Source organism: Polyodon spathula, chromosome 12, assembly GCF_017654505.1.
Source record: "Polyodon spathula isolate WHYD16114869_AA chromosome 12, ASM1765450v1, whole genome shotgun sequence".
Taxonomy (NCBI): Eukaryota; Metazoa; Chordata; class Actinopteri; order Acipenseriformes; family Polyodontidae; genus Polyodon; species Polyodon spathula.
The window spans coordinates 41,337,584-41,409,672 of NC_054545.1; positions in this window are offsets into that span (position 1 = coordinate 41,337,584).

Genomic DNA, 72,089 nt, shown 5'->3' on the forward strand with positions numbered 1-72,089 from the left:
AACACAACAGACCATACCTTTACCATTGTGTCCCTTAGCAATTCAAAAACTCCTGAAACTATGATCAATGTTACTCCACAATGCAGGATCGCTGGTACATTGATCTGCTTTGATAACATTTCTCTCGCCATCACTCGACCCTGGCTTGTCCTCTTTCCGTGGATCATCATCTGTACCTACCCAGTCATCTGTACCTAGCCCGTCATCTGTACCTACCCTGTCATCTGTACCTATCCCGTCACCTGTACCTACCTCGTCATCTGCACCTACCCTGTCATCTGTACTTAACTCATCATCTGTACCTACCCTGTCATCTGTAATTACCCCATCATCTGTACCTAGCCCGTCATCTGTACCTACCCCGTCATCTGCACCTACCCCATCATCTGTACCTGTACCTATAATTTTAACTCACACTGTTAGCCTCTGATCATCACATAGCATTCATTTCCATATTGGAGGTGTGTGGTGTGTGTGTGTGTGTGTGTGTGTGTGTGTGTGTGTGTGTGTGTGTGTGTGTGTGCGCGTGTAATAGTTTGCGGAAAACAGAGACAGTATGACAGCCTAGAAATAGTTCAGCGATAAAATTCTGATGTACTCACATACACTTGGATATTGTACTCAGCCATTAATATATTAAATAATAATATTTAGTTAAGACCATTCCTCCCAAATTTATTGTTTATACATTGTAACGTACCTGAAAATGTCAATAGAAATAGTATGCAGTAAATTTTACACAAAGCATAATAAATAGTTTAAACAAGCCTTTGCTTTGCTATCCTAATCAAAATTATATGTGCTGTGCTGTTACACATGTACATTTGATTGGCTATTTTACTATCTCAGTGAGCTGTGATTGGCTTAATGGCAATGTCACTCATTCAATGCAGACTGCACATGTTGAATACATGCATTATAAAAGAGGCAGTTGTTCCAAAAATTCCAAAGCGATGTAGTACATCAATGCTATTTTAGAAACTAATGGGTGGGCCACAAAAAATTGCCCCACGGGTAGTATGCATTAAAGGAGAAAGGAAAAATGCTTTTTTTCCTTCTTTTTTCTTTTTTTTTTACATCAGACAAGGAATTCATGTTAAAATTAAAAGGTAAGCAGTGCAGTTTCACTTTACGTTGCCTCTGCCTGTTCTCTGCTGAGTGCTGTTTCTGTTGATCGCTCATTTTCGGTCCATGTAAGCCAACTCTACCTTCACAATAAGCTACTGACCTTTTGTAAATGAGGCCCCTTGTTTTAACTTTTATAAGGAAGCACAAAAGACAGAATATTCATAATAAGGGCTCCTCTGTTTTTTCTGTATAAATGCTTCTGTATATGAAACCCACTGTGTAGAATTTGTAGGTTATGTTCTATGTTCTATGTCACTTAATGCATGACATACTTCAGTGATTGCATGTGTGTACTTGTTCATCAGCCTTTTTAATTATTAGAGTCCCACAGATCAAAGAAGTCTTGATTGGAGATCTTTATCTCAGTTCAGATTTCTATTTATTCTGAGTTAGACTTACTGGCGGCAAAGGGTCACCCTTGCAGCGACCCCAAAGGAAACTGCCTCAGTGTAACTTTTGCGATCACAGTTTTCTCTCTCTGCTAATGGAAAGATGATTACAATTGTTATTTTATTATAGCTAATTAATTTTGGAAGCTTTAAAGCATCTTTTGTTAGCTAACATTTTTCAAAATCCCTTGCTCATGCCCCTGTTGGAATTTTTCTTATTTGCTTTACACCAATATTTTAAAAGAGTCCACCTCACTTTGTTCTGTATGCATTGTACTTTAAAGGAGAACCCAAACTGCAAAAAAATCTAATCAAAAATAATAATAATTACTCAACGTGGTCCATATTTAAAGGCAAAATAAAGATAAAATAAAATTCCACTCCCATCCCAAAAAACCTTTTAAAACTGGTATTTTTGCCCCAAACAAAAAATCCTGTGACCGTGACCAGTGACGTCACAGAATGAACACCTTTAGTGTTGGACATGGCGGCTGCAATAGAGACAGACTATGATTCAGATTCGTGTCTCTATATTCAGAAACAATGTACAACAATGAAAGCCTTATGGAGCAACTATCTTCAGATGGCCTGATAGAGCCCTATCATTTTGAGCCCTGTGAGAGCGACACACATGAAACAGAAAATAGCAGCGATCAAGACAATCTCGTGATTGTTTAAACAGTGACCGGTAAGGGTTTTGCTGGAAATGTTTCTTCAAAATCCGCTAGACGGAGCCAAAACCACAACATTGTCTGTGCACAGATTCCTGAATACAAACGAAAACAAAGGCCTAATTCCACTGGTATGTATTTTTATGTTCCTTATCTTAGGTGCTGCTGTGGTAACTGCCAAGCAATGCGTATACAAGGGGAGAGCATTTGTTGTCAGGAAGTTGACAAAACTCAGGAGACCTGTATAAATAATCCGGTTAGATGTGTAACCTGTCACCCAGACTTCAACCCAGTATGTCTCAACCGCAGGGTACTGGATACAGACTATTACCAGTACCGACAACAGTACAACGTAGATGATTCCAGGAAACGCCCGGATGAGTGTGCAAATCATATCTTCTACTTTTAACAGTTAACAACAAAGACAATGTGCTTTTGTAACTCATGTTACATGCTTACATGATATCCCACTCCCACTGCAGGCTCAACAAAACCAAAACACAACACATCCAAACGAGTTCTCAGATGAAGGATTCCTTTATTACTCTGAAAAGTTAGCTTCGGGTCTGAAAAGTGCAAGCCTGGAGTGATTAAAATAAAACACGTGTTGAGGACACACACACCCATATACAGTAGCTATATACAACAGCCTTTTATTCATTATAGATGTGGTAACCACTTTTCATTACACAGTAATTTATGATTTCTACCGGATAATATGAAAGATATTATATTTATATATATATATATATATATATATATTATATATATATAATATATATATATATATATATATACACACACACACACACACACACACACACACACACACACACACACACACACACACACACACACACACACACAGACACACACACACCGTATTTACTAGAATTTAAGTCACACTTTTGTGGCCAAAATATAAGTTCAATTTTGGGGAGAGTGACTTTGATTCAAGGTTTTTAGATAGGGTACCAATTTACATTTGCACATGTCAATTATTATGGTGCACTTGAAGAAGTCCAGCTGTACACAACACTGCCCACTACAGATATTACACTTGTTACAGTACCTGCATATTAAAATGGCTGCACACAAACTTCATGAACATTTTTTAATGCAGCTTTTAAAAGAAAAGTTATTTTGTTTGCTGAAGAAAAGAGAAACTGCGGCATCTATGTGTCAGAAGATGGAGACACAATCGAAAGGCTATGTAATACTATTATGTTACCAGTATAGTACTTGTTGAAATGGTCAACACGGGTCCGGCTTCAAAATGAACAATCATTTATTTCTATATGTTTCTTTCTCTATCTGGAGGAGCACAAGAAACAGGAACACTAAGGTATGTACTGCTTAATGGCGGATTCTCCATCGCTCTGATTTTTAACTTACTCACTGTTATTATGGTCTGTGTCTGGTTTAACTATGAGCCCCACTAGTATAAACTCCAAAGTCCTAACTCAAACCTAGAATGAACTAAACATTTCTGTCTTGCACTAATTTGGCTTGCGAACATGATAGAGTCATGTTGGCCAAATTAAACAAACAAGGACAATAAAGCAGACTGAAATAAAGTTCAAGGTAATTTACCCTTTCCCGGCTACTATAAACTGCAATGACTGTCGTTCAATACTGAAAGTACTGTACATATTTTCTTTTCCCATTTGCATTTATAATATAGTAGGTGACGTACTCAGATGCTTTAATGTACTGCTGTAATACAATGTTCCCTGCTGGCACCTAGAAATTTAAAACGAATTTAACCGTTAATTATTGTGTTTTTTCATTGAGTTAAATGTGACTTGCATTCAGGATCTTTTTTTTGGTGTCCGTATTTGGGGGTGCGGCTTGATTTAAGGGGTGACTTAAATTAAAGTAAACACTGTATAATATAAACACACTCTCTCTCTCTCTCTCTCTCTCTCTCTCTCTCTCTCTCTCTCTCTCTCTCTATATATATATATATATATATATATATATATATATATATATATATATAGGATTTTATTTCTAAGGATGTTTTTTTCTTTTTGTTTGTTTCTTGGCTCTTATTGTTGGCATCCTCTTTCAATCTGGGAGTGAAACCAAAGGATCCAGCCGTCTCTGATGTGTTAAAGCAGTGGTTCTCAAAGTGTGCCAAACACAACTGTGGCCATTTGCTTGGCTTTGTCCAGACTCGCGTAAATTGAACAACTTTTGTCCAAGCCCTGGCAACTTTTGGATCCTTTGGCCAATTATGCAGGTTAAAACCCATCTTGGTTTTTATTGCTGCATCCACCTAAAACACATCGGCGTGGCATTATGGCAAAAAACCAACTACATGTTTAAAGAAAATCACGGATTGCATCGTTGTCTTCAATGTGAATAGTAGTAGAATGTTGGACGTGTTCACGTCGTGACGTCACGGGAAGAGATAGCTGAAGTAAAGGAAGGTTCAAGAAAATCCAGATTTAATTGTTAAATTATGAAATTTATAAAATTGGAAATTGAAAAAAGACACATCGTATCATAGTTCTGTGATATAAAAGGATAGTTTAGTGTGAACATAGGCATGGGTGTTTGGGTTCCCCTTAAGTTACTCATGTGAAGATTATTTGAGCTACGACAAAGTCTTATATTTTCCTGTTTAAGGCACCTTCACTAACACTTTTTTAGTATTTTATATGTTTTATGTGTAATCAAATAACATAATAAAGTGAGAGCACTCTATTTTGAGAAAAAAAAAAATTGGAGATGTCATACTCATTTAAAAATAAGAACAATAAAGAGAAGATCCCATCATTCCTGAACATTTTCTTGATTTACTGAAGAAAACACATGTGCACCTTAAATCCAAAGCCAATCAGATTGGAGCATTAAACTTACACCAGGATCAATCAGAAAGATTTTAACAACGTTCATGTTTTCTTTCTCACTCAGACACTGGGGTATATTCATTTGATCATTTAAATCTGAAAGACGTTGACAAAATAAAGATGCCTAACAGTGTATGTGGGTCTCTTTAAGGGCACATAAGGACGTTTTTATTTTATTGTGTTACATGTTCCCATATGTTGCTACAACTGTTTACATAAAGCGTGTGTATTGTTGAATTATTATTTTTTTTTGTTGTTTTTTACATTTTGAACACTTTTTAAAACTTTTAAATTGCATTCCCTGTCTCAAGATGGCTTCCCATGTCCCCGCATTTACCACTGGCAAATCCATCTCAGTTACATATGTGAACAGGAGGATGATGGAAAATGTAGTTCTGAGAGGTCCATGCAGGTACATGGGAAGCCATCTTGAGGCAGGGGATGCAATTTAAAAGTTTAAAAAAGTGGTCAAAATGTTTAAAAAAAAAAAAAAAAAAAAACTATGGCAGGCAACTACAACTGAAGAGCTGCTCCAGAACTCAGATGAAAGCAATTTAACAAAGACTCGTTACATTTTTTTTGCCACCAAGGATTAATGGCTGGCATGTTCAAAACATGAAAGTTCAGGAAATAAATATTGGGATAACTGTAGTTTATCATTGGGATTACTAGACCAAATATGTTAGCAGAACAAATTGTTCATTTGTTAGATTTTTTTAGTTTCTGGGGTAGCGGATGCTCTCTCCAGCCAAAAGATTCAAGGTCGTCTATTTTGCCAATGTTACAGAGTTCAAACTCTCCAGAAATAGTCCACTTTTAATGTCCATGCCAACAGTGTTAAGCCACTGCCACATGGAAGAAGGTCTCACTCGTCAACAGGAAGAAGATGCTTTGTGGTTAAGTAGAGGTTTAAAGAAAAATCTCTTGTTTTGACCGGACATTCAGTTTTAAACCGTATGGTTGCTTAATGCTTTCTGTGGAGCCCTAAGTTTGTTTTAGATTTTATAATGAACATTTCTTGGACTATAACAGAGCTCAGAGCAATAGAAACTACACTTATAAATCTGTTTACAGTGTGCACAGATAACAAACTGTAATACAATATCTTGCTGATAATATAAATCCCAACAAGGGAAATGCAAGCAGCAAACTTTGAGTAAAAATAATGATTTAAGTATCTTGACACTTAATGTCAGTGTTCGTTAAACAATATAATCTTTTAATATACAATCTCAAGAGTAAACAACACACTGAAGACTAACGTTGTTTAAGAGGGTGCTCACATTAAAAGGAAATATTACACTAAAATGAGCAGAATTGTATAAGTGCGCCTACATAGGATTTGATACAAATGGAAGAATTAAGAATGTGGCAATAGACAAGCTGATTTCTACATATAAACTGTACCTTATGGTAGTTCCACTGTGTGCAATACTTTAAACAACAGGCTGTCTTTTAGGTGCAATGGTACCTGTCTTAGCAGTGAACATCCCTGAAACCCCATAAAATACAGGACACATGTCCAACCCATACATTCTGAAATCACAATGTGAATAGATACTATTTTAATTTTTAGGGTACCACTTCAACTAATTGCTCATTAAAAGTGTGTTCTTGGGTAGAGGGATGGGTAGCAAGATTTAACGAGCAATCCACACAAACAATGATTTGAGCAAATTCTTTTTTTTTTTTTTTTTTTTTTGCCCTCATTTCTGCTACAGCAATTTCTGTATTTTAACAACCTCCAACATATAATAGAACTCAATCCCACCACTGTGTTTTAAAACCTGAAAGCATTTTAAATTTGAATGCTGCTACCAGAATCCAAGGTCTGTAATTGTAATTCTTGAGGTTAGCCTCCGATCCCAGTGTCTGTCCGAGCTGTCAGTGAAACAATGATGTACTAATCAACTCAAGGCTGTGGCTTTCATTTTCAGCTCTTCATTCCTGGCTGATTGAGTGACTGGGATGAGTGCTGTATCGAGCAGCTTGATGCTGTGGGCAGGCAGCCTCCCCACGCTGGGTTCCCATGGCCCTCCAGCCCTCTGAACAGCACCTGCTGAGGGGAAAGGATGGCCCCTTGCCTCCCCTCATCTCACAGGCCTCAGATACCTGACAGGAAAATATTCACTGAATGATTTTCCCTCAGACATCTGATGCATTAACTGTTCAAGCACAGCCGAGTGTTTATTTGGAACACAGTCCATTTCCTGTATGTTACGTGGGGAAACTATATTGACATCTTCTAATGGGATTAATCTTTTAGGCCCATTTTTATACAGTGCAGAAACAGTTCAGATTTAAGAAAAATGTGGATTAAGTGGCGATATACCATACACAACCAATGTATATGCATGTATTGCCATAGATTTATCTGCTCTACAAAGTAAATGTATATGTGTGATTGATTAGGAGAAACAAACAAAGCCCATTTGTTGGAAATATTTTATAACTAAAGCCACAATAAATATATAAAAAATAATAATAATAACATTAACAATAAATTAATACAGCTACAAGAAAAAAAATGCAAAAAAACATTACAGACCAAGAAAAAAACAACAAAAAATCAGTGAATTCAGGCCATATCAGGTCAGAACAGCGGTTCTCAAACTAAAAAACCGGGCACGGCCTCCCCTTCCTCAGTACATACTATCAACTGACCCCCCCACCCCCCCCCCCCCCCCCCCCCCCCCCCCCCCCACACGCACCCATATGTACACTAGTAAAAAACCAAAAAACAAAAAACAACATGCCTGTGGCTTCTTTGTATGTCATTGCTGGGGTTTTTTTTTGTGATTTTTTTTGCACGAAACAGCCAGCGATCCATTGTAATAAGAGCAAACTTAACACTGTAAAGTTAAGACCAGCACTATGGGGAACAGGGGCTCCTGCTCTGGGGCTGAGCGCTCAAATAGAAACCTGCCCAGGAACTGGGAAAGAGCTGGACAGAGGGAGGCCTGCAGGTCACTCAGGACCTTCTCCAGGAACCGAACTGACCTGATATGGAATGCTGGGGACAACTTCCTGCTGGCTTTTCAATTAGAATCAGTAAATTAACCAACCAAGCTTATTAAAACCTGCTCTAAAAACACTGAAGACAGATATGCAGAACAAACATTTTCACATTTAAAATTTGGGTTAAAAAACAGGGCCTCTTCGAAATACCACTGTGTGCATTGACTCCTCTATTAAAAAAATAGAACCTGCCCCCCAAATGTTAGGAGCTTAAATATTAATAGGCTACAATCAATAGATATACTGCCATATTCTACCTGTACTTTTAAAATGCTTCCCTGAAAAATCTCATCTATAGATAAAATTTCTGCCCTAAGCCCTGGGGAATAAAACAGCAACCCCAACATTAAAATCTGAGCTATGACTTAACACACAGTTGCCTCTCCACTCAGACTACCAGTGAGACTGCTTACTGCGCTCTCTTATTAATATCCCTGCAACCGTTCACATTAAAAGAGCCTAAAATGGTTACACATTATTTATTCAATTAAAGCTAAGTAATTTTTTTAAGCAGAAAAAGTAATTTTAAAACTACCAAGAAACTATTCTGACAGTAATTTGACTGCCCCGTCTTAATTTTATACTGTTAAAATGATTTTATTTAGTTTCATAAAAGAACTAGAAAATATTACACATTTTCCAGAAACTATCGACTTGGTTCCAGTTGTCTGACCCATTTCCTAAGATTTTTTTGTGCCGGTATCCACACCAGCACAAAGTGTTATTGAGAGGTTAAACAAATAGGCTACAAAACAAACATGTTTTTTTTTTGTTTGTTTGTTTTTTTTTAACTATTTCCATCTTTTGTAAAAAAAAAAAAAAAACATTCTTTGTCCATGAATAAAATGAACAACGCATGCTAATTGCTCTAATCCTGATATCCTGCTGAATGCATTGTCTTGAATACAGTATGTATTATTGGAAAAAAAAAAAAAAAAAAAAAAACAATTTTAAAAAATGAGCCCTACACGTTGTCTTAGGTCACGGAAAGCCTTGTTGTGCCACTATTTGGCATGATAATTATTATCAATACAGTATCTCTTAACAATGAACTGATTGGAGGAAAATAACAAAACATAAACGTGCTTACTTTGTTTGGGAAAACATGTCTTAAATTGTATTGTCATATTTTAGGATAGGCTTATTTAAAATTTCTATATTATGAATCTTAAGTGAACAACAACACATCAGCATGTCCTTAGGAAACTGTATGCATGAGGAATGCATTATAAGAAAATTTTAAATCAGACCACCAACACAATAAAGTGCTCATATTTTGTTAAGCCTTGTTTCCCATTTTACAGTAATGATATCCTTATTCTTCTTATTTTCTGGGACAGGATTCAGGCAAAGCTTGGGTGGGTCTTTCCGCTGCATGGCATTTGTTCCTTAAATATAGGCTTTACTTTGTGTTTTGAGATATAAAAGAGTAAAAGTATCCTCTTTCAGGAACTTCCTACAGGCACTGTGTCAAAAACATTGAAAGCTATCCTATACAGCACTCCTTTTAAAGAGACACTGCCATATGCAAGATGGTCCTGTACTGTATATATCACGCATGAGAAATCACTGTCAAATTAAGGATTTGTCAAATATATATCCTGTTTCTGGTTCTATGTATAGATGTCATCCTGTCCATAGAACATACCTCAAAGTTTCTAAAGAAAAACAAGAACACTTTTGTTTTTTAACAGTAATTCATGAATGTAATTGTCGTTTTTGTCAGGTGTAGGGTTTCTCTCTTGTGAAACAAAAATCATGCTTTGCAGTTCTCTTGCTCGGACTGCATAAGATGACATATTTTATAACAATACGAGACATTCTACACTATGGAACCTCTAAAGGAACATCATGAAAAAAAATTAGAATGCTATCTTGTGTTTACCAGATCAAATCTTGTACTTACCAGATACTAACTCATACACACAGCTCACATCTTGTGTGCTTGAGTTAATATCTTGCTGACTGCAGCAGACACCTGGTGTTCTTGGTGGACAGGTGTAACAGATGGCTCGTATGGTAACGTCAGGCCAGGAAGTAAACAAACAGAACTGGGGTACAAAAGAGCTGATGCGTGAGTTTAATTTACAAATAAAATGTTTAAACAAGACAGAACAAAACAAACAGACCACGAAACCAAAAAAGTATCGTTGTAAATTGCAACAGCTAGGCTTAGCAAGGCTTCAAGTTATCTCTTGGCCTCACTCACCTTGACTGACCAGAAATGCCAGCATTTATACCTGAACAGGTATACCCCTCCCCCTCACTAAACCAAGTGAGTGGTTGCTTCTGTTAAACTGTCAAACATCTAGAATAAATAATTCCAATAGATTTAATAAACCTTAATACACAATCATTATGAGCAAACCTCAAAAGCGACAAAACCCATTAACCCTTTTCCTTCTTTCCAGAAACCTCTCTGCTGCAGGATAGTAAGTTACACACAACAGGTAAGTAACAAATTAGTTGTTTTTTTTCTCTCTTTTGTTGTGGGTGCAGTCATATATTTGTTTTGAAAGTTATAGTATTTAATTAAAGTACAGTTAAAAGAAAAGTCCAAACCAGTCCATGGCTGGTTTTACAGTGGGGGGGGGGGGGGGCTTTGCTTCATCAGTTCTTTCTTCCAAAAGCATAAACAAAAATACAACCTCCATGTTGTCACACAAAACCCCATGATCGGCATGTAATGAAGGCCCGAGTTGCCTGTGTACAACAAACAACCGCAGCGAGTGTAGTTTGTAAATACGGTTGTCGAGCCAACTGCAGTGTGTGTGTATGTAGTCTAAAAGAAAGCTATTTTACCCATGAAAGTCTTCATGATAAGGAGTAAATTGAGTCATGTCTCAGTGATTTGCAAGTTATTATTGGGATCGACACATTGAAGATCGAGCCCGATAATTCTGTTGTTCTCAGACAGTGGGTGCAACTGCAACGCAAAATGTAGCTCATCTACAAAATTGACAGTACTGAAAAGACTGAGAGAGAAATTACAAAAGAAGTGAAAATCAAATGAGGCTATGTGGCAAAGTGGTTTGCAGTGCACAGGTGTAGAGGTGATGCGGTGCTCAAGTAATGACAAACAACAACGTTCACAGTGTAATGATGGTTTATTTATAATCCAAAGTCACTTGACAACTGCAAATAATAATCACTGGCAATACACTGCTATGTGTACTGCTTAGTAAAACCCACAGGGTTCAGTCCTGAAATAATATTTACGGTAAATACACACACAGAACACAAACACGTTCACAAGTCCAAAGTGAGTGCTTTTTAAGTGTGAGCAGTGAAATACACGCATCTGTGAACAGCAGTGCAGTGTTGTCCAGGTTAGTGCTAGCCTTTAGCAACAGCTCCTGGTATATGTTAGCCGTCTAACAAGAGCAAACATTTACAATTAGAACAACAAACAAACAAACATTAAACACTCATGGTATATCATAGTCCTACAACGATTCTCTCGTAACCATAACAAAGAAGCCGTTTGCTTGGACACATCCCCTATTATACCTTTGGCCACGGCCCCTTGGTTAGCGAGTGTAGTCATTTTTCAGTCAATCCAACATTGTCACATCGCTTCCTGTCTTTGGCCATGACTTGGTGCACTGTGGCTCCGCCCCCTTCCTGGATGGCGGACTTAAGACTGACCCTGGAATGAACTGCCAAACCATCCAGTTTGGGTCACACTGTTCCCTTTACACAGCACCCTCACAGGTCGGGAGGGAGATTTATAAGCAAGATTCATTCTTTCTCTGTCACAGGCTACCACAATCTCTTTAATGTCTCCTTAGACCCAGGCAAGGCTTATTCCCAAATGTCCTTTAGAAGCAATCCGCTCTCCCAGCGTGTATTGTAAAATACTCACTTGTTCACAGGCTGCTCAAAGCATAAAAGTGCTTTAGCTATTCCAAGTGTCACAGATCTACAGATGTCACAAATGCTAGAGATTCAAAACAAATTAAACCTCCTAAAAAAGATAAGGCACCAACTCTAATGAAAAACCTTTGGCCAATCATAGTATAAGGCAATCAGTTACGAGGATCCGAATAAGCATAGATGACTCTCCTTTGTACATTTTCTCATGTTCTTAGAACTGGATAGTGAAACACTATCTGTAGCTAGAGAACTACTTCACTGATTGATGAAACTTGGTTACAATATTCTTTATTTAAAGTATCCAAATATGGGGGTGTATGGAGCGCCTGTCTTTACCTCCTCTTATGAATAACACAAATACATGTGTTTAAACTGTATCTAGAGAACTACTTACACTGTAACAAAAACAGTTAAACATAAAATGAAATGTCTACAGGCAACAGATAATAAAGACATCTTGATCTTTATAAATGATCTTTTTGTTTCTTGATATTTATGAATGTTGTAAAAACATATATATTAAAACACATGACACAGAATAAATGTTCTAATATAATTATGTCAAATACATCAGATGTACAGTGTTTCCCCCCTTTTTTATTAGCTCTAAACAAGTTCCTGTGATCTTTTGTCTCTGCCAGGCTGCTGTAAACCTTCTCCGCCCTTCAGACAGTAAATGCCCATGTCAGTGAAAAAGAACTATCAGGAATAAACGTCAGTCCTTCCCCTATCCATTGATGTGTGTTTCAAGCCTGTACTGCAAAGTACGGTGGTCCTGTAAGTCATCAAAATGCAGTGCTTTTTTTATGTTTACTCGATTCCAGTCCTAGAAGTTCACTTCAGTATGATCGTGTTAACACAATCCAGGTCCTTAAAGGGTTAACATATATACACACATGTGACGAGTCTATTCACAATATAGCCACTTTCACTTTTTGTGCTCTATAATATAATATACAAACTTTTTAGCTATAAGTATATTCTCAAAAAGGAAGGAAGTTATTTCCAAAAAACTTGGTAAATGCATCAGTTAGGTTTGATATTAAAACAACAAAAGTGGGGAAATGCGATGTCTGGGGACTATGAGAGATGGATCCTGAGGGAGCAGGGAGAACACATGACCTTTCACAGCCCCCTACCATCAGAGACTGCTGGTAGTAGCTGCCTGGGTTAGACTGACGATACGAGCTTGAGTGAGAAATATAAAATATCCAAGAACCCTTGATTATTAAAGACTGGCTTCCCTCTGCCGTCCTAAGGACGGGAAGTCCAAGTCCTCAAGTATTGCAGCTGTCCCAATGGACCACTGCAGGTAAACATAGTAATCCCTTTCACTTACCTTTCACTTACCTTGAGCTGGATAGGGTAAGACAAATGAGCAGGAAGCACAACCCATAGGGTAAGCAGGGATCAATAACAGAGTTTGTACAGACATTAGCAGCAATGGCAAACTCTATAGATATCCAGAGAAATCTTGGGATGGGACAAGAAGACTAATTTGCTTTTGGGACATCAGCAAATAAGCAGGGAAGAGTGTAAGGGGCACATTGTTTGCGCAACTGTGCTGCATTTAGATAATAAGTAATGCTATAAGTTTGACCCTGAACGGACCCCGTCCTGGAAATAAAAGCCTTTTCTGGGCAGCAAAATAACTTACCTTTCTAAACTGGCCACTTTTAGATCGGGTTGCTCTGCTGGGGAAACTGACGATATGGAAATGTATCTTTCCAGTACTGCTTTTCCTTCATCCTTCTGTTTTCTAATGTATTATGACTTCTGGATATAAGAGTATAACCGTTTGTAACAGCCCTTGTGTTAAAGCAACCTGGAATCCTACTAAAGACCCCATAATAGCACTTTGATGGTTAATGTTGTAGTTTTATCTCTTTTAAAATTGTTCTTAATCTACTTGATAATAAACACATTTATTGCAGGTTAGATTCCTGATATTTGATTTAATTGTCTAGCCGAGGTACTATACATGCAAATCCTCTTTTTGTTTCTATAACATTTATAAGAAAAGGACAATGACAAGCTACAGGATTCAGATAAGGCTTCAGTACTACAGCCTAGCATGAAACTGAATTTCTGGAGTCTGCTTTTAAAATCCTCTGCCAGCTTAGAACATATTCTACAATTCTTTTCCAAGAGTGAAATAATTTCCTCCGAGCCTACACTTATTGTTATTTCAGCCTGGTCTGCTGTAAACATAATAATTTTTGTTTGACTGAAAAGTTGCCAAAATTGCAATGGTATTTTGAAAACAATGTTAAATTGAGTGTTGCTGGGCACATGTCAGGAATGGCGTGTGATCTCTGAGTCTCTGTTTCTGACTTCAATGGCTTTCCATGCAAATGCTGGGTGTTGGTTTAGATATGTGCAAATTGGAAGGAGTGGATGGTGCAGTTTTATGGAAGGCATTCAAGAAACAAAAGATTAAGCATCATTAATTCTACAAAGGCAATGTAGTTTTGGTTTCAGAGTCCTTTGGAAGTTTCTCCAGACTTAAATGTTTCAATGCAGTCATATATTAAGATATCAAATTATTCTGATGGCTGTATTTTTAGAACATATAGTTAAAATGCTAGAAAAAAAAACACAATAATAGCACTAACAGTCTTTGCTCAAAATACTATTTCTCATTTCCAACACAGCCCTGGGTATATCAGCAACATTACATTTTCATATTTTCCTCCAGCAATTAGACCGTAAGATATCAGACTCTGTTTCTCCAATTGTAAATTCACTCATTGTTCTCTTCTGCTTGTCACATAGAGCTTTTCTCCCCAACCTCAACCCGACGGGACTTGACAACAAGTGTCGGGTTCGGGTGTGTTTTCAACGAGTGGATTATGGCATTTCTAATTAAGTGAGTATTTTGTTCTTCCTCTGTGTGCAAGTGCTTCCTAAAACTTACTTCCTGCTTTCTTTTTTGTCTGTCTAAAAATATCTTCTGTGAGTGAAGCGCTGCCACGAGTGTCAAGGACTTCTGCCGTGCACGTCAGTTAACCAAAAATGTGTATGAAGTATAGATTCTCTTATAAATATGGAGGCTGGAGTGAAAAAAAATTCAACAGGAGAATGTGTATCAGTAGATCGTTCTGATGCTGGAAATGGTACATCTAAATCCACTGTATAGAACAATTATGTTGTATTCAGTGATAATAAAGGTTATGTGGCTCTGTCCTAAATTTAAGCAGCTCCGGATGCTGTCTAGCCATGAACATGAAGACATTTACTCTGAGGTGCGTGGACTAATCAACAACTTCAAACGAGCAGACCCTGTAAAGCAAAGTAATGTGGATGACGATGCACCTATAGTTGGCAATAAAGCACTGACTGACTTTGATGAATGGGAGAATGTAGATAAAGAAAGCCCAGATTAAGTGCAGCAGTATACAACACAGAAGTTTGGGATGGAAAATAAATGGGATTTGTTGAGCTGGTGGAAGGAACACAGTGTTGTGTTCCCTAAATTGGCCATGCTGGTTAGAAGTGTGCTCTGTATTCCAGCAAGAAGTAACAGCAGCGAGAGAAACTTCAGTGTGGCTGGAAGGACGACTGATCAGCAGATGACTGCCCTCAACTCAAGCCTTCAACCATCAACTCTATTATTTTCTTAAATTTTATAAGAAAAACTGTATTATTATTATTATTATTATTATTATTATTATTATTATTATTATTTATTTTATTTTTTATTTTTTTTATTATTTAATTTAAATATTTTTTAGAGTGATTTGCTAAGTTGACTTATCCTTTCCAGCAGAAGGAAGCACATTGTTAAAGATGTGTTCTCGCAAATCAAAAAGACTTTTGGATTGCTTTAAAAGAAGACTGCATGACCACTGACTTTACAGTAAGTCATATTGTCACTGTTCTAAAAGCCATAGTCGTGGTGTAATATTTCTTGCTGAATGTTAATTTTACAGTTTGATATTCTATAGCCTTTTCTGAAATAAGTATACGAATTTGCAAGAGCATTTTAATGTGTGGCTATTTATGGTACCAAAATTTTGAAGAAGCCTGTTGTCTTATTTTAAATGCAGTCTTGGATTATTAGCAAGAAAGATAATGAGATATCACTAATTGAGAGTGATTTTTTCTTTATTTATTCACGTTTTAACTGGAAATCGGGAATAGACTCTTTATGGAAGGTATTAGTTTCAATTATTTGTGGAGATGGTCGGGCCAGGTCGGGTATGCAAATATTTCAAAGGTCTCGGACTTGGGTCGGGTTCAGATTTGTTTGATAGAGTCGGATTTGGATCAGGTTTTAAATTTAGGCCAAATCTTTATTGTCACAGTGATTCCTCACTTTCTTTGGTGTGAATGTGACCATTAGATCCTCACTGTTTCTTTTCAGATGTTTCTAGTTAGAACCAAACCATCAAAGCAACTTGACTGACACATCTTTCTTTCAACTTTAAATAGGTTGTGAATAAGATCTTAAAAAAAACAACTGTGTGTGTGGCAAAGTGGCTTGCAATGCGCAGGAATAACACACACAAGAAAGTGGAAGTTCAATAAAACAGCTCCTTTATTTGACTGGGTTGTATGTCAACAACACTTAAATAATAAGCACAGGCTCTACACAGCCATATGTATCGCTCCGTGGAAAACAAGAGTTTCTGTCCCTAAATAATGACACTTCATAATAATATTGGTTTGTGTCAGCCGTCTACACAGTGACAAAAGACAAACAGAACAATCAAACAAACCTAACACGAAACATTCAAGATAATAACTTCAGTTTCCCAAACAGATCCTTTCAGTAACCACAACGAAGGAACAGATAGCTTGGCCACTTCCCCTAAATACCCTCAGTCACACCCTCTTTCGGTGGCGCGGCCAATCACGTATCCTCCAATCCGTGACTGACACATCACCTACCGCATCAAGGCGATAACTTTTGATATTGTGGCTCTGCCCCCTTCCTGGATGTCTGGCTTCCAACTGACCCTGGAATGAACTGCCAAACCATCCAGTATGGGGCACTCTGTTCCTGTTACACATTGGGACCCTCCCACCTTATAACCTGTCTCACGGTATAAAGGAAAGCACTTTAAAGGATGAGCACTGTACTGCTTCAGATACTTACGGTATCTGTTGGGATGTTTGGATCAATGTTTAGATGAATAGGAAGGTGTTTTTTGTTATTCTCTGCAGGGTTGTGATAGTGGCCTTGATAAACATTATACTATATGAACTATCCAGACAAAGGAGTAATGAGCATAAAATATATCCTTAACAAATGTGGTGATTTTTCCAAATAGAAGTAATAAGCTTGATACTGTTCTCTCAAAATGTACAGATTCGTTACGGATAATAGTTTTTATGGTTTTAGCCCTGTCCACCTACAAGTACAATAGCTGAGTACAAATACAAAACTCCTTTGCACACCGAGAGTATATAAGACCCAAATATCTTCAACAGTGTTATAGTGTTATCCACTTGACTTGAGTTTCTTAGTTTTCAGAATGTATGGTGGAGTGCTGAAGTTATGAGCGCACATGGCATAGTAAAATCTCAACAAGAGATGAAACGGCTACACTATGTTTGACATACCTCCTATGTAACTATTTTCAAGGAGCACGACCCTTGTTCCAAAGGGCTTACTAATAGGTTACTATTGAACAGAACACTTCTACTTGACTTTTTTCAGTTTTATACAGTTGAGTGTTTAAAGTTATGTATAAAGTAAATAAACAACAGTAACATAAATAAACACAATCTACATTCTTACTAGACAGTATGAGAGTAGATTTTCATGTAGCATTTATACAAAAGAGATAAACATAGCAAAACGACATGATCATGCAACAAACCTGCCCTATTCTTCTACACATTCCAATGCATACATGTTTGGATGCCCAGTACAGTTTTATAATGGAACAAATATATACTATTTATAGTATACAGTAAGTCAGGGTTGTTTTCAAATCACAACTGTGTTCCTGTCTACGCAAGGAAGTGTTATATTGCCATGAACGATTGAGGTGATGAAGTTATATTAACTCAGAGATAACAGCCAGTCTTGTGTTTAATCACCATTATAGGGCTTTAAAAAATCCTGATAATTGTCTAACGAAGGTTTGTGAACTTTAGTTAAGACCGGCAAACTCTCCAGTGACAGGGTTATGGAGGGATTAATAATAATATTTACAAATCCTTTTTTTCCCATTTTGATGGAGCATTATACAAACTCTTCAGTGAGTGGGAGATAACATTAGGGGTCTTGTGGACTATAAGAAGGTGACAGAAACCAAGTTCTGAGATTGATTAATATCAGCTCATTTTATCTGTACAGCATGTTTGGCAAGGACCCCCTTTTCCTGCTGCCTCATGATAAATGACTTTGAAGATTATTAATTAAACTGTCTGGGGTATACCGCAGTGTACCCCCTGATAAGACATTCCTTGGCTTGTCGTAGAATCAGACTTTGGTCTTGGTAGGCCACAAAATATGGTACCTAAAAACTCTATGAAGTAGTAGTAATCCTCATGTACTTGCTAATTAAACTTCTTGCATTCCTTCTATACGCAATAAAGCACTTCTGTGTCACACTGTTTCCCATGGATTTGTGCAAAAACAGCAATTTTAGGCACAAGCTTTTATCAGATTACTCAGTGATTTTCACAGTACACCACAGTACACTTAAACGCTGATCAAAGGCATGTTTGGCCATCATGTAAGATTCACAGTGTGAGCTTTTCATATCTTTGAAAGGAACATGAAAATTCTACAATAGAAAATTGCCCTAACGACCCTTTAATAAGTGCAAACTATAGGCTGTTTGTGTGGGTGTCACATATTTTAATAAAGTTAGACACAGTTACACTCGAATTACCTGGATTTATGTTATAAGAGGAAGCTGAAGCAGTACTTTACACATCAATTCTTTTTTTACTTCCTTGTGCATTTGTCTTGTTTTATCACTTGTTTTTGACAATGATAGACAAGGCAACCAGATGCACAGGTGGAGACAGGGTGGCAACTTGGTACATAGTGCTCATCTGGCAAGTATCTTTACTACTGTACTAAAGGCTTTTTGCAACCGGTTACACCTGGAATAATTTTATACATTTAACATTCATTACATTTACAATACATAAGTATTTGTTTAGCTTGCATGAATACTGTTTTTGTTTATAAAGACGATTGTTAAATTATTCTATTGTTTACTTGTTATCATTGTCAGTATTATTCTCTAGTCCCTAACCATTACAAGTAAAGACTGAACATTAGCATTACCCTCTCTCTTGGAAGATTACCAAACATATGGCTATAACAAAACGCGTTCCACATGTAGCTATGGCAACTTCATTAAGGGAAGCGCAGCAAAATGAAACACAGCAATTCATCATCATATATCAAATACACTTTGCTCAAAATCTGCATTTTTCCATGTTGTCATATAAAATCAAATTGGTAATGTGATACAAAAAGGCAGCCTAAGTCTGCTTTGTGTTCATATATATGTAAAGGCCAGCCCTGGTCCCAGATTGCAGGCCCGGTGGCCTATATGGCTGCTTTTTTTCTGAGAAAAGGCAGCCCTGGGCCACCTTAAATCGCAAGTGTGAATAGGGTCTTAAAGTTAATAGGGTTAAAATTCTAGCTGCAGCATTTTGTATAAGTTGCAGTCGAGATATAACATGGCTATGAATACCATTACAATAATCAATTCCAGAAGATGCAAAAGCATGCATCGATCTCTCAGTATCTAAATGGGAAAGAATACTTCTCAGTTGTGTGTCTCAAAAGAAAGATTTGGGTCGAAGATCACACACAAATTTCTCATTTCACCTGCAAGTTCATAAGAGAACAATCCATATATTATCCATATGTAATACTGTATTTATGCAATACATATTTTATTTATTTGAAATGCCTTTGTTTTTCTTACTCTTAAAACAATAGTAGTTAGCCCTGCAACCCACTACAAATGAATACTGTAAAGAAAACCCAGTTAGCTGTTTCACATTTGTTACCAGTGCAGTAAGGAATTATATAATTAGAATATTAATTACATGCATTTTTAACAGATTAATTAATGATGTTGATACTGATGTGATTCAGTAATATATACAATGCAGTATATTTTTAAAAAGTTATTGCAGCTTTTTAAATATTTTCTTTTTACATAAAGGGTACTCTGAACCAACCTAAAAGATTATTATAAAACCACAGCATGTATTTCAACACTGGTCTCCACTGTTTCAAATGAAGTACTGCAGATCACAAGCAAATGAAAGCAGAATGCAGACAGATTGTTTCACTTCATCATTTCATGTAGAAGCGTACAGTACACAAGGCCTGCTTTGACATTAGTCTTCACTGTCAGTAGAGACGACAGCCCACGTTGCTTCACTTTTCAAATATTTTTGTGAGTCAAGCTGTTTACCCCCAACCACTTATTTATGTGAGGGTAGTCACATATTACATTTCTCTCTGTAATTGTTTGTTCCAACAGTGTTTAAACCATGAGCATTTTATTTATTTATTATTTACCCGTAATGCGAAACTGTCACAACGTACAATGCATTTGTTAAAAAAAACCCACAAAAAACCCCTAGAAATGCCATCCAGCTTTGGCACATGATGCTGTTTTATATCATATTTATTACAAAATAAATAATAATAAAAAAAACAACTTTCTAGTTCCCTCAGTGGAGTTGCCAAGGCGGCCGTTGGCAACGCATTAAACATAAATGTTATATTTAATTGTAGTTGCCAGTGACAGATTTACCTATCAGTTTCTGGCATAACAGACATCCTAATATAAACCATAAAATATTACAATAGGTTGGTGTTGTTGCCATACCAATTACTTTTTGCTTGTGAAGAATGTCCATTGTGGCCTTGGTGTTGTTCAATCAATCATTCCCAAAAAGACTTCAGATCCCCTGATTGAATGATTCACTTACTTAAGGGTTAAGGATGATTGATATGCTGCATTGTTCCCCTGCTTATTGTCCTAAAACCTGATTAGATCTTTCTCAGTTGTAATCCTAGCTATTTTGATTCACTGGGAATACACATTTGTGTATGTAACCCTATGTTGTCCTTGTCCTGATTTTGCTGTTGTTAAGTCCTGCTTCACCAGTGTTTTACTTGTAGGTAAAATGAGACCCACTACTTGCCTTTTGGAACATATTCCCACTGTTTTAGTTAAGGCTTGTTTTCCAGCTCAAGGTCCTTTTGTTAGCACATTAATTAATGACTCCTTGGTATCTGGTTCTGTTCCATCAGTGTTGAAGATTGCTGCTATTATACCAGTTTAAAAAAAAAAGCCTGGTCTTGACCCTGATATACTGAACAACTATCAGCCTATTTCTAATGTACCTTTCTTGTCTAAGATACTTGAAAGATTAGTTCCATCTCACCTTCAAAATGATTTACTGACTAATGAGTTACTTGACCTTTTCAATCTGGCTGTAGAGCTAGGCATAGCACTGAAACAGCCTTGGTAAGAGTAGCCAATGGTCTGTTTATGACTGCAGACACAGGGGCCCTTAACACTCTTCTTATAGACCTAAGTGCAGCTTTTAACACAGTCAACCACAATATTTAAATTGATTACATTTTGACAAAACAGAAATGATTTTAAGTCCCTGATTCACAGAATTGGTGGATATTGATAATATAAATGTATCTGCTTCCACTGTAGTACTTAACTTGGGCATTATCTTGTATTCCACTCTAACCTTTGAAGCCTATATTAAAAATGTCACTAGGGTGTCCTCCTTCCATCTCAGTAATATTGCACAGATAAGGCCCTTTTTATCTCTCTCTGATGCTGAAAAATTGATTCACTCTTTTATTACTACTAGGCTTGATTATTGTTATGTGCTTCTATCTGGAGTCTGTATGAGAGTTTTAAACAAGTTGCAATATGTGTAGAATTCTGCTGCTCGTGTTTTAGCCCATACTGCATCTCGGGAACATATTACACCTGTGCTTTTTAAATGTGCTTTTTATTTTATCTTGCCCTTTTCGTCTTGTGTCTTGTCCTGCCTCAGCTATGTTAAGTGCTTTGTGTTTGGAAAAGTGATCTATAAATTGAATGCATTATATTAGTGAATAATGCTTCCAGATTATCGTTAGGTTTGTAGAAAGACTGGTCTCATTGATTTGCACAATAGTAACTTATCGTGAATCTGAAGTTCTAGATGGACTCCGGGTCATTAAAAGCATGAAGAGTAGATTGTGGGAAAAGACTGGTAGCAGTCTTACCGAAACTTACCTGAGTGATTGTTTTATTTTTTTATTTATTGCATTTATATAGTGCTTTTTATACAAAAGTATCACAAAGTACTGTACGGTACTTTGTGCAAAAAAAAAAAAAAAAAAGAACAAACCACAATACATTTGTATAGCATGTCCACACATACAACTACAATTTCAATAACACATTTAACCCTTTGCAGTCCATTTATTCAGGTCTTGTGAGGCACGTCAGGTCCAATTTATTTTCTCACACAGTGTTTATTTTACAAACGCTGTATAATTTTTTTCAGAGTAAAACAGGTTTAAAAGGCACTGAATCGAAAAAGGACACGCAGTACTGCATCTCCAGCCAAGGCCCACCTCTTGTTCGCTGTATTTTTCACATACCTCTTTATAGATGTGCATACTGATAAATCCTCTCCTGATCACTTGTTTTATCATAATGCGATCTTTTTTTACTATAACATCTCAAAAATCTCTGCAAATGTCTGTGATATTCTTTGCGCGCTGGATGCAGAAGCAGCTATCTTCTTTGTTTGTGTCCGTGTTATCTCTGTGGTGAATGAGGCTATCAGATACGCCATTTTTTCGTACTGGAAAGGGAAAATTGTAATGTTGACATAAGACCGCAAAGGGTTGAATTCTGTGAGGTAGTGCAGTGATTTATGTGACTAAGGCTATTACTGTTAATATAGGGACAGCTGGAACCTTCTTCGACCAATTACATTTTCATGTTCCATTGCCAGCCCTGGATATATATATATATATATATATATATATATATATATATATATATATATATATATATATATACAACACGGGATCATTGACGTCAGTAGCCATCTAATTTTGGGCGATCCGCTACAAATAAATAATGTGTATTTACATTTCCATGAAGTCGGTAATGTATTGTACCGTGACATCAACTGTTAAGGGTTACTGAGAGCCCAGTGAATCACGGACAGTGTTGTTTATGGATATGTAGCAAATACTTATTAACGTGGGGCAGATAATAAACATCGTCACCTGCTTTTATTTTTAGCCAGCAGTAAAGAAAAACCTGAGCATAGTTGTTTTTCTATTTGGAGGTGGATCCTTTAGAAACATGTCCTGGTTAGGTTTGTAAAGTTTGCAATACATTCATAGTTTTTCAATTAGTGTACGTTGTGGAAAGATACAACAAAAAAGCTATAAATACAACCAAAACCACTACAATGCAGCTGTGTTATTATGTGCGCCTGCGCTGCTGTGGATCTTCATTCCTAAGCCTTGATCAGCAAGAACATTACCTCTGAAGAATCATCCTTCTTGATTTGGGTTACCTGTGAGACCAAGCTTTTTCTTTTTGCATTGTTTTTTTTCCCCTGCAGTTATTTTTTTGGATTAAAAATATATTTTTGGTATGTTTTAAACAAAGACTGATGTATACAGCATTTAGATTTTCTGGATTATTATTATTATTATTATTATTATTATTATTATTTTATTTTTATTTATTTATTTATTTATTCCCAATTGACTCGTCTGCTAGTAATCTGTTGTTACCGTTTCATTGGCTTTGTGTTTCAAAGCATATACATATTTTTGTTACTTTTCTCGTTCTTTTCATTCCGAGCATTTGCAAAAAATGTAAATAAATCTTTTGAGTTTGATACATTTTCCTGTTTCACATTTGCTATTAAGCAGTCCTTCTATTTTCAGTGAGATGTATATTATATCTCTATTCTTCTCTTATTTAGAAATAAAAGTTGAGAATGTATTTGATTTATAGAGCTGTTTGTTATAAATTGATAGTCAATAGTTTCTAAAATGGCATATGCATTGTTGTTAATTTAAATCTATATAGTGTTTTTTGTTTTTTTTATACTACCTAGCATTGATCACCTAGTACTGGGCAATGTCGTCATTGCCCGGTCAATGTTGTTATTTAGATCTTTATGACTACATTGACCGACAAAATCAACCAGTGATGTCATCGACCATTGCTTTTGGGCGCTGACAACAGTGCCTGGTCATTGACGTCATTAGTCGACTTTGGCCGTAATATATATGAAACCTTGGATTTTTATCCAAGTGTTTAACTGGTCAAAAGAAGGTAACATGGCTGTCTATAAAAATCAATATTGCTTGAAAAAGCGGTCTATAAACGTATCGGGCAACATTGAACATGATTACATCATCACACTAATCCAATCTCCAGAACGTTCTTGGCAGGCTCCCTCATACAGAAAAAACAACCATTGTACTCTCCTGCTTCATTTGTGCGGGAATAGTTACTTCTACCGGTTCATTAAAAATATATATACAACATATCTTTATCAATTAAAAGGAAAAAAGGACACCTTCCCTGTAAGTATCATTTTTTTTTTTTTTTTATTTAAAATGTTTCTATTCCACTGGCATTCTTTGCCTCCCAGTCAGGCCTCAAGTGTCTCGGCAGCTTGCACACCTCCTGCTGAAGCAGATAACATGACCACCATTTTTAATATTTTCTTACCACCATTTTCAATATTTATTTTCCTCCCAATCGCATGTATAGTTGCTTATCTGTCACTTCCTCTTGTTTTAGAAACAGCATTGTGTAAGAGAACCGTCTTCTGGCTTGTTATGAAACACAGACTTTCGCTTCCATAATCCCTTTTGTGTGCAAGCTTTCACTATTGTGCAGTCATTATTGTTTTTACTAGCCAAATAGGATGGTGGTTAAAATGTTATATTCGCCAACTAACTGAGACACGTACTGCAGCGGTGCGATTGTTATATAATTATGGATTTGTTAGGCTTGGGGTTTTTTTTTATTTAACCTTTTCTGTACTCATGACATTGTGTGGTGTACCCCAGTGATCTTGGTGATACCCCACAATACACACACCCTGTCGTGCTATATTGCATACTTTTCTTTTTAAGAACGTCCTCTTTTTTTTTTGCGTTTTTTTCAAATTAAATTCTTCCCTGGCCTGCTGCAGATTGGAACTGGGGATCAGATTGGCAGGTTGTGAACCAAATAACAAGAAACACTTTTGTTCCAAGAGTGGGAGGAGCCAATCTCCTTTATAAGAAAATGTAATAAAATAAAATAAACAAACTTCCCATCAGTTCACAATCACAATAGTGCTCCACAGCAGGCACCTTCGGCTAGATAATTGACATTTTTGCCACCACAGTCAATTATCTTAACAGGTTATGCCCTCTGCATTGTGTATAATTAAGAAGTGTAATAATAATAATAATAATAATAATAATAATAATAATAATAATAATAATCTGTTTCAGGTCTTGCTATGCTATTCAGAAAACTATCATAGAATATGACTCGGGCCCCATTCTAAAATTTGATTGCCATTATATAAATACCAAAAATTTGCCCTGCCCAACTTTCTTATCCCTACAAGTTAAGTCCTGTGTTTCTTTAAGAATTAAAAAAAAATTTGAGTTTAGATAACTGTTGGCTGTCACAGATAATGAAAACATGATGAGTCACATAAAATAAGGCTTAGAAGATATCTTCCTTTGCATGCTGTTGAGTTGATTCTTGACTCATATCTGATATCACAAATATCATACTCGCTCTTTCCAAGTGTCTAAAGCCAGGGCTGAAGCCAAAAGCCCCCAAGTTGAGGTTGAGTTTGAGGCTGGAATCCTTAAGCTCAAATAAAGACACAGGCTGGGCTTTTAAGGTTGCAAGCAGTGTCAAGACCAAGATGCTCAAGGTGTCAAGAACAAATCCTTAAACAACTAGGGACTTTGTCTCTTTGTGTTTATGTCTTCCATCACTCGTTGATCATTTTTGCATTACCCACTTAGAACCCTCTCTATATTTAATTTGGAATCGGTCTGAGTGGAGTAAATTGTGCAACAAATATCCCACCCCAAGCACCACAAACCAGCAGTGGTGGTTTAATGTATTTATTTATTTCTTTTTTTTACTATATGTAGAATTTGCCATTGCTACAATTTAAGTCACCAAGATATTTCAATGAATTGCCCCTTTTCTTGTTAGCATGGCTCCTGTAACAGTACCAAATCAGAAAAAATAGTTATTGGCACCAATGTATTTTTTAAGTGTCCGTTTTATAAATATCCCCACCCTTAATGATAGTCTACTAGTGTGCCCATGATCACAGACCACAGATAACTATATTACTTGGAATTCAGTAGCACACATGGCCTCGATAAACTTAAAATGATGATCAGGTGGTTAACCAAAATAGCTGGTGTTGTTCAGTTTCCTGCTGGTTGTAGCAGAGCAATCACAAACTGCCCATTAGAGGAGGGCACGTATAACTAAAAGAATGCTCCTAGATGTAGTATAGTTTTGCTTCGGACTGCTCGTGCCTTCCAGACACATTGTTTTAATTAAAATGTTGTTCAACACATAATTGTTGTTTTCGTTACCACATGTTCAATCTTGGATGATCGTTTTGTAAATTTCATTTTTCTAATGTGCACCAGATCCACTGAAAGAATTCTAACAATTCCCTACAAATTGCTTAGTGCCAAATAGTTAAAAATGTAAAAAACCTGGTGAGATTGTTGGTTTTTCACTATGGCCAAGACAGTTTTCGAACATGCAACACTAAGTGCTGAATAATTACAGTAATTGTACTGTAGTCAGTTCAGTAGATTCCTTTCCCAGATATGAATCGTTTGTATGCAACAATAATGTCTGGGCCCATATACATGCGTGAGACAACATTTTAGCAACAACTGATCAGAAGCTTGAAAGACTGGTCTAAACTGAGCATGTAAACGTTTGCATTAGATGAACATTTACTGATATGAAAAAATGTAATTTAGACTCCCTGGTTTTCTCTGTTTTAATTATACATTCATGTTTATTTTTTTTAATACGTTGTCTATTATTTTCTTAAGTTAACTTTATTGCAAACTTTATTGGATTGTGGAGCCCTTTGAAATATACCGAAATGGATTGAATTACATGCAACACAGGCCACCATTGGCTTATAGTTTAATGGCTCTCCTCCTAGTGGCTGATGAGTTAACAATATAGAGATCAGCATACAACACATATTAACCTACCTTGCATTTAGTTTTTATATTTTTTCTTTGGTAGGCCCTCATTAGCTTAAGTACTATAATCCTGTTATACACTTATACTGGGCGTTTTTACTGTAGTGTCTTTGTACACATGGAATATAATTTACATCCGTTTACAAAAAAGATAGCTTATGCATGTGTATTATAATATTTGTCACACAAATGCACCTTTTGAAGGTGATATTTTTTTTCTGCAGCCCCAGCAACAAAGAACAATAATCAAACAGAACTAAATATTTCCTACCAGGATGTCTGTGAAAGCCAAGATAAAAAATGACTCAGATTGTTCTTAATCTATTATTCTTCAAGCCTTCTTTTTATAAAGGAATTTGGTATGTTGGGGGGAGGGGGGTCTACATAGGGAACTCCACAATAAAGAACACATAATAATACTCTGCAAGAGCTTCTTTGGAAAGAGTAACCAGAAGATCCAGTCCACAGAGTCTAAAACTAGTAGTACTGAAATTCCCTAGCCTCTGTTAGGCAATTTTTGCCGTGGCAGTGAATTCTCAAAACATATGATATGTCATTGACTAAAAGTGTAAACTTGGTCTTTGTTGTGGTCAGTTGGAGAAGTGTGTTTTTTGTTTTTGTGTGTAGGATGTCTCTTACTATTAAAGTCACCTCATGCAGTTTGGGAGAGTGGACCGCGACACATGACCTATATCACAAAAATGAAAATACTCAGGAACTGCTATTAAACATGAAAAAAGTGGTTTCTTACATTCAGAATTGTCATTGTTCTGCCTGGGATCACATCTGTAGACAAAATAAGATGAAAATACTGGAATTCTGACAAAAGTTTAATGCTGATTTATAATCAGTGGATACATAGAGTTGTGTTGTGTTAACACATAACAGCAGTTGCTTTTCCCTATATCACTCATATGCAAGTAAACAGATCAAAATGTTTCTTAAAGAGAATAATATTTAGCACACTATTCAAGGGAGAGGTAAAGAAAGTCTGCTCTCTATTATTTATTTATTTAAACAAAATGTTTTATTACATTTTTTAATAGAATTGTTCAGTTAAGGATTGAGGTACAGTTACAGAGCTATATTGGAAAGTTATTATGATGTCTTTGTTTTTTACTATGCATGTGAGTGTTCCAATGAGTACTTATTTTCCATATTTCAATAGCCAACTTGTAGAACTGACATCTCAATAACATGGTTATTTGTGGGATAAACAGAAAAAACAAAGGCTCTGTGAACACGATGTGAAGGGGTGTAGTGAAGACAATGTCCAAACCAGGTTATTGTTCGCAAAACTGTCTGTGTTTATTTTTAACAAACAATAATAATCAAATGCAATTGCAACCATCCCTTTACGTACAATGGTATCTGGGAGAACACGACAAGCTTTGCAAACCCAGAAATAATAATTATACAGTAATCCCATGTCTCCAGTGCACGAAACTGTGTTCTTCAAAAGTCAGAGATCGTGGTGCATGTGAGTTCCTTGTGGTGAGGGGAGTGATCAGGGAGTCCTCCTGGCTCCATGGTGACAGCTCCTGCTTCCTTACTCCTCTTCTGCAAAACTCAAAACAAACATGTAACAAAATAAACCATAGATTACGATCTAAGTGTAAGGGGCCGTGCTTATGTATCTTCATCCCCTTTGTCCACTGCCCTGTCCATTTGGTAAGTCTTCTTTGTCCACTAAGGGGTTGACTATGGTGGCATACTCTGGGATAAAATGGTAATAATAACTGGCTAACCCCAGTAGTGATCTCACCTGTGACTTAGTTTTTGGGATCGGCGTCTCCACCAAAGCCTGGACTTTAGAGGCAATCTGCTTTACTCATCCATTACCCATAATGTAGCCGAGATACTGGGTCTCTTGTTTGCCAAATGCACACTTGCTCAGATGAGCTGTCAGTTCCTCTAGAGATTCTAGGATGGCCAAAAGTCTAATAATATGCTCTATCAGGTGGAGCTAAAAATCACCACATCATCAATGTAGGCGGCGTCATACCGATGATGGGGTGCTAGGACCTGATCCATCCTTCTCTGAAAGGTGGCTAGGGCTCCATGCAACCCAAAGGGCATGGTCAGGAAATGGAACAAGCCATCTGGGGTAGAGAAAGCAGTTTACTCTTGTGAATCCTGAGTAATCGGAATTTCCTAGTATCCCTTTGTCAGATCCAAGGTTGAGATTAACTATGCCTTTCCCAGTCAGTCACGGAGTTCATCCACTCAAGGCATGGGATATGCATCTAACTTGGAGATAGCATTGACCTTTCTAAAGTCCACACAGAACCCAGTGGAACCATCCTTCTTGGGCACCATCACAATCGGGCTGCACCACTTGCTCCGGGAAGGTGCAATGACCCCAAGCCCAAACGTATCACCCACCTCCTTGCTGACAAGGCCCCTGCAGCTCTCTAGGATCCAGTTTGTTCCCGAACCTTGACACCTGCTGGAGTAATAATAGCATGTTTAATAACATTTGTTCTACCAAGGAAGTCATAAAAACATAATTAATTTCATACTTTACTAATTTCATAGTTTTCATTACCAATTGCCCATATCACTTCATATGGTCCCTGCCACTTAGCATACGGCTTAGATTCTGACATAGGAAGTAGCAGCAGTACTTTATCTCCAGGTCTAAAAGTTTGTGCTTGTTTGTTGTACTGCTTTCACTGATGATGTTGAGCTAGTTTTAAATTTTCTTTGCCAAACAACAGAACAATTCCAGATGGTCTCTCAACATTATTACGTATTTCACTATGTTTTTAGAGGTTTTTGTTTGCTCCTCTCACCCTTCTTTCGCAAGATCAAGGATGTCTTGTGGCTGCCTCCCTACAGCAGCTCGAAAGGGGAGAACCCAGGCGAGCTCTGAGGCACCTCTCTCCATGCAAACATTAGGTAGGGAAGGAGCTTAGCCCATTATTTTTGTTTCTGGTTGACAAAACGCTTCAGCCTCTGTCTCAAAGTCGGACTAAAACGTTCCACCAAATCATTTGTCTGCAGATGGACCATCAGTGCTAGAGGTTTTTCCTGAATTTGGGACTGAATCATTTCAGTCAAACTTCTCACATATCTTTAAATGAACATAGGAAAACTGTAAATTAGTTTTTTTCAGCACAAAACTTTTCAGTGATGTTACATTTGTGGGGATATCTGGTCAACTAATTGAGATACTGCAGGTTAAATATAAAATAAAATGAAAAATAAAATTTTCTATGTGACTTTAAACCCCTGGAAAAGTTATTTCTTAACATGGTAATAAGAGAAATTGTATATGTCTCACATTGCCAATATGTTGACTATATATGAAGAAAAAATATTTTTCTAACAGGTGTTATGTTTCTGTCACGGCTCCTTAAACATTGTTATTAAAAATAAACATAAAAAGTAGAACACGAGTAGGTCAAATGATGTTGTCTAAAACTAGATCAATACAAAATTAAAATGGTTTTTTTTTTTGCCTTTGTTCTTTATTTTCTGACCCCTCTGCACAAACTATATAAAAGGAAGCTGGAAAACTATGTATATTCTGAAACTGTAGGTTGTGAAGATTACAATGGTACTACATTCATAAACAATGCATGGAGTATAACATGCCAAATTTTTATTTTCAAAATTAAGGATTACCACCTCACATTATAAGGCTTATTCTAACTTGAAAACTTCAATTTGGCAAGCTAATTGTCAAACGTTGTGCTTGCTTCAAAAAATACTTTATAAAAACTAGAACATTTTATACCTGTTCAAAGATTTCCTTTCTCTAAAGGGGCTAATATTGATGTCAACCTCACAAAAAACAATAGGCAAAATTCACAAAACTTCATATTTACTCCCAATGTTTTGCCACAAAAGCTAGATACATGAACTGCAAATGTAGATTTCCATGGTCGGCAGGTTGTAAAGTTTGCAGAGATACAAAACATGTTTACTTTTACATGAGGCTTCTGGCTGTAATAAGCTCTGTTGGAAAACATGGATAGAGAATTGATTAGCAGTTTGCTACGCATGTGGACTGGCAGAGCTATACTGGTGTTCTTTTCTGAAAGGAGACTAATATTGCAGATAGCAGACTGTTTGGTTCAAATTGCATGTACTGCTAACCATTGATAGAGATGTTTGCTTCTACAAGCTTCTTGCCCAACATTGACTGCAAGCTAACAAGTTAACAATGCTGTGGACTACAAAGAGCACAGGCTCTAAAGACTTCAGAGAGATCGAAAGAGATAATGCCACTGGGATCAAAGGGGTCCCAAGAAGATAACAAAAGGCAGATTTATGGACCTTTTGTCTCCAGGAGTGTGAAGAATGCACTGAGTTCAGAAGTTGTCACACTAGACTACACACACAGACACAGAGACACAGACACACACACACACACACACACACACACACACACACACACACACACAATTAACAGAATAATGTGTTGTACCTTGGCCATTGGTTAAGTGTCAGAGAAAGGGGAGGTGGACCACCTATACAGAAGGGTATTTAATGTCATGCAAACATTGTAATGATGAGTATTCTGTTTGTCCTGTACCTGGGACCAGACTCCCTGCATATTTCAATAAACCTAACAACTGATTGAAGAAAAGGACTCTGTGCATTTTCTTGAATCTACTTAATCACCATCATTTTTTTAAAGTTACTTCAAGTTCCAAAACAGGACACACCCTGGCAGGCATTTTCCATGATAATTCTGCCAATGTTGGCATGTGGCACCTCCCCACATTTAACATGGCAAAACTCCCAGTAGGCAGCAAGGTAACCAAGGACAACCATATAGTTTCTTAAATCCCACAAATTATAGAATTCAGGGATGGGAAACTCAACCCCCACCCCTAAAGTCTATTACACATAACCCCCTCCAATATTAGGCGAAACTACTTAAGAAGTGGTAAAAATGACAAGTTTAGATTGGGTTTCACAATTGTGCCCCAAAAGATGCATACATGAACTGCAAATGTAGATTTCCACTTTCTGCAGGTTCTAAAGTTTGCAGGGATACCAAACATGTATATTTACTATATTGGGTTCTTGCCAGTCACACCCCCCCAAAACCCATTGACACCCCTGGAAGGATATTTCCATGCAGTTCAGGATGTTATTCAAGCCATTTGTGGTATAAGCAATGGGGAGATTAACTGTGGAACAGGCCCCAGCACCTGCACAAATTGCTCGATTGCAATTAGTTTTGTGATTTCCTCTGCAGTGCAGGTGCTGGGGAGAACCACTGGGTCACTTGATCCACCAGTTGTTGTGTCACCACACGGAACCATACTTCTGAGATATTCCTGGAACTGGCGTCAATGTTTCTCCTCCATAATATCAAGTCACTTGAGGATGGCCCATTTCATTACACCATAGTCTAATGCTTCCTCATGCTTTAGGGCCTCGTAGGCTGCCTGGGCCTCCCCAATGAGATTGGGGCTCAACTGGTTAGCCCACCACTCCCGAGACCATCAACCTGCCATCGCTTGCCTCTCAAAGGCTGTTAAATAGGCCTTGGCATAATCCTCCAGCTACATTTTTACTACCCTAAACTTGGGTAGGGGCACTGCTTGTTCAGCCACAGGCTGCCAAGAACATCACATGCACCCATTCCATCATCATTGCCATCCCCTCCTGATGTCTATGCCTCCATTATTGCATTTATTACAATGGGGTCTATTTTATAATCCCACTCTTCCACCAACTGTGAACAAGATGTCAAGGAGTGTAGTGAGTCAATGTCCAGACCAGGTTATCGTTCCCAAAACTGTCTGTGTTTATTTTTATCAAATGGAAATAATCAAATGCGATTGCAACCACACCTTTACCAATAATGGTATCAGAGGAAACATGGCAGGCTTTGCAAACCCAGAAATAATAATACAACAGTAATCCCACGTCTGCAATGCACGAAACTGTGTTCTTCAAGTCTGAGATTGTGGTGCGTGCAAGAGCCTTGTGGTGAAGGGAGTGATCAGGGATTTGTGCTGGCTCTATGGCGACAGCTCCTGCTTCCTTACTCTTCTTCTGCAAGACACAAAACAAACATGTAACAAAATAAACAAAGCTCTGGACGATCTCAGAGTAAGGGGCCATACTTACATGTCTGTGTCCCCTTTGTACTATCTGACTCCTCCCTGCAATCAACTCTGCGACATGGTCTCTCCAATTGCTCTCTGCCCCGTAGTTGATTGCAAGGGATCCGTTTTGCTTACGTGCAGCTACGCACTTCCTTCAAAATGGCCAACTTCTGATTTCTGCCAACTGTCGAGTTGCCCCATCTATGGGAAAGCATACTACCAACCTTACACGTTGCCTTTTTCTGGTTGGGAGAGAGATTTGCAGCTTGGATTCTTTTTCTCTCTCTGTCACAAGCTATAAAAATAAGCAATTTATACTTTTTGTCTTAATTCTATGTTTTGTGGTTTAGAAATACTAAACAAAATAAAGTTTAGTATTTCTAAACCACAAAACATAGAATTAAGACAAAAAGTATAAATATTAGGCTGCTATTCTTTCAAATGAGTTAATTGACATTTAATAATATAGTGATACAGCAGAGTGCTTAGCAACAAATGCCTACATGGCAACATGGGTCTTTCAGACGCATCAAACAGATGAATATCGGTGTATCCAGTATGCAGATAAATGCATACTGCCTCTGTAAACCTGAAAATTATAGCATCATCAGGGTCAAAACTTAAAATAAACTAAAACATCTGTTGACGAGTAGAAAAAACACAATTCAATTATAAAGTGAATTTACCATAAATGAAAGGCGACGGAGCTCCCCAAAACACCCACACATCATTCATAAGCACCAGTAAGGGAATGTGATGAAATCATCTCTTTATATAGGATGTTTTTACTGGGGCTAACGGAGAATTATCATTATCTTGTTTTCTTGCTCCACTTTATACTGTCAGCCACAACTAAAAGGGATCTTTCTTACACATAGATGCATACCCTCAGAAAGAAATTGTAATCAAGCTTTTTTTTATGTTTTATTCTTTTACTGCAAAATCATACATATTCCAGTATTTTACAAACATTTCAATACTAGCTCCTGCACATAAAACAATAAATCCTCAAGATATCGGAATGCTTTTGCTGTTATTCTAGAAAGGGGAAACTTTAAATTGTTAACAAAATAGTATAGATGTAGCTTGTTCGGATTAGGCTACATTCTCAAAGTTATTTAATCCAAATCATCATTATGGCAATTTTTCAGAAATATTTAATAAAAGTACTTATAAGTAGCCTTAAGATGATTTGTTATTCATTTTTTAATGAATTGGTGCTATCCTTTCAAAATAGAATCATGCTAGTCAACAGCTTTGAGAATGTAACCCTTTGTGGTAGAAATCAATGTACTTTCTTGTACTTGCTTGAGTTACAGTAACTCTTTCCATGGCTTCTTTGTCCACGACAAGATGGTCTTAAAGTAAGTACATCAGTTACTGAAACAGTCCTAACTACTTAACTTTATTTGTTTTTGACATTTGGCAACTCCTGCTGCTGAATGTGCAGAGAGTAAGCAGGGCAAGGAGTTTTCTTCAGAAAGTTGTTAAAAATTTCCAAGAGATATAGCGTCGCCGTTTGGGGGGGGGGGGGGGGGGGGGGGGGCATTTACTGTGTACAGAACCTATATAACCTTTTAAACGTTTATGTTCTCTTAGATAACTTAAATTACTTCTTTTACAACAAGGTACACAAGTACTGGTTCATAACGCTGTGCATAAACATGGTTTAGACAAAACAAACCTGCCATAAAAAGACATTTCTGGGAGGAGTTTCAGTTCTTCTGAAGTGACCATTCCTTAATAAAAACTTCATTGAATTCCTTCAGGGTGGAAATTTTGAGCAATTTTTTAGAATGGCTTATACTTGTGTGAACAGGTTTTGTTCCTCATGAAACATCAATACTGTGTTATTATGCATCATGTCTGAAATACATAACAGTCCTTAATGAAAGTGTAAGATCTGTGCTCTTTCCCATTGTGGTTGAAAATTACTTCCAACAAGAAGATGCAGCTTGTATATAGTTTAAATTTGTCTATCCCAAGCCCCTGTATAGATCAAATCACTACATACGGATGGAACTGTGTAACCTTTCCGTAGCAGAAGACAAAAAAGAGTAGCATTTCTCCAAACTTTAAAGTAAAAAACATGTACACAATCCAGTCGCCTCAATAACCAAAAAACAAGGAACCAGTCTGGCCAGCAAAACAGCTAGGGAAGCCAAAGTGGTGCTTTAGAGGTGCCAGGGCTGTCAGTGATGGAAGCGGATTAAACCCTCATCAAAATTATCACTTGTGTTTGCTGTACTTAGAGAATGGCTCCCTTCCAGGGTGACTTATGGTGGATTTTCTCAATATTACAAACATGCTTGTGGGAACTGTTACTTGCGTGTCATTACAAACAACTGTTCTCTTCACGGCTGATCTGGTAAAGATGTTGTTAGCCACACATGATATTATCTTACATGAGAATATACCCTATATAATCTTATTCATTTACTTCTTTTTAAATGGGTTGGATGCAAAAATGGGGTCACATAAAAACCTTCAGTAGTGCCAAATGTTTCGACTCATTTTCAATGTTAAAAAAAATTGATGCATTTTGGTATTTTTATATTTATTTTATATGTCTATGTTACATGCAAGACAACTATTTTGTGATACTGCAGTATGACTGTAATTAATCTGGGGTCTTTCTACATGATCTTAACAGTAATGGATCTAAATAAGATCAATAACCTTCACCAGTGCCCTTTGTGTATTTTTGTAAATGAGGTTGGCATTTTGTATAGCCACTTCTGTGTTCTTATTAACTTTGTGGTCCTTGTATTTTAGAAATTGTCAGTCTTCTGTACATTATATTTTATTGACATGATTCAAGGCTTTTAGAAGTAGCAGTGACACTGTTCACTTTTGTTCGTGTTAATAATCCTTTCTATTTTTTTCTAATAATTGCACTGTGCCTAATGTGCGCTCAAATTCTTCACTTTAATTCTCAAACCAGCTTTTTTGTTAGTTTGTTTTTAGCAGATAGTTGCAGAGCACCTGCAAATCGAAGTGGAATATGCCAACAAAAACGTGAAAACTAGGTACTATTTACACAATAAGTCTAGTTTTTTTAAAAGACATCATACATAATATGCTATTTCAATTGAGCGGCCCATGGATAACGCAAAAACAAATGGGACAGCAGAATACAGCATCTGAGATCCCAGATGTGATCGAAACACAGTAAGCAGATTAAACAACAGATGGCCATAAGTTTAGGCATACATTTGGTGCCCACATGTCTGCTGCATTGTGATATTAAGGCAAATACTACTGAAAGTTAGGTTATTCAAGTTTTCTTTTGATATACTTTTATATTGGACCAAAAGAAGTCCCAAATAAGTGTTTCATGATTAGATAACTATTTTCAGTGAAATACTTACTGTATGACAAACTTGCCCCTGTTGGCTAAATGACCCATTTTATTGGGTGTATATATATATATATATTATATATATATAGGCTATATATATATATATATATATATATATATATAGGCAATAAGCAAGATCATGGTAATCTACATTTTTATTGATATTCTTGTAATAATATAAATAATTATTCTACTGCTTTCATCACTGTAATTTTTGCATTAGGAGGTGTCAATGTTCCACAGTCGTTTTTTAATTATATATAGTGCTCATTTGGGCCAGGGCCCCAGAACCACTTCCGTTATGAAAGTTAATCTCATACAAATTTTTGCTCTCAAATTCCTTTTTCTTAAGATTCTCAACACAGTTCCTGCATCTGTGCTAAAGAAAGACAGCCCGCTGCCAAGTTCGTACTTTTATACTTTATACTGTTTAGTTGAGTCTCTTTAACGATGTTTAGATATAATAAAAATGTTTTTTTTTATGCAAAAACCAATGACCTATGTATTTGCTAAAGTTTACAAAACAAAATTCAATGTACACTCATCTTTTTCAGACAAAAAATGGTTAATAACAAATATGTAAATAGATATTGGTCTTGTTAAAATGCATTACCTTGCAATTTGACCTTTGACCTTGCATATAAATGACCCAATCTTAATTAATTGTTAGTAATTTACAAATCTTAAATAATAAATAGTGAGAAAACAAAAAACTGTATTATTTTTAAACCTTAACTGTCTCAGTTAGTGGTACACAGTAGTACAGAGGAGTCGTCTATTTGGGTGATAACGAATGTGTTTGAAAGCTATTGGAAAGCGTACTAAGCTGATCAAAAGGATAACAAGCTGGCTGTCCAGAGATTCTTGGGCAGGACCTTTTTTTTTTTTTGCTGGTGGGAAACAACTTTTGCATTTAGTGTGCAGATTATAGGAAGACAAAGGCAGCGCAATGTTAAAAAACTCACACATTCAAACAACCAGGAGTGCAGAGAAACCCAGACCAGTAAGGTATCTTATCACTAATTAGATTAAATAATGTTACTCTGCATTTCTTGACGTTTGTTAGTCTGAAACTGTTCATTGCGGTTTGGGTATGAGCTACCCTTTTCAAGCTCCACTGTGCGTTTAGGGTTACCCAACCCTAATGGAGGCACATTTACAGTATTGATTTTAGCTTAAGTCTGAGTTGTTAATGGAAATGAGGATTAGAAGAGTTATTATGCAATAAATAACCACGTTACCCGACTACTTTAAAACACTTTGCCCCCCTGCAGTTAATTCTGTGGATGCCCACGAATATACCCTATTTGTTTTGACGGATTATTAACTTTGGAGTCCCACTGGGGTAAAGCACCATTGTACTGTGATAACAGGGTGTTAACTTGATCATAACTATAAGCACACCAGAGTACAACCAATGTGACAGACATAGAATTTGTCTGATGTCTAAAAACCAATGAAGTTTATCAGACGCTTCACCTGAAAGTTATATTGGTATTAAAACTGTTAGCCTGTTATACCACTATTGTCCAGTAGGTGGCAGTGCAGCAAGCCACTGGGGTATAAGATATCGGGAACTCGAATCGTGTTTTCATTAGTAAAGAATCCGATTAAGGAAGAGAAAGCATAGCTGTCTTGGTTTCTTTATTTGGCAGGTTAGTTTTGGTTTAAATAAACCTATTGCTAAAATACCATATTTGCACGAGTATAGTCGGGGGGGGTGGGTGTTGGGGGGGAGTCGACTAGTACATGAGCAAATACATGAACTGATCTATAATTTATACTAAAAGCCTATATTTACTGATTGCGATGACTGGCGGTAGCATGAACTCTATGGAAGAGCATAATAATAATAATAATAATAATAATAAAAATAATAATAATAATAATAATAATGTTGCCTTTTCTATTGTGTGATCTGCAGCATAGTGCTTCTGTGGGAAACAGCAGCATCAGATTAGGCGAAAATGATTATGTGACATTGACTATATATAAAACAATGAATCCCAGGTTTGTTTACATCCAGGAGCTGTCATGTAAAACAAAGACGCTGTTTCATTTAATTACAGCCAGACCACACCAGGAAGGAAGTGGGGGTGGGGCTTGTATACTAAAATACTACTATTGTAGGCTATACAAAAAAAAACACCAAAATAAACCAAAAAAAAAAAAAAATTACTGTATTGTATTGTATTGTCAAAATGTTGGCTCGGGTGGTTCAAGGTAGAAGTGCTTATAAAATTGTTACTTTTGCAAATCTGCAGCTCAAACGCTGTCAGAATATTTAATAAATATATTTAGGTGAAAAAAAAAAACTATACCCCAATCTTGCCCACACAATGGTCGACTTTTAAACAAGGTTAACTTTTACTCCAGCAAATACGATAGTAAAAAGGGAATAATGGCACCTTACATTCATTTTATTAATTTTGTTATTAAATATTGTTCTCAATTTAAGTTAAGTTTAAGTTAAACAAGTGAAATATTAAATTAAATATGGTCCTCAACACATTTATCTGATTTATTAATAGCATATTCTTTTCTGCATTTGAACTATTTTCCTGTATCTTGCACCAATCCACGTAACTCTGCTACACGTTGGGGGTCCAAGCAAAGAATGATAGAGAGAATTATGCAGCAGGAACCAACAATCCAATGGGTCCTGTCAGAGGACAGATGTCATGAACACCTTGCCCTCACATGGCAGGACATCAGTGTGCTTGAGGCCTTAAACAGTCCCCTCAAACCAGTGGCCAAATTTACAGACATTTTGTCTGGCGAAAACTACGTGACAGTGTCCTCAGTTCACCTGCTGCTTCAACCTTTGAAGACTGTCATTCTCCATGACACACTTGATGATGCAACCCTAACTGCCCACCTGAAAAAAGGTATCGTGTCCAGGTTGGATGCCAATAAGGAACATACAATACAAGGAACGCAAAAAAATACTTCTTGTAGCTACATTCTTGGATCCTCGCTATCATGGCAATCAAATAGATCACTTGGACGAAATGAAGCATAGACTCTGTCAAGAGAAACCAGAGGGGGGTGTATCTTGAACAAGACAAGATGGTGGTAGCATATTGGTTTCTGAACAGTAAAAGAAATATAACTAGTAATTAACATGTAATGGCTATGTTCGTAAAAGAAATGAAAACTGATAGAATTAAGAATTTTTGTAAATGTCCTATTTTTAGAATCCGGCTAAGGACAAGGAAGCATAACTGTCTTGGTGTCTTTATTTTACAGTAATCTGTAACGGGTAACACCAACAATGACAAGATTATGGATTTAGAACATTTAAACCTGATACAGCAGCAGAATGATATGAATATGGTACTGCAATGGATTTTCACTGTGTACTATTTGTTGTAGTTCATAAGAAATCTGTCAACATGTGAAAATCTTCCAATGACATATGAAAATCTATGTGTACGTGTTATTTATTTTTATTGCATTTATATAGCACTTTTTATACAAAAGTATCCCAAATCACTGTACATTACATAGCAGGAAAAAATACATTTACACCACAATACATTTGTATAGCAATTCACACTTACAACTTACAACTGCCACAGACCATTTAAATAACAGTATACACCTACTAACACAAAATCAATAAGATAAGAAAGCCATTTAATAAAAGTATGTTTTTTGTCTTGACTTTGAAAACTGTAATGGTCCCAGCTTCCCTAACAAACGAAGGCAGAGCATTCCGTAATTTAGGAGCTCCCGTGTTGCTTTTGTTGACCCTAGGAATAACCAGCAGTCCTGCATCTTGTGATCTCAGAATGCGGTTGGGAAGATATGGGTCAGTAACTCCTGCAAATTATTAGGTGCTAATCCATTCAGGGCCTTGTAACAACAAAATCTTAAAATCAATTCTGATTCCCTGTACTGCACAGGGAGCCAGTGTAAAGCGGCCAAAACAGGGTAATATGTTCACTTTTCCTGGTTTTAGTCAGAAATCTAATGGCGTTATTCAGAACAAGATGCAAGCAGGACATCACACGTTTTGGGACACCAGGAAAAACGTGCATGACAGTACATAACCATTGTAGTAGCAGTGCCATTGAAGGCCATTCAGTAAGACTGTCGAAAAACAGGGAAGGTGATGGAGGAAAGATTTATATTTGGCTGTTGCTGGCAATGGAGGGATGTCACAAAGACGGCTGGAGTGGGGGACGTCAGGCCAGAAACAGGAACCAGGAAATAAACAAAGAGATGGAGTTTTGGGAAAGCTGAGCACTTCCTTGCACTCAACGTTTAATAAATGAACAGACAGTAAATAAAAAGGTTGTAACACAAACAGCACACGGCACATGAGGCCAAAATAAACAGACAAACAAAGCGGACTAACACTTAAACAGTAGACTAACAAACAAACACAGTGGGTGAAAACAACGGTTATATATATTTTACTTTGCTTAGTTTTCTCCTCTCCACACCCGTTCTCCACTCACCGAACACACAACCCCGAGTGAGTGAAAACATGTTGCTTTTATGCAGCTGTACTGAGACTTGATTGCTAATCAATTATTCAATTGGAGTCCTGGTACAACTGCACGTGAATGAATAAAGTGCAATTCCACGTGCTCACACATTATTACTTTTTACTTGCATGTGAAGTGCTGTGCAATCCTCGTGCCTAAATACAAATATACATTTTAAACACTTGCGTTACACAGACCGGTTTATATCCCGTGTACCAATGACTATACACCAACATTAACACACAACATACAACATATAATACACACAGGGGTGGGCACTTTGCCACAAGGACTCAGAGTAAGAGAAATAAGAAAAGAAAACAATTAAAACTGTTGTTATGATTGAGACAACATCATTTACAATGTTTCGTGTGAACATGATATGGTGGCTTTTTATTGCATTTTACTGAAGTAATCATGGGAAATACTCTATAATCAAGTCATGCATTTCCATTCATATTCCTTTTAGTAATCTTCCAGTCACAGCAAGTAGTAAACAGCTTTCAGCATGGAGAAGATGGGTTTAGAGGTCATTAGCAATTCCCTGAAGCCAAAAAACTTTAACGATAGTACTCTTTGAAAACTACCTGAAACACTGTTAAATTTACATTTATGGTATAAATGTATACTTTTGCAACCTATTATTATTATTATTATTAGGGCAATTTGTTGCCTAGTCTTAAACATTTAGTTTTAAGTACAAGTTTTGTGTTCTAATTTGTATTTCCTGAACTTAATGACTAAGTCTGAAAATATTGTATTCTTTCCCAATAAAACAGCTGCATACAACATATTTACAAGAGGGACTGCGGTTCTTATCAAGCATTTCTGTAATTTGCTTTGAATGCTCTTTTCAAAGCCTTTGGCTGCTTTTAAAACAAATTATAATGCTGCTTTTGAAACTTGAGAATTAGCTTCTAAGGCGTTTTTCTCTCTGAAAATGTATTTGCAAGTTTGATGAAAATTAGCACCACAATATGCTGAACATGCTGTTCCGATATCAAAAAGATCCATAGACAGTCTGCTGTACATCACAGACCTTTTAATATTGCAAAACTAGAGTGTACTAACCAATAGTAGACTTTAAAATTCTTACTGCTAATTAGCACTCCCACAAAGCCTAGACTAATAGACTTCTATTAAATACAAACAAAAGCAGGAATATAGTGGAGGCCTGTACACCCATACAAGCTATTGAGAGAATTCAAATCTTTGAGCATTTGACGGCACCCGACTGTTTGTAAAATTATTACATATGTTTACATATATGTGGAAAACTGCTAAACCAATATTTATTAAACTAATCGATCAATTAAACTCTGGGGAAATTGGTTTTAGCTGGTTGTGCTGCTTGAGGAGATGGTTAAGCTGGGCCAAAACAATAGGTCTAGAAATGTTTGCTGGTCACCTGCAGTGGATTGTTTTTTCAGCAGAAAATGGTATTCTTTGGAACGTCCTTTAATGAAAAGTCTAATTTTAGGATTATTTTAGGATCAATAAGCATGTCCATGACATTCACCTCCTGCCACTGCTGTAAATTTAAAATGAATATCATCAATAACATTAAACAGCAGATCTACATGACCACTGTAAACACATGTAATAATTTAACAACAGTCAGTGCCTTCATATGCTGAAATATGCTCAAAGATTTGAATTCTCGCAATAACTTGTGCTAAAGTATATCCAGATCAGAGTTTGGACATAATTGAAGTCTCCACTATGACCCAGCTGAACTGAGGCAGCACTGGAACACAATGCATTGTGGGTAATCTCAAGCTGAGAGGAGAAAGCGCAGCCCGGTAGTAAAAAAACTTTTTTTTTTTTCAATTGTGAGATTTCTCAATTGCAATACCATTTCTGATGTCTATGGTCTCAATACTATGCATATGTTTTCTATTTAAACATTGGGATCTTATTGTCGTAGAGAGGCTGTGAAATACCCCCTCCTACCCTCCCAAGAGGGAGTTCACAACCACAAAGGCGCCAATCTGAATGAATTAAACGTTTGCAGAAACTGTACCCTCCATCCCCCACTCTTGAAACCAAAGTTACACCACTGCCCCCTTGGGAGAATCATTCACATCCCACAGCTGAAGGGGGGCTGAAACAAATTCATCCATTCCCATTTCAAACAATACAGTTTGCCATCACATTCAAGATATGTCAATCTATATAGAAGACCAACTTGTTCAATGTCTACGAGATCAGAGATTAGCTATTCAGCTCAACAAATCCACAGACATTGTTGGCTTAGCTCAATTACTGGTTTATGGGCCTCATTTACGAAAGGGCACTAAATTTGGAGTTAGCACGCATCTAAAGTAGTGAAACCAATGTGCGTAATAAATCAAAATTTACTGCTTCATTTACTAACAGAGAACACATTAAAATATGTATACAGCATTTGGCTAATTTACATACCATATCGTGCACACTACATATATTGTGAGCGATAATTTAATGCGCACGATAATGTCAGAGATTTACCCATGAACACCGTGATATCAAAAGCCCCGGCAGTCCAGGCATATGTTTTGGTCAGTAGTTAATTGTGAAGGTGGAGGTGGCTTACATTGACTGAAAAAGGAGTGATGAACAGACACAGCACTCAGCAGGGGACAGGACAGACATAAAGTGAAACTGCATTTATCTTTTAATTTTATCTTGAATTCCTTGTCTGATGTAAAAAAATAAATAAAAATAAAAATAAAACCCCCTTTTTCTTTCTCCTTTAATGCATATACAATAAAAGTCATATTGTGCAATAGCATAATGAAATACTGATTGAGAGCCTCAATTCTCTTCCTTGTCGGCATTGTCACCCGGCAGACCAGTGATCTGTTTTATAGGTGTGACGTTTTTAGTCTGAAAGACTGAATGCTTATGTTAAACGGTCAAAGTGACTTAGGGTATTGAAAGTAACAAATTAAAACTTAATTAGATCAAAATAAATCGGGAAATAAACCTTGGCATAGTAATCCCATTGTGGCACTGGTACAGTAGTTTAATATTACACACACCAACGCATACATCGCACCAATGTGTTAGTCGCTCCCCTTTTAAGGGCCCTGCAAAACTGCCTAGAAAATCGAGTTATATATGGGTTTTTACAGTATGATCATAAAACATTATGGTAAGATCATAGGAAGTTGGTATACACTTAATTATATGGAGAACAGAAGGAATTCAGCAGCTGCCCAGGGTTGCCCAGAATCCAGTACAAAACAGCACAGGGCACTTTGTTTCAGATTGATTTTGAAAGTTCTATTTATTAAGGTTGAGCTGATTAATATTTTTCATATACAACTAACACTGAAAAAGCAACAGAAATGCTTAATCTATAAATGTTCCAAAGTTATTGTTTTTTTTGTTTTTTTTAAATCTGATGTCAAAAGTAATCTACAATGTATGCACGCATACTGTATGTTATGACTCTCTACCTCGGTGGTGGCCAGTACACCAAAAGATCCATTTGGGTGTACCTCAGCAGGCTCCATGATCCACCAGTAAGCTGTGACCAACAATTATTAGCGGATTTAATATGATAGTGTCCAATGCGTAAGATAATAGTGCAAACAGCGACAGCGTGGAGAGCGGTAATGTGGGACAACTGCTACGTGGAAAAGTGCAGAGAAATCAGTAACAGAAATTAATCTTTAACGGCTTTAATAAAAAAAATACAGTAAATTGGGAAACTACTGCAGCTTAAATTCTAACAGATGCATGTCTTTTTCTGATAACAAGCTGAAACTCAGGCCAGCTGATTACTTTCGGATTCAAACTCATGCCATTCTGAGACAAGATCGTGTCTAACTAATCTGCTTGATTTTTTTGAGGATGCAACATTGAAAATGAATAATTGCAAAGCATATGACTTGGTTTATTTAGATTTTCAGAAAGGTTTTGACAAAGTTCCACTTAAAAGATTAATTCTCAAAATGAAGACAGTAGGGATTCAAGGAAATGCATGCACATATTAGGGAGTGGTTAACATGTAGAAAAAAAAAAAAAACTGAAAGGAGAAACCTAAAAATAGAGCGAGGTAACCAGTGGAGTACCACAGGGATCATTATTAGGTCCTCTGGTCTTCCTAATTTATGTTGGACCAGGTCCGACATTACAATTTTCCCTTTCCAGTCTGATTTCGGACCATGTCCGACATCATCAAAAAATCATCATCATAAAGCACAGGTGTCGTTTTTTCCTCAGAAAACCTTTCAATGGCCGAGTGAGACTGATAGGAGCCGAATGAAGCCGAAAGAAAGGGCATATCTCATACCCATGGGCTACAGACATAAACAAAGGAGATAGCTGCTTCTACATCCAGTGCTCAAAGAATATTGCAGACATTTGCAGAGCTTTTTGAGATGTTATAGTAATAAAATAATGATAAAATAAAATCTTCCTCTTGATCTGTGAGGGCACTGTACAACAGGAACTATGTGCCTCCTACCGAATGGTTGGGCAGTTCATTCCATGGGCATTCGGAAGCTGGCCATTCAGGAAAGGGATGGCATCACGGTACCAGGAGTCATCGCCCTAATACGATGAGTGAAGTTTCAGTCATAAATTGGAGGAGATGTGATTGAACTAGTTACCGGAGGGGGTGGGGCTGGGGGTACTTTAGGGGGGCATGACGACATATTCGGCTCCTTTGTTGTGGTTAAGGGGTGGAGATGAGGACAATTAAACCGTGAGTGAAGTGTTGCTTTTTGATTAACTGTGTGTGTTTATCTTCGCCAGACAGCAAAATACAGATCACACTGCACCTGAACACACACCAGCACCACTGTTTCCAGTAATGCTCCAGCACTGAGAGCACGCACTGTCTGGAGATGAGTCTGTTTGTTATTATTATTTCGGGACCACAACCCCTTGGTTTTGATGCTGGCAATAGCCGTAGTTGGGTAGAGCCAGCATTTTTATTTAAACGATCAAGGAAACCAAAAGAAAATAAAAGAACTTGAACCTTGAACTTTGTGTTTGCTGTTGTCTGAAGTACCTGCATCACCCTTTCACCTATGCACTGCAATCTACACGTTCACAGCGATCAAACAATACTGTAGTATTAGTATAACCACAGTTTGCTTTCCAGTGCTATGTCTTGTAAGGCATTATGCTGTCTGAGTAATTTGTGGGTGCATTACAGACTGAGATAGAAAAAGGTCTTAACAGACCTTGCTTGACAAATTGTAGTTGTATTTTCATGCATATTTAAGGAAACTTTAAAAACAGAAGGAAGAGAAACATGTAACAAGCATGTATATCTGCATAATTTTACTCTTAACATGTTCAATCCAGTTCATGATATTTTATGGACATTATTACACTTAAAAAAGTCAAGGAAAATCTAGACTGAACCTAGTAGAGGCTCATCCTTAGAAAATTAATTTTTCAAAACAATTAAATAATGTTTTGAATGAAAAGCACCAAAAAGTTTATTTGTTGTAAATGAATCTGTATTTATTTTGTGAATGTGTGTTGGTGACTGGGGTTAATCTCTTCTTTTACTGTACTTGTTTCACCGGCACACCCCATCCCCGGTGTGACTGCCTATTGCACTAACACCTCAGACAGAGCGTTCTCTTGTAGTGATGTTAGAGGTAATCCCAGGCTCAGCACAACATAATGGGATTGTAAAGTCAGAAGGATTGGGAGAGGAAGTGAGTGGCACAGACGTGTGTGAACAAGGCTTGAATGAAAGGAGTTGTGAGGCAGACCTGAGGGAGCGGAAGACAGTGAACAAACAGAAAGCATTTTAACAATGCAGCCCCAGACCAAAAGAGGATCCTGTCACAGTGGTGAAACATCCATATTGTCTAGTCTGTCACAACCTGGTGGAGGGCATGAATGACAGCTTTGAAAAGAAAGCTTGTCACTAACTAGGGGCCTTTATCAATGTCTTAATTACAAAGGAAAATGTTCACAATTTTGTCTTTTGTAAAAGGAAATGATAACCAGACATTTGCTACAACCAAGCAACTCAGAAGGGTTATTCAGAGCCATAAAAATATGTGGCGAAGTTGTTTGCTGTACTAGATGTGTAACCCTGTTTTGAAGCAAAGATACATTTTCACAGAGGAAATAATTAATGATTTTATAGGACAGATATCACATCTTTGTAAGGTCAAACAAAACCTGTAAGATGTATTAGACCTTGCAGTTGTGTTCATGGTTCACTGAAAATCAGTGGGGGTGGGAATTGTGAGAATTACATGCTTACATGGGGACATCAGAATGTACCCCACCACCAACGTAATTCTAACGATGGCTGGGAATCCAGTTCAGATGCAGGATGATGTTTTTTCCTACCCTTCCTCATATGGTGATTACCCTGAATTTGAGATGCTATGGAGGGCCGGGTCTCCAAAAGAGGGTCCCTCCCCTAAACTTTAGAGCCCTGATAACTTCCTGGAGCTGTTCCCCCTAGACAACCCCTAGCAGGTGTGTTTTAAATCCAAGCTGAGAAAGTCTAGGGCAGAGAAAAGAGCTGATAAGCTACGAAGGGACAGGCCTCTCACAGCAAAGCAAAGGTCAACGCTAGTAGGCCAGTGTTCTAAATGCCAGGCTAAAGGGGTGGCTACCCAGTACTCAGAACACGACTTTCAAAGAACCCAGCTTAGTAGCGATATTCTACACAACCCTAGATCAGAGTTAACCAGTAGGGGGAGGGGAGGCTGTCCTTCACTGATTTGGGGATATATCACTTTAAGCGTGAGCAAGCCTGAGCCTCCATTTCCAAAAATATATTTCCCACCGTCATGGTTATTAATGGGAACATGGTAGTGTGTGGTGGTCAGGATGTTTATCGCCACTTCGCTTTGAGGGACAACCTGTTATATCAGGTCATTGGAAGGAGGGGAGAGGAGCATGAGCAACTATTGGTGGCCCTACTATATAGAAGGAAGGTTTTAGAACTCGCCCTTGCCCAGCTCTTTGTAGGACACCTAGGTGTGGATAAAACATGGGACCGTTTCTTAGACAGATTTTATTGGACAGGCATCTACAAGGATGTGCGACGGATTTGCAGTTCATGCCCAGACTGCCGAATGGTGGCACCTCGCGAACACAAGGCACCACTAGTTCCCACCCAGGAAAGCAAAAGACATGCTCGGTGGCAGGGTACATATGAGATAAAAGAACAGGTGGGGGAAGTTAATTATAGAGCATTCCAACCCGGATGCCGGAAGCACCTGCAGAGATACCACTTAAACCTGTTAAAACCCTAGAAAGAGCGGGAGGCCACCTCACCCTTTGTATCCTCACCATCCCAGATGGAGCACACTTTCTGACAAATAGATATCTAGGGCTCACAGTGTGTAGCCCAGGTCACTCGACCCAGTAGGTCCGAGCTGAGGAGAGGGGTATGTAACAGGGTAGGGGGTTTCCTGTCAACTATGTAGGAAAAAGACTGCTTTATGTATATGTGCGGTTGTAAAAACCACAGTCGTCAATAGCGGCCAGTGGTTTTGTAAAACATGTATGTTTATGGAGTAGATAATCAGCCACAATGGTATATTAAGCCAGGAGGTACAGAACCATCTCTTTCTACTTGTTTTGTTTGCTGATAATAGATGCTGTGTGCTGTTGCTATTTACCCTACTACACAAACCGCAAGTTCTTGAGGAGGAGGAGGAGGAGGAAGCATTCTACAGTCTGAGTGTCAAAAACGTGTATTATTTGTACTGAGTGAGTAATCCATCTATTCTGTTATTTTAGAGCGGTAAAGGGAGCAGACCTCCTCTGACAGTTAGTGAGTCTTTTGTTTATTTAGTGCCATTGACGACAAGGTTTGTTTTATTATTTGGAACTGGGAGTTTTCCTATATTTTTGTTGAATTTACTTTCACGCTGTGTGCAATAATCTATCACCCAGCCCCAGGACACATTAGAGGTATAGCTTAGAAAAGCTTAATTTCTCAGTATATCCATACAAATGTAGTCGTGTGCAAAACTACACAAAGGAGCAGAAAAATCCAACAGCATTAGTCTGGAAAGTCTGCGCAACCTCTGACCCAGATTTACAGCCTAGTACAATAAATGGTACTAAATCTACTGGAAGGTGCTATTGATAGTGACAGAGTTGGAGTGAATACACTAGCGGCTGTCCCTACAACACCAGGTATAATCTAAAATTATTGTTCATCAGATTAAATATTAGAGCTACAATTGAATATTACATTATAATAATAAAATATACCAGTACTCTCAACAGGTGGCATTTTTGACTGCCACACTCAGCTATCAGGGAAATCAGTTCATCTTGGCTTGTAGGCTTACTATTGTTTGTGTCTTCCCACAGCACCAAGTCCAGAGTCCCTTTCAGAATTCTCCCAACATTCAACTCTGCTGGGCTGTAACCTGTTGTTTCTTGCTTTAAGGTGTTCAGAGCAAACTGGATTTCTGACTGGTACTTGTCCAATGCAGTGTGTTTTCCTTTTACACAGGAGGAAATCATACTCTTTAGTGTTCTGTTCACTCACTCAGTCAAATTAGTCTGAGGATGATATATTGTAGTGAACTTATTGATTACCACCCATATCTGGTGAAGCAGATTAGGCACAAACTGAGGCCCATTATCCGAAAGTATATATCTTGGCACACCCCATCTAGTAAAAATGTCATTGATCAGTATATGATATATCTTACTAGCTGTAGCCACACAAAGTGGAAATAGCTCTACCCACTTTAATGGTAGTCAACAATTAACATTAGATAACAAAACTCTTTCGAGCTATGAGGGAATGGACCCATTATATCTGTACCTAATATTTAACAGGGCTGTATAACATGTACTGGTTGCAGAAATCCTGTGGGACATATGTTCTCAGGCTTGTACTGTTGGCAAATTGTGCAATATTGCTCATATTTAGCCACATCTCTTCCTATCCCTGGCCAATAAACAACATCTCTGATTCTTTTCATAGTTTTGAAATGATCCAGATGTCCAGCCAATGGGTTATTATGATAAGCCTGCAGAATATCATACCTAAATAATTTCGGGAGGTCCAGTCTGTAAAAAGGCTCTCCATACTGATTTTTGCTCTTCCAATGCACCTTGTCATGTATAATTATATAAGGTGACTTAACATCTTCTGGTGCAACAATATAATCTTCCATCATTAACTCATCATGAATGTGTTTGGTTTCTTCATCATCCTGTTGTGCATTCTAGACCACAACTTCATCTAGGCAGATTGGCTGAAAAGTGTCTTCCTCATCTTCTACATCACCTTGCTGTAATCCTAGCACACTTGGCATTATAGGTGAAGTCTCTGTCCTTGACAGTGCATCTGGGGCTTCTTGTAGGCGTCCTTTCCTGTACTTAACAATAAAAACAAATTCCTGTAATCGGAGTGCCCATCTGGTTAACTTGGAGTTCTGCTTTGGATGATTAAACACCCACATTAAGGCAGCATGGTCTGTGACAACCGAAAAATGCAGTCCTTCTAGATAAGGTCTCCATTTCTCCAGAGCCCAAATCACTGCAAGGCATTTCTTTTCCGTTGCACTGCAGTTACGCTCAGCTTTATTTAGTGTTCTGCTGGTATAAGCTAGAACTTCTCTTCCATCAGTGGCTTCCTTCGCTGGTACGGCTCCCAGACCTACACCACTTGAATCAGTATGCACTGTGAAAGGAAGGTAAAAATAAGGATGTCCAAGGACAGGTGGTGTTATTAAACATTATTTTAATTCATTGAATGCTTTGATACAGATTTCTGTCCATTTCTATTTTACCCCCTTTTTCTTGAGAGCATTTAATGGCTCAGCTATTGTGGAGAAATGGGGTATGTACCTGTGATACCAACCAACAAGTCCTAAGAAGCATAGTTGTTTCAGGTTAGTTGGTACAGGAAACTCTTCAACCACTGTGGTCTTCTCAGGATCCGCAGTAAGGCCTTGGCTTGATATTATATGTCCTAAATGCCCAGTTTGGGTCTGGCAAAAACTGCATTTCTTTAAGATCAAGACCAGCTGTTTGTAAAGAAAGATGAGATATCAAGGAATATTGTTGAATACTTTAAGACACAATAATTATCATCAATGTAAAACATAGCAATTTTTTCCTTTTAACCCTTAGCTGTCTATTTATTCAGCACTTGTCAGGCGCGTCAGGTCCATTTTCTTTTCACATTCGCTGTTTATTTTACACACGCTGTTTACAAAATAAATAAAAAAATAAAACTATATATATATATATATATATATATATATATATATATATATATATATATATATATAGAGAGAGAGAGAGAGAGAGAGAGAGAGAGAGAGAGAGAGAGAGAGAGAGAGAGAGAGAGAGAGTAAAACAGGTTTAAATTTAATTGAATTTCAAAAGTGAGACACTCAGTACTGTATCTCCAGCCAAGCCCCACCCCTTGTTCACGGTATTTTTCACATACCTCTTTATAGATGTGCATACCTATAAATCCTCTCCTGATCACTGGTTTTATCACCAAACTCATAATGCGATCCAAGTCATTATTTTATTACTATAACATCTCAAAAAGCTCTGCAAATGTCTGTGATATTTTTTGAGCGCTGGATGCAGAAGCAGCTATCTCCTTTGTTTATGTCTGAGTTATCTCTGTGGTGCATGGGGCTATCAGATAAGCCCTTTTTTGGCTTTACTCGGCTCCTATCGGTCTCACTCGGTCATTGAAAGGTTTTCTTGACTTTTTCTGGAGAAAAAACGACTAGAGACCTGTGCTTTATGTCTTTTTGATGATGTCGGACCTGGTTTAAAGGTTTAACTCTGCCAAAGCTGTTTCCATCAATCTTTGAAATGTTGATGGGGCAGTTTTAAGCCCAAAAGGCATAACTCTAAATTGGTACAGTTCTTGTTTAGTTACAAAAGCAGTTTCTTCTTTACAGTCTTGATCCATTTCAATTTGCCAGTATCCTGAATTTAAGTCTAGCGTCTAACAAAAAATTTTGCTCCTTGCAAAGATTCTAGCAATTCAGCAACAGCTGGAATTGGATAAGAATCTGTGACAGCGTTTGCATTTAATTGCGTGTAATTAACACAGAAGCCCTTTGTTACATTCTTTTTTTGAATAATCATAACAGGTGCGGACCAAGGTGACTGTGAAGGTTCAACAATACCATCTGATTGCATCTCCTGTATTTTTTCTTTGATGTAAGCCTGCTTGTCAGGTGATGCTGTGTGAGGTCTTGATTTTGCAGATTTTTCCATACCTGTATTAATTGCATGCTTTACTAATGAGGTACATCCCACAACATTAGTACAAACAGCAGGAAACAACTTAAGAACATCAACTAATTGCTTTCAGTGTTCAGCAGGTACAATTATGTCTTGCAGGTCACTCTCTCCTATGAGATGATCTGCTTCATCATAGATGGGACATTCACTGTCTTTTAAACATGAAGGTGGCACTCAGAGACACAGAGGGTTTGAGAAGGGTTGTAACTCCAGCTCAGATTGTGGACACACTTTAACCCTTGACCCCAGAGTAGCATTACCTGGTTGGAAGGGGGACTTTTGACTCTGTCCAGCACTCTTCACATAATACATTTGCTTTTCCACATCCACCTGTATTCCTGTCACAGTCTGAACCCAAAACAACTGCAAATGTTAATTTGGATTATGTCTGTGGGTAATATCCACTTCTCACTATGCAACTCATATAACACAGATGTAATGCCCAAAGGTTGAATTTTTGTTCCATTGGCAAGATTCAGCGGTTCCTTATTCCAACCTGTTACATCATTAGCTACATTTATTCTTTCCCAAAGTTTCCCTGGAAGGCAGTGGTTGCCACAACAGACTTTTTTGAGCCTGAAGAATTACCTTTTCCATCTTGCTGTGAAATTAGTTTTTTCCATTCACTAGCTTTTCCAGAAACATTCCCACTATCTTTCCTTTTATTTTGTTCAGCCTCTGATTGTTTGCCCTGAAACTTGGAACAAATTTTGGACACTCAACGATTTTTTCCCTCACAGTGCCAACATTGAATAAACACGTCAGCAGCACGGATTTTGCTTGATAATTAATTTCACTATTTCACATTCAGCTATTGTAGGTTTCTAGAAAATACAAAGTCCCATATTGATTCATTAGGCTTTTGCTTCCTTGTACAGTACATATTCTCTGCTAATTCATCCTCATAATCCTCTGAAAGAAATGCTCCCAGAAACTTTTTCTCAAAATCCTCCAAATTTTTTATCCGATACTGAGCAATCTCTTGCAGTACCATGTAGAATATTTCTCAATGTAGCTACAATCTCAACATCAGTCAACGGCTGCAATGCAAGAAAATATTTAAATTTAACTATGTATTGTATGGAATCCTGCTCATCCCATGCTCTACAAAACACAGGAAGAGACTATTTAATTGGTGGTCGTTTTGACTTTACTGCTACATCAGGGTCTGCCGAGTTACAGCAGCAGATTTGAAGTCTGGAACAATCTGGCTTTATCAACAATTTCATTCTGAATTTCATCACTAGGAGGCAATATATCTGATTTTTTGTTGGCTAATTGCTTATGCATTTCTCCAGTTGCTTTCATATGGCTTTCCTTAACATCCTCTTTTAGTCCCATCAACTGTGACATTGTCTGTTGGTGAATTTCAGTTTGATAAAACTGTAATTGGCCTTTAGTTTCAGCAGCAATTTTCGCTTGAAAATAAGTTAATGCTTCTTCTATTTTTCCCTTCTGTGTTTCCACAAGTTGCTGAATAGATTGAAACATCTTTGCTTGCTCAACTTTAAAAGTCTGTTTAGTCAAAAGCAGCTCTTTTTTTTTTTACAACCATTAATAGCATTCAACAAAACGTAAATCCTGAATTGGTTTTTACCATCTTTGGAGCTTTATACAGCGTTCCAGTTCTAGGGAATTTAACCATTCTAGTTCTCAAAACCATAAGCGTTCTCTTTAAACTTGACATGTTTAGCACAAATAATTTTCAAACAATAGTACCTCAATTTATTCAGTTTCAGTCCCTTCGTGGTCGCCAATATGTGATGGTCAGAACGGTACTAGTTGATCAGAGGCCAGATTCTGCGCTGAACACTAGACCCGCCCGTGCACATATACACAGAAAAAAAAAAAAAAACTAAGTGTAACACAAACTAATGGTGATCAGATTCCTACTGTCTTAGTTGTTAGTTAGTGTCATCACATCACCTTGTTGGTTTTAGTATTATTATTTTTTATTGGCTCAGAACTATGTACAACACAAAACAACACAAACTTAAACAAGAGATTTATCTGCTATTGTCTTTGAGTCCTTCTTTGCAAGTTTGTTTGTAACTCCAAGCAGGTAAGTAAGTTTGGAATTCTGTTCGTCAGTGAGTCCCCAATATTTTAAGCGGTATGTTGGCCGACTGGTAAACGCCCTCTACGTTCTTTTATACAGAAATGCGCAAAGTAGTTTTGACTTTGTTTAAAGGGATAGGCAGCATTTTTGCCTGCCACACTCTGAATGACAACGAAATAATGACTACTTTATTATCTTTAAACTGTATCTTATACTCGTGACTCTATACGACATATGCATCCACAATATTCTAGAATTTTCATATCCTAGCCTTGTATTTAATGTATTATGCATTTTTTTTGTTTTGTTTTTACTCTACTTATTGTAGTTATTTTTTTTTTTTACTAAATCTTGTAAAGTGCTTTGTGATAGTGGTCCACTATGAAAGGCACTATATAAAATAAAGATTGATTGATTGATTTATCTGTACCAAAAGGGTCTGACAAGAGTTGGTGGTGGGCTGAACGTCAGCATTTTCTTTTCTCATTTTAAAATTGCTTTTTTAAAAAGGTTTTTTTACCAGCAGATTTCATCACAGAGGTGGAAGATCAAGTGTACAGAGTCCAGGAATTCCTGACTTTGCCTGTGATTTCAGAGCTCTCTGTTTGAAATGGAAACCTGAAATGGAGGAGACAGAGCTGGTAAGACGAGTGTTGAATAATAGCAACCCCAAGCTGGCCAGTTGTCTACGAGGTACTGTGAAGTCTGTTGTGGAGTTAGTATGTGTAGGATCTATGGTAGAGAGAGACTGGGCAGTACAGAAGGGGAGTACTGGTCCAGGGTTAACAGCAAGACGCCCTCTGTTGGCAGCACCAAGAAAAGTCACCATGATTTCCATTACATGAGAGTAGATATAACAAATAGCTAGTAAGAAAACAGGTGATGTGAACGTCATGCAGAACGTGAAAAAATCTAAGACTGAAACGATTCTCTCTCTTTTGTGTTGGCTGATGGCCACTCATACAATTCATTGGCTAAAGTTTATCTTGCTTCGTCTTTTCATGACAAATATTGGACTACTTTACATAATGGCCAATGCCCATTTGGCTTTCCTGCTAATTTTAGGAGTAGATTTTTTTGCACAAAATCAGTTTAAGGTTTGACATGTCGATGAGAGCATGTGGACATGCTAAGGGTTTTGACCATTTCCCTTTTTAGAGAAGGCAAAATGTGAATCTGCTTGGTCAACACTGGATGCTGATGTAATAACTCCAGTTAGTGTATATATGGTTATCAGTCAGTATTCTGGAGCCATTTCTTTTCCATTGGGGAAAATAGGAGCAAGGAGAAAATTACCATTCGGTGTACCTGTTAGCCAAAGTCATACTAACATTACCATTGATTCTACATTGAGACTTAAAAGATTTGTTCCCACAGTGGCACTCATCTGGGAAGAATTGATTTATATTACAGATGAGGTTCCGATTTGATGTTGAGCATATCGGACATCTCCAATAAAAAGAGAAATCATTCAAGAACATCTGCGGCAGATGACTGAAGATGGCATCATTTCGATTTCAACCTTTACGTGGTCAGCCCCAGTTGTGTTAGTACCAAAGTGGGATTGATCGATGTGTGTAAGGCCATGTAGTTGTCAGAAAGTTGACCACAGCTTCCCACCCTCAAACGAATTTGATGGAGCAAGTTAACCAAACCATCAGCCATGATAGCATCATTTGTGGGAGATCGACACCAAGATTGAGACCAATGGATCCATGAATTTCATTTTTCTCTCAACACAGTGAAGCAGGAAACCACAGGTTTTTTGCCTGCTGACCTCACAGTGGGATGCATGCTCAAAGGGCCCCATAACCATTTGCTAACAGTGTCTCCAACTCCAGCCTCTGCACAACATTCATTCTTAGAACGCCAACAGGCTCTGGCTAAAGAGGTCAGTGAAGAAGTCAAAGCAGCTCAGACCAGGCAGGCTAAAGATTATAACCTCAGCAGAATGGATGTACAGTTTAGTGTGGGGAATGTGGTCTGGGTCCAAGCTCACCCGTTATCTGATGCTTTAGGGAGATTTACAGCTAAGCTAAGCTTGCGCTCCGCAATAATAAAGAAAAAGTTAGGTCCTGCTAATTATTCTGTATAATGGGTTGATCAACCTCAGAAAATAGACACTGTACATGTGTTCAACCTGAAACCCTATTTTGGGAATAAAACCCAAGTACCACTGGTTGGTGGGTGATGACTATATGTCACTCACCACACAAAGTGGTGCTAGATATGTACCACTAGCAGCTAAATGAACTACAGTAAACCTGGCTAGGTACAAATTAAATTAAAAAAAAAAAAAAACTATAAAGACAAAACTTAAAAATTCTAGTTGTATAGTGCTATGTAAGTGATGAAGTGTTGTGCAATTTCCCCTTTAAGAGCAACCTGTAAAAAGTTTCCACAACTCTCTCACAGGAGCTTCCTGTTTCCTGTTTTGGCAGCATGTTCAAATGTAGGCTAGCTTAGTAGGAAAAAGCTCACACCAAAGTGTTTTAGGTTTACAGATATCGAGAGTTTGTTGTTTTTGTCAGTGTTTAAGTAAATATAGTGTTTAAGTTTTTTGTAAGTCAACTGCTGTAAACATTACATAGGAAACAAACTAGTGCTGCTGCAAACATGCTTTGACACAACGGGTCAATCGCAGTGAACTGAAAGCAGTGTACTAACTGGGGATGATCCCATGGTAGTTTGGAGGTCCGTACTAAACTAGTACACAATTGCAACGAACTTGGCAGCTCAAGATAGTCCCCAGCTACGTACTAAAATTTCTCAGTTGCAACGAACCCAAAGTAGCTGCTGCTGCCCTCTAGGGGATACTAAAGCATGGGACTAAGTTAGTCTACAATTTCTATAGACTAAAGATTTATAGAATCGTACTAACAGGAACAAATGCATTTAAATCCTAAAATATAATGACAACTTTTATGTAACTGAAATATTCATAAACACAAATCGATACATTTTACCTGTATTTTACATATGAAACACATATTTACATGTAGCCTAATATATATAGTAACTTGAAAAATATATTATTTATATACCAGTATTCAGTATATTCTCAATTATCTCCCTAAGTTTCTAATTAAACCTAAGCATAATCATAATGGTGATGAACTATCTTAAAATCTGTCCTTGCACAAAGTGAAAACACTGTCTTTTAAAACAGCTGTGCAATTATTCAATTAATTGTTTTTAACTAGCTGTTCGTACCTTTTATAAAGTGTCTTCAATGCACCCCATCGACACAGTCACTTGTGATCTATAAACATGTTGAGTCACTACGAGAGAGTTATGTATGTGCGGAAAGTACAATAAGCTTGAATAATATCTAGCTGTTCTCGTTGTTTGCATGACCCGTTTACTACATACAATGAGCAGGAATTTAAAATGAGGTATTGATTTCCAAGAACGGTGCCAGAAGATTAATTGAGGAACTACAGCTGCGATCCTGGTGAAGAGGGAGGCACCCTATAGACCCCACATTACAGGCTTTGTTAACGCTGAGTTTTTTTGCCACTGGATTTTTTTTTCGCTGCAGGTGTGATTTGATCAATGTACACGAGAACACTGTTTGCCGTACTGTTTGCCGTAAGGGCTACACACTCTTATATTGAAATACCAAATGAAAAATAGCAGTGGGACATCTGCACAGCCTTTTACACCAAAGCAGGAATACCAGGAGTTGTTGGAGCTGCTGACTGCACACACATCCACATTCACTTTCATAGACAACATAAGGATCCGGCTTACATTAACAGGCGTGGGGATACTTTGATCAATTGTCAGATGGTCTGTGTCCATGACCTAAGAATACTCAACGTGGTAGCAAGATGGACGGGCAGTACACATGATGCTCGAATTTTCAATAACAGCCGCCTAAAATCTAATTTTGAGGAAGGCTTGTATTGTGTAGTCCTCTTGGGTGACCATGGTTATCCATTAAGGCAATATCTTCTGACACCAGTGTACAATTCTACAGCACCAGCAGAGCTGCGATATAACAGGAGTGTGGCAAGGATGGCTTTGAGGGGTGTGGGTGGTGACACCAGCATCCAGGAAGCAGTTCAAAACAACCAGAGGTACGGGGCTGAAATGGCAGCAGCAGTACATTTATTAAATAATAAAACAAAACACGTTTTACAAAACACAAAGAAAAAAGCACATTGGCCAAACAAAACAAACGCAAACAATACTAAACGTTTACTAAAACAACATTTCATACATTTCAGCCTTGTAGCCATGGTAGCATTTGTTCTTTCTCTCTCTCTCTCTCTCTCTCTCTCTCTCTCTCTCTCTCTCTCTCTCTCTCGCTCTCTCTGTATTTTTACATTCTGTGGCTGGAGCCTTAATTACCTATTAATCAAATAATTACTTATTAAGCTTCCAGCCACATTCCCACGAGATTTAAAGGGATGGGGATTTAACCCCATCCACACCAACTACACATTAAACGGCCGGCTTTTCGCCGGTCTCAAATAATAAATAATAATGACAGACAGTTTCCGTCCACCCACATACAAACCTCACTAATAACCGTGATAATACAAATTGAAAACAATAAGCATACATACAAATACACAAGGGTGGGCACCTTGTTACAAGGAGTCATAAAAAAGCAAGAGACCGTAAAGAAAGAGCCTTCGGAATTTTAAAACAATGTGTTGCTTGTCTCTCCTTTGGTTTGTGTACCAATACAGTAAAAGCCAGCAAAATCATTGTTCAGATGAAAGTGAGGAGAAGTAAAAAAAAAAAAAAAAAAAGCTGAAAAGTGGCAGGAATCTGGGATCCGCTGCCATGTTGGTTATTTTTCTCAAAAACACCTGGAATTAGAATGTATACCAAATAATAAGTGAACTTTAGCTGCTGGTTTTACAAACCCAGAGATGCCAATAATTGAGAGTGAACAAAACAGCTCCTGCCAAGCAAAAGTCAGGATGGTAAAATGGGGTTTGTGAAACTTGATGCAAGCAAATATCCAGTCAAATAAAGTTGAGGTAAATATATATATATATAATATATATATATATATATATATATATATATAGATATATATATATATATATGTGTGTGTGTGTGTGTGTGTGTGTGTGTTTCAAGTGAAATGTATTTTTTCTTACCTGTGCACAAGGGCTGAAATTAAATATTGTACAGTATGTCTTTTCTTTTAATGTTCTTGTTTCTTTGGATCTCAAATGCAACTTGTTTATATCAGAAAGTCACTCTCTTTTAATTGCACCATGTAACAATTTTTTTTTTTTTTTTTTTGGTTCCTGGGTAGTAAGTGTTATTTCTTAATTGCTTATGCCCCAAAAGTATAGAAAATGGCTATTATTCCCCACAAACTTTGCTTTTGTGATCAGGACAGTGATATTTTGAACTGTACCTATTTTCCAGAACATTCCAGATAGATTCAGTGCTGAGTAAACTTGGAGCAACTTCTAGAACTTTCTAGAAATTTCCAGTAATATAAATAGTAGTATAAATACAGGGGCCTTAAGCCCACCAGTTCAGTTTAGTTCCAGCTGCCTAAGTGGATACATATCTGCATTTTTCTGAGATGGCATCAAGAGGCTGCAAGCATCCGGCAGACGCATTTTGCTATGTCTGCGGCCAATTTATCAAGACGAGCGAAAAAGTACTCCGTGGAAGCATCTGCTAAGATGTGTGAGGCCTACAAGGCATATTTTGGCATGCCTGTCCTGGATCAAGACAAACCCTGGGCACCTCATTTCACCTGCGAGCACTGCAAAAAAACTCTGGAAGGTAAAATGGACAATTGTTGCTCAGAATTTTATGTAATAAAATTTGTTAACATTTAAAATTGTACAAGTTTTTAATTTTAAAATGTTTTACAATTTTTAATGTTACTGAAAAAATATATCATATATGAAAAATGTTGCGAAAATCTCTTACACATTAGTCATGGGTGAAATAAATGTATTTTTGTAGGATGGTACAGAGGAGAAAAGAGAGCCATGAAGTTCGCTATCCCAAGAATTTGGCGGGAACCCACTGACCACTCAAGCAACTGCTACTTCTGCATGGTGGACCCTTCCAAACGTCGGACTGGCAAGAATGCACCTGCTATCACGTATCCAGACCTTCCTTCATCCATCGCCCCGGTGCCACACTGCCATGAGCTCCCTGTACCCACTCCTCTGGAGAAAGAGCAGCCGTCTTTAGAAGAGAGCAGCAAGTCAGAGCAAGGAAGACGTTGTAGATCCAGATGACAATTTCAGAGGTGGAGCTGAGGAGAGAAACCCATACTACCCCAACCAAGTCCAATGCCGAGCTTTTGACGTCTAGGCTCAAGCAATGGAACTTGTTGGATGAAAGTGTGCAAGTCGCAGATCAGAGGAAGCGTCACCAACCTTTTTCCAGCTTCTTCACCCGTCAAGATGGGCTCTGCTTCTGCCACAATGTGACCAGTCTGTTCGAGGCAATCGGAATTGCCTGTAACCAGAATGAGTGGCGCCTCTTCATTGACAGCTCATCCAGGAGCCTCAAAGCCCTGCTGCTTCATAATGGTAACAAGTACCCGTCTCTTCCCCTGGCTCACTCAGTCCACCTCAAGGAGGATTACAACAGCATCAAGACCTTGCTGGATGCCTTGAAGTATGATGAGTACGGCTGGGAGGTCATAGGAGACTTCAAAATGGTAGCATTCCTAATGGGTCTCCAAGGCAGTTTTACCAAGTTTCCCTGCTATCTTTGCCTTTGGGACAGCAGGGACACCAAGGCGCACTACCACAGGCGGGACTGGCCACAGCGGAGTTCTCTGTGGGGAGGAACAACATCAAGTGGGAGTCACTGGTGGACCCCCGGAAAGTGATGATGTCACCACTGCACATCAAATTGGGCCTTATGAAACAATTTGTCAGAGCTCTAGATAAGGAGTCGGCAGCCTTCAAGTACCTTCAAGACTTCTTCCCTAAGCTGTCTGAGGCAAAGGACAAAGCTGGCGTCTTCATCGGACCACAGATAAAGAAGATCTTGGAGTGCAATGAATTCCCCAAGAAGCTCACTAGTAAGGAGAAAGCGGCTTGGAACAGCTTTGTCGCAGTGGGCAATCACAAGGCCGAAAACTATGTGGAGCTGGTTGAGACTCTGGTGAAGAATTACGGCACAATGGGCTGTAGGATGTCCTTCAAAGTCTATATCCTTGATGCTCATCTTGATAAATTCAAAGAGAACATGGGAGCATACTTGGAGGAGCAAGGCGAGCGCTTCCACCAGGATATACTGGACTTTGAATGTCGCTACCAAGGACAGTATAACGAGAACATGATGGGAGACTACATTTGGGGGCTGATTCGTGAAAGTGATTTACAGTATAATCGTAAATCTAGAAAAACTACTCACTTCTAAATCTTTTGTAGTCATTTTTGTATTACTTTAGTATAAATACATGTTAATTTGTATTCATATGTTGTTTTTTCTGACTTTATGTGAACGAAAAGACACAAATTCGCCCGTTTTCTCATTGGAAATAGGTAAATTTCAAAATATCACTGTCCTGGTCACAAAAGCAAAGTTTGTGGGGAATAATAACCATTTTCTATACTTTGAGGCATAAGCAATTAGGAAATAACACTTATTACCCAGGAACAAAAATTATGTTACATAGTGAATTGTTAAAGGTAAAAAAAAGAACTATGTACACTTTCAATTGTTCTTGTTCATTTCTATTTTGTGGCACCTTCCTTTCCTTCATGTTTTGAGCTTTAATAATAATAATAATAATAATAATAATAATAATAATAATAATAATAATAATAATAATAAACATTGAACCTACAAAAGAAGCCACACAAAGTACTTTCAGTGCGGCACAAATATGACAAGAGCTCTTGAACTTGAGCTAATCATCCACTAGTCTGGGTTTATTTGCAATCCTAAGCACTTAATATTGTAAATGTTTATTTTAAGCACAAAGTTGACATTTTCTGCTTCATTTTATGTTACCATGGGGAATATAGTGTTAATAAAAAACAGACACTAATTGCTTATGTCATGTAAGTTTAATAATAAAAAAAAAAAATTCAAATTTAAAAAGGGTCTGTGTACAACTTTAAAAAGAAATCTTAATGTTCTGTTAATAAAATTTGAAACGACTTCTTGATTTTTCACTCTCTCTTCTATGGGAATCAAATGTCTGGCACCTTCTTGTTTTTCAAAAGATGCTCATTTAACATGGGGTGTAGTTTGTAATTCACTGGATCACCATGTTTTGTTTACATCAGCATCATGTCACAAAGAAAATGCAGACGACATGTCTACATGTTTTCTGCAGCGAATATGCCTTTCCAACGCCTTGTACACTCTTGATCCATAATCAGGGGTTCACAAAACTGTTATGCAGGTACTCATGCAGAAAAGTAAAACAAATGCGGACTTAGTTATTGTTATATAAGAAGCAAGTATATATTTTTAACAGGAAAGCATTTATATTAAAGGCACAGATGGTGCTCACGGTTTGAAGGTAAGCTTTACATGCCTAATTTATGGATTATTCAGGGAGAGAGTCTACAGGCTTTATCAACAATATCCGAAATCAATCACCCCCACCCCCCCGCCCCCCACCATGCCCCTTGCTCGAGCGACGCTGCACAAGTAAAACAGAAAATAAATATATAAGTACCTTAATTTTTTTTCGCTAGAAGCTTCCTTTCATTCCATTAATTTCTGCGATGTGGAATTTTTTATGTATTCCATATTTACTCTATCTGTATATACATACACACACATTCATCTATCTTTTCATGGTATACCAATCATGTTGCATGCTATCATTAATTCTGATCATGCATGTTCCTGTTTTGCTTATATTTAAAACACATTATGAACATATGTACATCAATATTTGGACATGTGATGCATATATGTAACATATAAAATGGTATACATTGCATATATGTATAATATATTGAAAATGGGTGGGAACTGAGTCAAAGTGGAAAACCCCCAATCAGCAAAGATTTTTCATCTGTGATTGTTGCACGTGCAGTCCTACAAAACCTTGCTATCAACTGGGATGAACCGCCAGTTCCACATCTAGAAAGATACTCAGAACACCGTGGACATTTTGACACCATCAAGACTGGACCACAAACACAAGAAAGAGAAGGACTGGTATTCTGAAGAAGTATTATAAATAATCACTTCTAAAGAGACCTAGGGAAGACATGTATTGTACCCCTTTAAACATGTCACAAGGCACACTTGCTCCTCCCCTTTATAAAAATGTCATTGTAACAAAACACAATTCGGTAGCCCATATCTTATCACTTATCTGCGATAAATACAATGATGCACACTGTGGGGTAACATAAACCCCACAACCCCACCCCCGGAGTCTCCAGCAGGAAGACTCAGTCTGGGTGTCAAGCAATCCACCAAACATAATTTCAATTTTGTGACCAATATATGATCATTTTTTACTGGCACCCATATTGGCCTGAATTTAAGATGATCATGTCACTTAGATATGCTTGGTGCTTTGCCCATATTGAGCTTAATGAGTGAACAAGTACCGTATTTTAGTTACAGTGTCATTTTTGACAGAAGATTACAATATTGGTAACAGATGCCTTAAAACAAGGTTATACAGAGACGTTATGTGAGCATCAATATCAGGCTACGATGTGTCAATATTTCTTGTGGTATTACTGTGGACTACTGGATTACATATTGAATTTTTTGGATTATAAACAACTGTATCACAGCTTAGTGGATCCAAAAACTGTACCACTGACTAATGGGAAGTTTAAAAAATAAATATACCCTAACCCTAACCCCATTCATTGCTAAAATTCTAGCCTACATATCTTCTTGATAAAGTTGCCCCCTTATAAATCTTTTGATTTTCTGTACATGTAACACATTTTTATATTTTATTTTCTTTGAAAAGTAAGGGTCCACCTTAAATTCAGACCAATGTGGTATTCAATCTTTAGAATAGACACAACACCTAATAAGTGTGTCGGTACATGGGAAGGGATCTCATCTTGAAAATAAAAATGTGCATGATGAACTTATGGAACGCCATCATTTTGTTTTGCACTTATACCAATCACCTTACACAATAGGCTACTACTGCTCAGAAGTAAGCATTTGAAAAGTTAAATTGTTATATGAGGGTAGGGAGTTAACCACTTGTGTCAGTTTTCAGAATCACTGGAGCTAACTGTCCGTTTAAGCAGTTGTCATTTTATATGATAATACAATTCTTTGTGTACTTTCTGCTTTTGTTTTAATACGTTTAACTTCTCCTCGAATAAACATTTATCTCTTACTTCCTGTCCCAGTAATAATAACCTTTTCAAATTGTGTTCTTTCTGTCAGATCTAACATTTTCTTAAAATGAAGACAAGCTTGCTGGAGTGCAGCTCGACTCATTCATGCTGGCTGCATTGCTGTCCCCGCTCTGCCTGTATCGCCGATCTGTGCACCATCTCTCCCCCTCACCCATTCTCCCTGTATCTCCTATCTGTGCACCATCTGTCTCCCCCTCACCCCTTCTCTCCACTTTAATACCCCTGTTTTCATCTGCTTCTATGTCTAATGGACCTTTGTCCTCGCAGTCTGTAAAATGCAATGACTGTTCTGGAGGAGAATGTCCAATCTGTTGCCCTAAAGTTTCTCTGTCAATGTCTGCTACATCAGAAATAGGTTCGTTATTTGATGTAGTGGATGATCCTGCAGTGTTTTGTGTAATACCGAGTTGTGAAACTGTGTTCTGGGTAAGTGATTGTGTTGTCAAATCTTTCCACCTAAAAAATATTTTTCTTAAAGGCATGTCGGTTTGTTTTGAATGAGCCTCTTGTGTTGCAGATGGAGTTGCCCTCAGAGTGGAGGAGGACGAGTTAGGTATTCTACAAGAAACATGGGAACCACTCCTGCCACACTACATTCTCCTGTCCTTTGTAATTCATAAAACAAAATGTTATAATTGGTAAATATGTGCAGACAGTGAGAAATCAGAAGATTGCTTGGATAAATTACATTGGTTTTGTTGAAGTGTGTTCATTCTTCCTCTTACCCCATGTCTTTTTCGGCACCTGTTGGTGATACTTTATTATTATAACGTAATATTCTATTGTAGACCTAGTATTTAATTTTGATGAACAATAATTTTAGATTATACCTAGTGTTGTAGGAACAGCCGCTAGTGTATTCAGTCCAACACTGTCACTATCAATAGCACCTTCCAGTAGATTTAATACCATTTACTGTACTAGGCTGTAAATCTGGGACAGAGGTTGCGCAGACTTTCCAGATGAATGCTGTTGGCTTTGTTTTGTGACAGCGTCGCGTGTCTCAACTTTCAGTCTCTTCCACAGATTTTTTAAATTTGCTAGACTTGGCTGCCTCTCTGGGAAGGCAGCATTAAATTTGCTTAAAAGTTAATTCCATACAGTTGTGTGCTGCAGAATTGTTGTGGAATCCTTACGGCCATCCTTCACAGTTTCAACAAAATCTTTTATACACTCTGTGAGTTAAAGTTTCTGTAAAAAAAACTTTATATGTAATAAACTGAATGTGATGAGTCAAAGGGGTTTCGGTCTGCAATTCAGCCTCCCAACAGTAGAAGGCATCAAACCAACTCGGGACTTCCCTTACCAAGGTCTTGTGACCTTGACAAAAGTCATCTTTATGAGGGGCAGCACCTTGGTGAGGGGCGGAAGTACGAGTATGTAAATTCCAGCCACTGGAGTCAAGTGAAATTAAGGATACCTGTCTGTCTGGGATTGATGATCCACTGACTACCGGGGCGGGGTTTGCATACTAAAGGGAACATGCTACTGTGTTCGGGGTTGGTCCTGAGGAATAGAGGCGGGGAAAAAAAGGCTGGAGGGAAGTACGTTAGGGGTTGGACTGTGTTATTTACTTTTAATTATGGACGGAGGCCTTACTAACTTTGCTCTTTTCTGTTTTTATTCCTTTTTGTTTCATTTTGGATTGAGCAGATCACGAAGAGGACTAAGAGGCTTCCGTTCCTTTATTTTTGATTACTCCAGCACTCCCTCCCTCACATCCTTCTTTATTGTTTTTTTTCTATTCCTTGCAATATTAAATACAATTTTTATTATTTTTTTACACTTAAATCGCTGTCTGGAAAATCCATTTTTACTCACACGCCTCACACGTGGTGTCATTGTGGGAGATGGATCCAGCTACAGTCTTGGCGATGTTTAGGGAGCAGGAGGAGAAGCAAGAGGAGAGGGAAGCGAGGTGCCAGGAACAGCTCGCCCAGTTCTTTGGTCAGCTGGTAGAGAAAATCTCGACACCAGCAGAGGAAACAGAGGTTGCCCAGATGTTTTCTTCACAACCAAAGTTACAGAAGATGACTCCAGAAGATGATCCTGAGGCGTTCTTGGTAACCTTTGAGAGAGTGGCAGAAGCAGCAGGGTGGCCATGAAATTGGCACCCTGTCTGACAGGAGAAGCGCAAGCAGCGTACAGAGCATTAATGGCCTCGGAGGCCGCGGATTATACAAAAGTAAAAGAAGCCATTCTCTCATGCCTCGGGATCACGGAAGAAACATACCGGCGCCGTTTCCGGGAATATCAGCTGTCCAAGGGGGTGCGGCCCCGGGTTGCGGGACAGTATCTCCTGGATCAGTGCACCCGGTGGCTGCAGCCGGAAGAACACACACCCCAATCGTGTTGCGTAGTGGACTACGCAACACGATATCCAGAAGCTGTTCCCTTACGCTCTGAGTGCAGAAGTAGTAGCAAATGAATTGGTTAAAATATTTTCTAGGGTGGGAATCCCGAAAGAAATTCTCACTGATCAGGGCACTAATTTTATGTCTGGCTGTATTCAGCAATTATACAAATTATTGAAAATCCGTTCAATTCGAACCTCAGTTTTTCATCCTCAAACGAATGGGCTTGTTGAACGATTTAATCAGACTTTAAAAAGTATGTTTCACCGCTTTGTAGATCAGGAGAAACGTAATTGGGCTAAACTGCTTCCCTACTTGCTCTTTGCAGTTCGTGAGGTACCACAATCCTCAACGGGGTTCTCTTCGTTTGAGCTCTTGTATGGTCAGCAGCCGCGGGGTATCTTGGATCTCATAAGAGAAGGCTGGGAAGAACAGTCAAAAGACTCTAAAAATATAGTGAAATATGTGTTACAGTTACGCGATCGCTTAGAATTAGTTGGTCGATTGGCACATGACAATCTCAAAGTGGCACAGCAGAAGCAGCAGCAAAGCTACAATAAAAATACAAGAATTAGGAACTTTCGACCTGGAGACAAAATGTTTTTGTTGCTTCCCTCATCAGAATCTAAGTTGTTTGCTAAATGGCAGGGTCCCTTTGAGGTAATTCGAGCAATTAGAAAAGTTAATTATGAGATTCGACAGCCTGGGCATCAGAAGGAAAATCTAATTTATCATGTTAATCTCCTCAAACCGTGGAAAGAACGGGAGGTCCATTTTATATCTCCCGAACAGGAGGGAGAGGACTATGGACCCTTAATTGAGTCAGTATCAGCAGCTGGCGTTCCGATGGGGGAACAATGAACTCCTGATCAACGCAAAGAGGTAAGCAATTTAATCAAAATGTTTGGTGATGTGTTTTCTAACGTGCCCGGAAGAACGCATTTGATTGAACACGCTGTTATCACTCCGCCAGGTCTGAGAGTTAAACAGAGACCGTATCGCATTCCAGAAAGTCGGAGAGATTCTGTCCGGAGGGAGGTGGAGTGTTTGTTGAAACTTGGGAACTTGGGAACTTGAAATTGAACTTTGCCGAAGTGAGTGGTGTAGCCCAATTGTACTAATAGACAAACCAGATGGGTCACTACGGTTATGTATAGACTTTAGGAGGGTGAATGCTATCTCTAAGTTTGAAGCAGTTTGATGCCTCGGGTAGATGAACTCTTAGACAGGCTGGGGCTAGCTCTATTTATTTCAACTTTGGATCTGACGAAAGGATACTGGCAAATGCCATTAGCAAAAGCCTCTCGTGAGAAAACGGCATTCTCAACCCCAGATGGTCTTTTTCAATTTTGTACTATGCCATTCGGACTTCATGGAGCTCCCGCAACTTTCCAGAGATTGATGGACAGGGTATTACAACCTCATCGAGAGTATGCAGCTGCATATATCGATGATGTAGTCATATACAGTTCTTCCTGGAAAGAACATTTGAGTAGATTAAAAGCCGTCCTACAGTCTCTGAGGAAGGCGGGGCTCACAGCGAACATGGCAAAGTGCGATATTGGAAAAGAAGAAACAAAATATTTAGGTTTCAGAATGGGTAAGGGTAGAGTGAAACCGTTGGTTTCAAAAGTCTAGGCTTTGTTAGATTCACCGGTACCTACCACAAAAACCCAGGTGAGGTCATTGTTGGGATTGGCTGGTTATTACTGCCGCTTTATTCCACACTTTTCCACTATAGCCGCCCCTCTCACTGATCTCACTAAAAAGAACGCTCCAAATAAAATTAAGTGGAGTGCAGAGTGTCAGACAGCTTTTAAGTCTATTAAAACTAACTTGAGTCAGGCCCCAGCATTAGTAAGCCCGGATTTCAGCTGAGAGTTCGTCCTTCAGACTGATGCATCGCAGACTGGTCTGGGGGCGGTTCTGTCCGAGGAAAAAAATGGTATAGAACACCCGATACTATATATTAGTCGGAAGTTACTGCCGAGAGAACAAAGGTACTCTGTGGTAGAGAAAGAATGCCTGGCAGTAAAATGGGCAATGGAGTCCTTAAAATACTATCTTCTGGGACGACCCTTTGTACTCATCACAGATCATGCCCCTTTAAAGTGGTTAGCCACAATGAAGGATTCAAACGCTAGGATTACACGGTGGTACCTGGCGCTTCAACCCTTCACCTTTCAAATAAGGTATTGTGGGGGTAAGTTACATCAAAACGCTGATTTTTTTTCCCGGGAGGGAGGGGAAAAGGAGGGGTTAGAGGTTTCCGAGTGTTCCTTCGGCTCCACTCTGAGGGGTGGGATATGTGATGAGTCAAAGGGGTTTCGGTCTGCAATTCAGCCTCCCAACAGTAGAGTTAAATTGTTCTGGAGGGATATGTGACCCTTCCTTGGTAAGATAAAATTGGATCTATTCACTGATCTATTCAGTTTCTATGATATTATGCAAAATCAGCTGGGGTTTTCAACCCAGGGGTAATTTATTGACCCACTAATCTTCTTTGCACTCATTCTAGAATAGCAGTATCGTTTTTGTAGCGAGGTGACCAGAACTGAACACAATATTCTAGATGAGGTCTTACCAATGGATTTTAAAGTTTATCGTTATTTCCCTTGATTTAAATTCAACACTTTTCACTATATATCCGAGCATTTTGTTTTTTATAGCTTCCCCACATTGTCTAGATGAAAATATTTCTGAATCAACATAAACTACTAGATCTTTTTCATAGATTACTTCTTTAATTTCAGTGTCTCCCATGTGGTACCGCTGCCACCGCTGCGCTGATTTGGGAGAGACAAAGACAGACACATGCATCCTCCAAAAGGTGTGACGTCAGCCATCTGCTTCTTTTCACTCTGTGGGCTCACCATGCAGCCACCTCAGAGCTACAGATTTGGAGGACCATGCAGCTCTGGGTAACTTACAAGTAGGCCCGCAGGTGCCCAGCCAGTCTACAGGGGTTGCTGGTGTGTGTTGAGCCAAGGACACCCTAGCTGAACTAGGCCTCCTGGGTGGTGCTCAGCCAATTGTGTAGCGCCCCCTGGGAACTCCTGTCCACGGTCAGCAGTGGAATAGTCTGGACTCAAACCAGTGACCTCCAGGCCATAGGGCACATCCTGCACTGCACGTGGAGTGCCTTTACTGGATGTGCCACTCGGGAGCCAGTAATTTGTTTATTTTAAGAGTTCCTAGTCCCTTTAACATGTCTGCCTTATGCTAAAGTTATTTAAAACCAGATAGGAACAGGTCGACGTGGGGCATGTTGTCCGTATCCTCCTTTGTAAAAACTTGTTAAAAGTAATCACTTAATATATTTGCTATTTTTATCTCTTCATCTATGATTTTGCCATTTGTATCTCTTAGACATTTTACTTCCTCCTTGAATGTTCTTTTGCTTTTACAATATTGGAAACACTTTTTGGAATTGGTTTTAGCCCCCTTGGCAATGTTCATTTGTATTTCTCTCTTGGCCTTTCTAACTTTCTTACAGTTTCAAATACTTTTCTGTGTACTTTTTTCTTGGTCCATTTTAAAAGCTCTGTAAAGTGCCTTTTTTATTGATCTATCAAACCATTTTGGCCATTTTGTTTTAGATTTTGAATTGTCTTTTGGGATGTATTTGTTTTGCGCCTTTAGTAGTTTAGGATGTTTTCTCTATTTTACTCCAATCTACTTATGTTAGTCTCTGTTTCATACCTTCATAGTTTGTGTGAAAGGGGTGTGGGGAGTTCACTAACACAAGAGACAGAAGTTTCTTTTGAAACACCACTGGGGTGCACTGATTTATTTTTGTCCACAGATGGTGTTCTTGTTTGTGGCCTGAATACTGACAGTGGTAATCAGGACCACAGGTTTGCCAACACAGGTAGACTGTTCAAGTGCAAATGCATGTTCAATAACAAAAGGCGAAAGCGAAAGAGAAAATAAAACACAGTAATAAATCTACAAAAAAGGTGCTTCTGGCAGTGTTCTGTAGCCGCCTCTATTCAATGCAGGTCTGGTCTTATTGGTCCGTTGCTATTCCCTCACTGTAACTCTCGGGGTTGTCCAGACTCCCAACTAACAATAACAACAAACATCCAACTCGGGTACATAAAATTAATAAAATTATTTGGCACCGGCTGTCTTCCTCAGCCATGCTTGCTTGCTCGTTTTTCTTGCTCTAGACACGCTAGTGCAGTAGTTTCAAGTTCTAACATTTTGTTTCTGATACTTCTAGCATTTAGTTGTTGCCCTTGTTTTGAGGTAGTCTCTCCTGTTTTTTTGTTGATTTCTCCCCCTTCCTTTCTAGTTTAAATGCTTCTGAACCTCCTCCTTTCTCTGAGTAGATTGGTTCCCTTTTTATTTAACATTTTTACTAACATTACTACATTCAATAAAAATACAGTGAAGTGAGATATGCAGAAAATCAGGCTAATACATTTTCAGGAGGCTGTATTAAGACCTGTCGCTGTTTTGGATCAATAAAATAGACCCCATGAAGTGATTAGCCTATTGCATATAGTATAGAGGTACCTTTTTTAATGTTCAGCTGTTACAAATTAAAGTGCACTGTATAAAGAACAAAACTATTTCCAAGAAATACAAGAAATGGGGATCAATGGTAATATTTCTGGTGCTGATAAGAGGGAAGAAAATTTATTTTAAAACCTGGGCTAGCACTCCTTTAAGATGATCCCATATATGCTCTGTGGTTTTCATAATCAGGGCTCTGTGTGGACAGGATTAGTTGGTTTTGTCTATTCTGTTCAATAAAATCAACCTACAGCACTTTAGGATTGTGTTGTTTTAGTGTATGACTAAAGGGTTTAAATATGATTACTATCAATTCATCGTTATATACAAAGATTACTATACATTCTTTACTATACGAGTCATACACTATAACACTATCCAGTCTTATAAGAATACACAATTTAGAGAGCTTAAATGATCAGTTTTAATGTCGTACAGGATTGTGAAAGCATGCTCAAATAAAGTCAAACATGGAAA